General features: G+C 38.2%; 3 protein-coding genes across 4 annotated transcripts; all 3 read right to left on the bottom strand.

The window, feature by feature from the left end:
• Nucleotides 1-15,007: 15,007 nt before the first annotated feature.
• Nucleotides 15,008-18,097, bottom strand: LOC145807342 (uncharacterized). The gene is made up of 7 exons (XM_082905331.1): nt 17,429-18,097; nt 16,990-17,176; nt 16,823-16,899; nt 16,677-16,716; nt 16,132-16,186; nt 15,935-16,004; nt 15,008-15,545 (listed from the first exon to the last, which is right to left on the bottom strand). The coding sequence occupies exons 1-7, from the start codon at nt 18,032-18,034 to the stop codon at nt 15,366-15,368; spliced, it is 1,215 nt and encodes a 404-aa protein (XP_082761457.1). The 5' UTR covers nt 18,035-18,097; the 3' UTR covers nt 15,008-15,365.
• Nucleotides 18,098-30,363: 12,266 nt separating this feature from the next.
• LOC145807839 (pentatricopeptide repeat-containing protein At2g27610-like) lies at nt 30,364-32,985 on the bottom strand. Of its 2 annotated transcripts, none has more exons than XM_082906799.1 (2): nt 32,778-32,985; nt 30,364-32,679 (listed from the first exon to the last, which is right to left on the bottom strand). In XM_082906799.1, exons 1-2 carry the CDS (start codon nt 32,856-32,858, stop codon nt 30,640-30,642), a joined length of 2,121 nt encoding a protein of 706 aa, XP_082762925.1. In that variant the 5' UTR covers nt 32,859-32,985; the 3' UTR covers nt 30,364-30,639. The 2 variants fall into 2 exon arrangements, 1 of the variants encoding a protein (XP_082762925.1); XR_014351267.1 differs by having other exon boundaries at nt 32,537-32,690; nt 32,778-32,979.
• A 22,352-nt stretch (nt 32,986-55,337) lies between these two features.
• LOC145807341 (amino acid transporter AVT6C-like) lies at nt 55,338-56,696 on the bottom strand. The gene is made up of 2 exons (XM_082905330.1): nt 56,269-56,696; nt 55,338-55,464 (listed from the first exon to the last, which is right to left on the bottom strand). The coding sequence occupies exons 1-2, from the start codon at nt 56,694-56,696 to the stop codon at nt 55,338-55,340; spliced, it is 555 nt and encodes a 184-aa protein (XP_082761456.1).
• Between the last annotated feature and the right edge of the window lie 15,393 nt (nt 56,697-72,089).

Here is a 72,089-nt window from a genome sequence, read left to right as displayed (position 1 = left end):
ACATGCAATATAATACCAAGACATGATTATGTACTAATAAGCATATTCTTGATCACAAGATCATAAAACACCCATGCAAAACTAAATTTCCAGATTCAATACTATTTAAAGATTAAACTCAAAAGGGCTATTTCAGATTTTTCCCGAACCCAGAATTCGTATAATTCGTAGAGAATTTAATATAGTTTTCAAAACATGTTTCAAAAATGGAATAACTTTTCTAGATTTTTAGTTATTTAAGAAACACTCCAGCGCTGTCCAGATTCGTCGACCGTTACGAAAATCAGCTTTTCTTTCAAACCGCTCACTCTTTTTCAATGAAACTAATTTTTTTTGAAAGATAACTCTGTAAGGAAGTTTTTGACACAAAACTGAGGTCCAGGAGAGTTTTCTACATTTTTCTAGAATTTTTGAAAGTTAGCTGTAAAACAGGTTTTTCATGCACAATACTCAAAATAAGAAGATTGGTGAGAAAAGAGGCCAACTACGGGAAATTTTCCACTTATTTTGTGATGAAAATATACTAAATAATGTATCAATAACTCATATTTTTAGAGTGATGGCATGCCTTTAAAAAAATGTGAGATATGGGAAGAAAAAAGGTAGTTTTGCATCTATTAAGAGGAAATACGAATGGAAGAAGGATTAAAGCTCAATTCATCAACTTTGAACACATGAAAACCATTACAACACATCTGAAAATATGATTTTAAACCTCTAATAACATGTATTTGAAAAAGGAAATAGAAGGAGAGATGGTGATGCGGTTTACTTGATGTTAGGTGAAGTGCATGCACAATTTTCTCCTCTTTTTCTCTCCTCTACTACCAAAATTCACTCCTTTCCTCTTCTTTCTTTTTCTTAACCGAATGTGTAGGTGTGTGAGTGTATGGAATGTGTAACATGTGGAGGGTGATGGTGTTTTTATAATAAAATTAGTGTAAAAGGTCCAAATTATCCATTGGTTGGAAATAGATTTGATATTTTGGGTTTACTTAGAACCCAATGGAATAGTGAATCATTAGAGGCTTTAATTATACAATTAATCATGATCTAGTTAGGCTTTGTAAAAGAGCATGTAACTGTAACTCAAATAACACGATGGGTTAGAGTGAGAAGCTCCTCATTCTCTCTAGAACCGTATTCTTAGGGTTCTGGAGTCAACCTTTCATTGATTTCTTATATGTCTAACTTACAAGATTTGATGGAGGATCTTAGCAAACAGAGTGGTATTGATCCAATAAGTGGTATTCGAAAGGGCGATGATAAGATTGTGAACTTATTATCGCCAATAGGGCAAATCTCAGGGTCGATAGAAACGACAGGGTTACACAGAGCGTAGTTGCAGTTCGTGGTGGTGCAAGTGGTGTCATTGGTACAGATCTCATCTCGGATCTTGATATTCGTAATCTTGTAAATCTTGCCAGCATAGTGGCAATCTGGATAGTCGATCTTCGAAATCAATCTCTGATTTAGCCGATCGGCTCACCTACTTGAAGAATAAGTTTAACCTAGGGGGGATTGAGCCTCTACACCAAGGGAATACGGTCGAGATGGTCTCACCAAGAGTGGATTTGAAACTTAGGTCTCCGACATCACCATCGGTAAGGGCTTCTACCCAAACTTGGGCTGAAAGTGTAGAAATGGATGGAGAAGCAAGTCGGTTTGGTGGGGTTCAGAATAGCCTCCTTGTTACGAAGGCAAGGGGTATGGTTACGGGCTCTGGGAAAGAAAATACACAAGTATTGGGGCTTACTAATGTTACCTCTACTGGTTCTATGGGGGGTATTCCGTCTGGGAATGGGGATATCCAGGTCCCTATGGTTACTGATATCGTTGATGATCTCTCAGAACCGTCGTTTGGCCACAGTAGGGGTCGAGGTGCTTACTCGTACCGGGGGGCCGTGGTCATGGAGGTCGTGAGGGGTTCAATGGTCCGAGTCAAGAGGAGTTACATCCTACGAAATTATGGACTGAAGTGATTGCTACCCCTCCTAATCGATCCAATGTTAAACTCAGGTATATTTCTCCCCCACTTACTGATTATCCTAATGTTGTTGTTATGCCTGCGCGTACGGAGGGACTTGAGAAATGGGAAGCTTGCCTGGTTGGCTACTTTCTAGATAAAAAGCTTCCATTCAATTATGTTAATAATAATGCTTTTGGTCTTTGGAAAAATATGGGTTTAAAGGAGGTGCATGCTAATGGTGAGGGTTACATGTTCTTCTTATTTGATAATCCTGAAGCATGTAATCAAGTTCTAGACGGAGGTCCGTGGTATATGTCTAACCAGTTGATCATCCTCAAAAAGTGGAAAAGAATGATGAAGCTAACCAAGGAACCCATCTCCCAAATTCCCATCTGGGTGAAGTTCTTCAATGTGCCGTTAGAGTATTGGGATCATGAAGGTCTTAGTCGTCTTGCTAGCAAAATTGAAGTCCCTCTTTTCATGGACATTCTCCCCGTCCTCATCATTTATTCCTTAAATATGAGGATGAAATTATGGAAATCAGAGTTGAATATCAAGGTATACCACCCACTTGTGAATTTTGCAAGGTTTTTGGACATGCTACCAAAAACTGTGTGAAAAGTCAAGTGGAGAAATTGGTTCAAATGCAGAAAGAGAGTGAAAATGAGAAGGATGAGTCTTGGAAGACAGTGCAGGCCAAGGGTAAAAAGAAAGTGGGCTACCCAGAGGATACAGGTCCCTCTTCTCCTAAGGGTACTAGGGAATCTACATCTGAAGTAGTTGGTGAGGCCTCCACTGTTCAGCTAGTGGATCTTTCAACAAGGAAGAGTTTGCTACCAGAAATAAATAATGTGGAAGAGACTTTGGAAACTCAGAATGAGATATTGAGCATAGCCCAAATAGTCTGTCCCAATGTGGTTCAACTAATGGAGGAAGTGGAATGTGAAATCCTGGCGGCAAAGTCAACTGGAATAGAGATAGAGGTGTCCCCTTCTCAACAAATAGCGCAACCAAAAGAGGAGAGGAGCTCGGGGGGTAAGAAAAAGAAAGCTGCTGGAAAGGGTTCTTCCAGTCAGAAAAAGAAGCAGAGGTAATCCTGGTTGGTTGTTTATAAAAGGTCTTTTTTGTCTATTTTTGTCTTATGAATATAAAAATCTCTTCTTGGAATATTAGAGGGCTTAACGACTCTCTAAAACAAAGGGAAGTTAGACTTTTTGTAAATAAACATGATATTAAAATCATGGGTGTTTTGGAAACTAAAGTTAAATCTGTTAATGAGCAACGGGTTTTTGGGAACATTTTTAGGGCAAACTGGGGTTTTCTGTCTAATTCTGAATGTACTGGTATTGGTCGCATTTGGATTTGTTGGGACCCTGGCTTTTATAATGTTGACCTTTTATATCAATCTGACCAAATTATGTTTTGTAGAATCCTCTTTTTGGAAAATAATATTACGTTTTATGGCAATTTTGTTTATGTTGAAAACACTCATAACCTGAGAACCCCCTTTTTTTGGAAAATTGATGGGGTTAGCTAATTCTATTTCTGGGCAACCCTCTGTTTGGCTTGGCGATTTTAATACCATCAGGTTCCTTTTTGAAAAAGTGGGAGGGTCCATGTGCTGGTCCAATGCGAAGGAGGAATTAAATGAGTGTATTCTGAATGTTAGTATGGATGACATGTCCTATAGTGGGCGCCAGTTTACTTGGTCCAATAACCAGAGTGATGGTCATTTCATCACTTCCAAACTAGATAAAGTCCTTATTAATGATGATTGGTTGAAGTTATTCCCATCCTCTTCAACCTTTTTCCATCCTGCTAGTCCATCTGACCATTCCCCTAGCATTATTACTATCCATACTCAAATTCCTAGTTTCAAGAAGCCATTCAGATTCTTCAATTTCTGGGTTGATCATCCTGAGTTCAAGAATATTGTGAGTGGGGTTTGGTGCAAATATGTTAAGGGTTCTCTCATGTTTAGAATATGTTGCAAACTTAGGTCTTTAAAACCCCTTCTCAAGACCTTGAACAAAAAAGATTTCAGTGATATCTCTTCCAGGGTCCTCTGTGCTAGAAGTGGGCTAGAGAATACTCAAATCATTTTGGATAAAGATCCTCTTAACTTGCAAAATCAGTCCAATGAGCGGAACATGTTTAAAAAGTATATCGACCTCTGTAAAGCTGAGGAAAGCTTTGCCAAACAGAAGTCCAGAGTTCAGTGGCTTAGTCTTGGGGATAGAAATAGCAGTTTTTTTCTTTAGGTCTGTCCGTAATAATATCAACAGGAATAGTATCAGTAGTGTTGTAACTAAGGATGAGTGTCTTTTGAGTAAAGCTCAGGATGTTCAAGATGTGTTTGTGAAAGCCTTCACAAACTTATTTGGTGCCCCTTTCACTGATAGCTACTCTGGTGCGGACAGGGTTAATCATCTGATCTATAGGAAATTATCTGCTGAACAAAGCCATAATCTGTGTACTGCAATCATTGATGATGAGATCAAAAATGTTATATGGTCTCTCAATGCTAATAAGGCCCCCGGTCCTGATGGGTTTTCTGCTGGTTTCTTCCATAAGTCTTGGGATGTTGTGGGAAGGGAGGTTACTCTTGCTGTTAAATCCTTTTTTGAATCTAGGGAACTTCTCAAAGAGATTAACAGTACTAGTATTGCTCTTGTTCCTAAAGTTCCTAATCCTAGCAAAGTCGGTGATTACAGACCGATATCCTGTTGCAACACCATTTACAAATGTATTGCCAAGATTATTGCTAATATGATTAAGGATGTCTTACCAATTTTAATTGTCCCTGTGCAATCTGCTTTTGTTCAAGGAAGGAGAATTGTTGATAACATTTTCCTCTCCCAAGAACTTATGAGAGGTTACCACAGGAATTCTACATCCCCTAGGTGTGCTATGAAAGTTGACTTGATGAAAGCTTATGATAATGTGAGATGGGACTTCCTTTTTGATATTTTGAAGGCTATGAATTTCTCGGTTAAATTCATAGGTTGGATTAAAGCTTGTGTGACTTCTGCCTCCTTTTCCATAAGTATTAATGGGAGTCTTTTTGGGTATTTTAAGGGGGAAAGGGGCTTAAGACAAGGTGACCCCATGTCCCCGTATCTTTTTGTGCTTATCATGGAAGTTCTGGCAAGGATCATGGCTGAAAAGTCTTCTAACCCTCTCTTTAAATTCCACTGGAGATGTAGTAAAACTAAGATTGTTAACCTTTGTTTTGCTGATGACCTGATGATCTTTTGTAAAGGTGACATCAAATCTGTTCATCTTATAAAAGATGGCCTCAATGAATTTCACAGCCTGTCGGGTCTCTCTCCTAATCCTTTGAAAAGTAATGTGTTTTTCTCGGGTTGTGAGAAAAAGCTTCGTGATGAGATTTTGGCGGTCACTACCTTCAAGGAGGGGCACCTCCCTGTGAGATACTTGCGTGTTCCCCTTATTCTAACTAGGCTTAAATCCAGTGATTGTCAAGGTTTGGTGTCTAGAATATCTACTCGTATTAAGTCTTGGACTAATAAGGTGTTGTCCTATGCTGGTAGAGCCCAGCTTATTAGCACCATTCTTTTTTCTATGCAAGTTTATTGGTCGTCATTGTTTATCCTCCCTAAGAGGGTCATTAAGGAGGTTGAGAGTTTATGCAAGTCTTTTCTCTGGACTGGTATTGCTCTTAAAAGTATTGGTGCTAAAGTGTCTTGGGATGGAGTTTGTTCCCCTAAGAGTGAAGGGGGGTTGGGTTTTAAATCCATGGAGGTTTGGAATAGGGCTTCTATTGCAAAACATGTGTGGTTCCTTCTTACCAGAGGTGAACAGTCTATGTGGTGTCAATGGGTGAAGTCCTACTTATTAGAAGGGAATAGCTTCTGGTGGGTTAAAACCCCCAGTGACCCCTCTTGGGTCTGGAGAAAGCTACTCAATTTGAGGGAAGCTATTTTCCCTCTTGTCAAATCTATTATTGGGTTTGGTGCCAACACTTTTCTTTGGTATGACAATTGGCACCCTTTGGGCTAAATTTGGGGAGAGGATTATCTATGATACAACTTTTCCCCGTCAAGCTAAAGTGAGCTCCATTGTTGACTCCTCTGGTTGGCATTGGCCTGTGACATCTTCTTGGGAGATTAGGGATTTAATTAGCAATACCCCAGCTAATTTTAATCCCTCTTACTTGGTCCCTGACAGATTAATTTGGCTCCCATAAAATGATGGTAACTTTTGCACTTGTTCTGCTTGGGACTATTGGAGGCATAAATGGCCTAAGGTGGATTGGGCTGGGCTCATCTGGGGGCCTTATTCCATTCCTAAGGCTAGTTTTGTTGTTTGGATGGCCATCCTTGGTCGTCTTAACACTGGGGACAGATTGGTTTTGTTTGGGCTTACTCACTCTCCTATTTGCCCTTTGTGTGGTCAAGTAAGGGAGAATCATGATCATCTGTTTTTCCAATGCCCTTTCTCGTCTGTTGTATGGGATGTTGTGAAACATAAAAGTAATTTGAATTGTGGTGGTACTAACTGGAATTCAATTGTCATTGAGATGGCTAGGAATTGTAAAGGCAGATCTTTAGCCTCTATTATTAGAAAACTATGCTTTTGTTGCACGGTTTACCATTTGTGGTTGGAAAGAAACAATAGAGTCTTCAACAATGAGAATAAACCTGAGGAGATTGTCATTCAGCAAATCATCCAGATGGTGAGATATAGATCTATGGCCCTCTCAAACATTAAGAGGTCCAGTAATGATGATTGGTTCCTCCACTCTTGGAGCATTCCAAGAACCAACTGAGGTTGGTGTGCTGCTGAGTGTCGAGTGGATGTGAGCATAAACAGAGTGTCTTGCTATCTGTGAGTTGCCATTTGTGGGTTGAGTGATGAAAGTTCTGAAAGCCATTTGCATTTCTAACATTGTGTGCTGTTTTGCAAATGCTGCAATGGAAGAGAGTTGTGAGTTCAGTAAAATGTGGGTCAAGTGGAGTAAGCTACCTATATTGTGGGGTTTACTAATATATTTCTGTATTTGTTTGTTATCAATTTTTATAGGTACAAAGAGTCCAAGTATTGAGTGTGAGCTCATAATTTGTGGGCCGAGTGGAGTGAGAGTATATAATGAGTGTTGCACTTTTTTGTTTATGTTATATACTTGTGGGCCAAGTGATTCAGTTACATATATTAATATAGAGGATGCTAGAAGTGTTCTTTAGATTGTTGTTGCTGGTTATAGTCTAATTCACTGCTGTGAATTGTCTACTTCAGGTCCTACTACAATGTCTGAGGATCAAGCTAAGTTTGAAGACATAGTGACATATCTGCGCCAGTCCCAATGCCTTACATCTTGAGATGATGTGTTTGCTTTATTTTATGTTATTTTCAGTTTTCACAACATTGTTTTTGTTTTTCTCCGTACCCTTGCGGGATGTGCTTGGGCTTTTGGTCACTGTCAGTTTTGGATACATGGCTCCGCTAGTGTGTTTGTCCATACACAGGTTACTTTTCTTGATGGTGGTGGGGCCCTTTTTTGAGCGGGTTTACTTCAACAATTGTTTGGATGTTTTGGATAATTTTTGGCAAGTTCCTTGCAGTCTCTCCGTGGCTGCACCTATTTGAAGTGCTCATCACCGTTAAAATGTCCCTCACTACTGTTTTGTTTTGGCATTGGAGCTTATTTTAATTCTGTTAGCTTGTCTTTCTCTATTCAGGGTCCCTATATCCCTTTGTATATGGCTTTTGAATAGGGTTCTTGTTTCATGTTTGTTTTTTAGCTGTTGGTAGGGCCTGGGATTTGCCCCTTGTAAATTTGTATATTTCTTCTGTTTTATTTTATGACTTAATTCACCCAAAAAAAGTTAGGCTTTGGTTAGGATTGAACTTAGGGTGGAGGCATGGCTCCATGTTTTGGGGGTGCTTGCCAACACTTTTCCTTGATTTCAAGGATATGGTTTGAAAAAGTTGTATAATTTTTTATTCCGTAGGGTGGCTGGCCATGTGGATTGATTTGAGGGAATTAATTTATTTTTTTCTTGTGTAGAATTGTTCGAAATTGCACAATATAGTGTATAATATAGGTTTAAAGGTATGTGTATATATATATAAAGTACTGGTTTGGGGTCAAATAGCAATTTAATAAAAATGTGAGGGTTTTGGGTTTAATTCACGTATTGAAACATTTATTTAAGTGTATTATTTAATTTAATTAGGATCTGGAACTTCAGTTCGATTAAAATCTCTTTATTTCGAATTAAATAGAGAGTCTAATGAGAACCGAAAGCCTAGGTTTTTGATTGGAAAAATATAGTTAGGGAACTAATTTAATTATTGTTAGGGATTTGGAATGATCCTTGAGTTCTGAGTTCAATCAAGATTTGCGAGTTTTCGGTTGGCGCGCGTTTTCGGCTCTAAAACTAAAATTGAAAATAAATAAGGGAATGATGGTCTTTATTGAAATAGTTCAAAAGTAAGGGTGTAAATAAAATTACAAAGGTCAGGAGCCTCATAGTTAAATAATTAATATTAGCATGTAAAAACGATTACTACGCTATCGGGGTCGATTTGGTTTTGTATGGGTTTATTCCCAATGCGTCTTGGCTTCAAGGGTTAAATTTGTGAATAAATGAATAATTAAGGGCTTTATTATAATAACTCAAAATTTAGGGACGTAATAGGGTTTACAAAAGTTAGAGGCCTCTCAATCTGTTCTGGTCCAAGCTCAAAAATCTAGATTGGGATCTATTTTTTTCCCATCATCCGATTCGATTTTGCTTCGAGGTGTTGATTCATCTCCATTGATAAAGCCCAAAACTTCTTGACTTTCAATCAATGAGAGAATTTGAGTCTTCCATAAAAGATAGTTACTTTTAGTTAACCACAGAGAAACAAAACTAGAGACATTAATTTGACATCGATAAGGATATCGAGTGGTCAAGGATGTCAAAGTAGAGGAGACTGCAGCCATAATAAAAGAGAACAAGGATTAAATAATTTCTCCTTCAATGCTCTGATACCATATAGAAATAGAACTCTTAGTAAAGAAACAGAATTCTATGGGAAATAGTCCACACAATCATTGAGGGACTAATCTGTTTATATAATAATGCTTGAGTATACAATTCACAATAGAATATATCTAAATATGGCAACTTTGTACAGAGAAGCAAACAATCATAAAATATCTACATGTAGAAGGAATTCTTCAATTATGGAGAAACTCTTTGCTGAATTATTGCTGCACTGTTCCTGTAACTTTATCATTTCCATTTGTGCAATTACAAGCAATAGATAATCTATTGCATGTTCCACAGTATACCATGCTCTTGCTCTTGATTAAGTTCATTAACAGGAGCTAAAAGCCCAACAGATATAGTTGCAATAAACTTCCATGTCAAATTGAACCCAACAGGTACTTGTACAAATTTAAACCATGATAATGAGAAGAAGGTTTCCTTCTTCTCATTTATTGAAAAACATACAAGGGAAGGGGCAAAAGACAGAAGACATGTGAGATATATGCAAACCAAATTACAAAGACACCCTTGTCCTCATATAGCTGCAGGAATCACTACAATGTTATGTGTACAAAAAATTGCAAAGAGTAGCTTCTGGAGTTGTTGATCTTGTTGTAGGAGGTGAGTTGAGCTTTCTTAGAACACTATGTGTGATTGTGATTGATTGTATGTGTTAGCAGGTATTTTAATATTATAATGGGTTATAGGTTGGCTTTTCTTTTCTTTCCCTCCAAGTCTTCCCATTCCTATCCATTCCAAGACTTCCAAGTCTAAGTCTTCCAAGTCAAGTCCATGTCTTCCAAGTCTTTCATGTCGTCTTCACCAAGTCTTGGTCTTATCTCTAGTAACTTATCCACCAAGATTTTTTTTTTTTTTGATTTCTATATATATTAACTTATGTCCTATCTTTGAGAATACACACGAGTGAAGAAGTTTTGTTCCTTTGTTATGTCTAGTGTGAGATTATCAGGCAAATAAAAAGGGTGTGTGTGATAAAGCTTTGGGTTCAACCAATTGTGCAGTATTGGTGAACCATACAACTTAGTCGGGCTGTTGTATCCTGGGGGGGACAAGTCAAGGTTTTTTCTGCTGCACCGGTGTGAGGCTTTGCCTAATCGCAGAGGGCTTGAATCTCCTTAAAGAAAGCGAGTTTCCCGCGCCTCATCCGTTATAGTAGTCATTGTAACTTTTATTACTTGTATTTTCTGGTGTGTTATTTGTAATTATCACCAACAATTTTAAGGAGATTTATATAGCAAAAATCCATGGAGCCAGTACTGGAGAAGCCCAACGAGAATATCGGCAATCTCAACAAGCCCTTCCGATTCAAGGGAGCCCATTTCAAGAGATGGAAAGGCAAGGTGCTTTTCTACCTCAGTCTCCTCAAGGTGGCTTATATCCTGATCGAGAAAAATCCGAACAAAGTCCCCACTGAAGAGATGACCGACGAGGAGTATGCCACTCATCTTAAAAAAATCGAGAAATACAACGCAGATGAGTATAAATGTCGATACTATCTTTTGAATTGTCTTTCAGATCAATTTTATGATTATTATGATACTACTTACACCACTGCCAAGAAAATTTGGAAAACCTTGCAGAACAAATATGACACTGAAGAGGCAAGCGCTAAAAAATATGCTGCAAGCCGTTTTTTCCGCTATCAAATGATAGATGGAAAATCAGTGGTGGAGCAAGTTCAAGATTTTCAGATGTTAGTAGCTGAAGTTAGATCTGAAGGCATCAAAATTGGAGACAATCTTGTTGTAGCAAGTATTGTTGACAAACTTCCATCATCTTGGAGGGAGTTCCAGAAGTCGATGCGTCACAAGCAAAAAGAGACGTCCTTGGAGACTCTAATCACACAGATTCGGGTGGAGGAGAAAGCACGAGGACAAGATGCGCTTATGACACAAGAGCATTCCACTACAAAGGTAAATTTAACTTCTGAAAATAATTTACCTAAAGGTCGATTTCATAAAAATAGTCACTTGAAGCCAGTTAAGAAAATTTGGAAAAATACTGGAAGGCCACAAAATAAAAATTACCTGAGGCAAAAGAAATGGAACCAAGAACCCGCTTCACAAGATTTGACAAACGTGACATGTTTTGTGTGTGGCAAAAGTGGGCATATTGCTCGAACTTGCAAATTTCGGAAACAACAGCCTCGACCACAGGCTAATGTTATCGAGGAACCATTTGTGGCTATGGTCACAGATATTTTTATGGTTCAATCTGTGGAAGGGTGGTGGGCAGACTCTGGTGCCAATAGGCATGTCTGCTATGATAAAGGTTGGTTCAAAAATTTCACTCCTTTTAATGGGGAGAGGACTGTCATGCTTGGTGACTCCAGTTTAACCAAGGTGCTCGGGTATGGGGATGTTGAGCTGAATTTTACCTCTAGACGTGTGCTTGTTTTAAAAGATGTGTTGTACACACCGTCCATGAGGAAAAATTTGATGTCAAGTTATTTGCTCAACAAAACTGGTTTCAAACAGACTATTGAATCTGACCAATATGTAATCACTAAAAAAGGCATATTTGTGGGGAAAGGATATGCCTGTGATGGAATGTTTAAATTAAATGTTGAGAATAAGAAAGCACATGTTTCTGTTTACATGCTGTCTTCTATGAATTTTTGGCATGCTCGTCTATGTCATATCAATAGCCGATATGTGGGAGTCATGAGTAGTTTAGGATTAATTCCCAAACTAACAAATAAGTTTGAGAAATGTGAAGTTTGCAGTCAAGCAAAAATAACTAAAAGACCTCATAAAAGTGTGGTGAGAAATACTGAATTGTTAGAATTAATTCACACTGACTTATGTGAATTTGAAGGAATTTTAACACGTGGTGGAAATAGATATTTTATCACTTTTATTGATGATTTTTCAAAATACACTTATGTATACTTGTTGAAAAATAAAAGTGATGCTTTTGAAAAATTTAAAGAATTCCTTCTTGAAGTTGAAAATCAATTCGGTAAAAAGATTAAAAGATATAGAAGTGATAGAGGCCGGGAGTATGAATCTTTTGGATTCAACTCGTTTGCTCAGTCTTTGGGAATAATCCATGAAACTACTCCACCATATTCACCTGCATCTAATGGTGTAGCAGAAAGGAAAAATAGAACTTTAACTGATTTAACAAATGCTATGCTAATTGAAGCAGGTGCTCCTTCAAATTTGTGGGGAGAAGCAATCTTAACTGCATGTTATATTATGAATAGAGTGCCACATAAAAAAACAAAAGTTACACCTTTTGAGTTGTGGAAAGAGCATAAGCCAAATTTGAGATATTTGAGGGTTTGGGGTTGTCTACCTTTTGTTAGACTTGTGGACCCTAAAAGACCTAAATTAGGTGTGAAAGCTGCCACTTGTGTTTTTCTTGGATATGCAACAAATAGTACAGCCTATAGATTTTTTGATATTGAAAACAAAATAATTTTTGAATCAGGTGATGCAATTTTTCATGAAGAAAAATTTCCTTTTAAATCTAAAAATGGTGGGTGTCAAAATTATCAATAAAATATTTTATCTGAAACTGGTTCCTCTACTCCTCTTTTACAAAACCAAGATCCTATAGTTTTTGAACCTAGAAGGAGTAAAAGAGCCAGATTAGAAAAAGATTTTGGCCCTGATTATTATGTTTTTAATGTGGAGGAAACTCCATTAACTTTACAAGAAGCTTTGGCATCTCCTGACTTTGTTTTTTGGAATGAGGCTGTAAATGATGAGATGGAATCATTATTATCCAATAAAATTTGGGTATTAGTAGATTTACCACCAGGTTGTAAAACTATTGGCTGTAAATGGGTTTTGAGAAAAAAACTTAAATCGGATGGAACTATTGATAAATATAAAGCAAGGCTTGTTGCAAAAGGGTTTAAACAACAAGCAGATCTTGACTTTTTTGATACATTTTCTCCGGTTACTAGAGTTACATCCATTAGATTATTAATTGCAGTGGCTGCAATTCATGATCTAAAAATTCATCAAATGGATGTTAAAACAGCCTTTTTAAATGGAGACTTGGGTGAAGAAATCTATATGGATCAACCTGAGGGTTTTGTGGAACCCGGTCAAGAAAGCAAAGTGTGCAAGCTAGTTAAATCCCTCTATGGCTTAAAACAGGCCCCTAAACAGTGGCATGAGAAATTTGATTCCTGCATGATTGAGAATGGCTATAAAACGAATGAATGTGATAAATGCATTTACTATAAATCTGAAGAGAATTCACATGTCATTATTAGCCTCTATGTGGATGATTTACTTATATTTGGCTCTAATTTGCATATCATCGTGGAAACTAAAAATATCCTTAGTAGCCATTTTGATATGAAAGATCTTGGTAAGGCTAATTATATTTTGGCAATGAAAATTACCAAAACCTGTGATGGTATATTTCTTGATCAGTCGCATTATGTTGAGAAAATTTTGAGAAAATATAATTTTTATAACTGCAAGCATGTTCTTACTCCTTTTGATCCTCATGTGCATTTATTTCCTATTGAGAATGATGAGGATGTAATTAATCAAAAGGAATATGCTAGTATGATTGGTAGCTTGCGTTATGCGACTGACTGTACTAGACCTGACATTGCATATGCAGTTGGAGTACTTAGCAGGTTTACTAGCAAGCCTGGCAGTGATCACTGGCTAGCCATTGAGCGTATTATGAAATATTTATCTGGTACCATAAAATATGGCTTGTTTTATAATAAGTATCCTGCAGTACTTGAATGTTATAGTGATGCCGATTGGAATACCTTGTCAAGTGATTCATTATCAACCACTGGTTACTTATTTGCATTGGGCAGTGGTGCTATAAGTTAGAAATCGAAAAAACAAACCATTATTGCTAATTCAACAATGGAGGCTGAGCTTATTGCTTTAGCTACAACTAGTGAAGAAGCAAATTGGTTAAGAGATTTGTTAAATGAAATCTCTTGTTGGGAAAAACCGATTCCACCTATATTGATTCATTGTAATAGCACCGCAGCAATTGGTCAAGTTAATAACCGTTATTATAACGGTAAATCCAGACCTATCAGAAGAAAATACAGTACTGTGAGATCTTATATAAATAATGGCATTATAAATGTGGATTATATTAAATCTGATGATAATCTTGCAGATCCATTAACTAAGGCCTTAGCAAGAGATAGAGTCTGGAATACATTGAGGGGGATGGGGTTAAAGCCCATTGAATATAGCAAGAGCCATGTATGAGGATACTCAACCCAGGGACCAGAGATCTTGTAACTGGGTTCAATGAGAAAAACGATCATATGATGACCGCGAGAAATGCACCAAATTACTTTTTACCCATCCCTATGATGTAAGTGCATTTATCCTGTAACGTTGTAGAGGTTGAGTTATTAAAAACTCTTAATGAATTTCTGTAGCTCTTATTGAGTGGGGTGTCATAGTTACAGGAGCACCCTTGACAGAATTCACCTATGTGAGTGTGGTAGTGGGGCCGCTACCTATGAGATTTGGGCTAATTTTCAAACACACTCATGAATCCTGGGATCGCACAAGGCCGTAATGTGCTAGCTTTTAAAGCTTTTGTGAACACCTGGAATATTATGTGTGTGCAATAATTATTTATTTCCCTTAAGTAGTCATAGTTCAATGCTGAGCATACTATTGGCTCTGGAGTAGATATTATTGTTTCACTAATGGAGGTTCAATGCAGAGCACACCTACCATGATGCATAATATCCTTATTTGCCTAATAATCTCAGTTTTTGTTACCTATAATATTAAAATAGGTGGGGGAATGTTAGCAGGTATTTTAATATATAATGGGTTATAGGTTGGCTTTTCTTTTCTTTCTCTCCATGTCTTCCCATTCCTATCCATTCCAAGACTTCCAAGTCAAGTCCATGTCTTCCAAGTCTTTCATGTAGTCTTCACCAAGTCTTGGTCTTATCTCTAGTAACTTATCCACCAAGATTTTTTTTTTTTTTTTTTATTTCTATATATATTAACTTATGTCCTATCTTTGAGAATACACACGAGTGAAGAAGTTTTGTTCCTTTGTTATGTCTAGTGTGAGATTATCAGGCAAATAAAAAGGGTGTGTGTGATAAAGTTTTGGGTTCAACCAATTGTGCAGTATTGGTGAATCATACGACTTAGTCGGGCTGTTGTATCTTGGGGGGACAAGTCAAGGTTTTTTCTGCTGCACGGGTGTAAGACTTTGCCTAACCGCAGAGGACTTGAATCTCCTTAAAGAAAGCGAGTTTCCCGTGCCTCAGCCGTTATAGTAGTCATTGTAACTTTTATTACTCGTATTTTCTGGTGTGTTATTTGTAATTATCACCAACAGTATGGAATATGGATGTGGAAAAGGCAACATAAAAATGTGGTTGTAGCATTTGGAAACTAACTTATTTTGGATGGGAAGTGGGTATTTCCAGAACCATAAGCAATTGGCTCATCAGGGGAAGTGTTATTTGAATTATGCCTCTCAAAGAGGCTGCTGCTTGTTTTCTGTTGCTGGTCAAACGTCATCTTCAGCTGCTTCCCTTGTTTTTCAATCCTCAGCTGCAAATTTCTCTGGATCTATTCGAAAAAACATTTAAAAAAAAAAAGAAAAAAAAAAAGAAATCTGATGATGATGATGATGATGATGATGATGATGAAAAGAACGTATAAGACAAGATTAGCTTGTTTGCTTGCATTTTCATTTTCATTTTTGTTTTTGTTGTTTATGTTTCGGTAGCAAAAATAATGAAAAGTTTGAAAACACCCACTATTTTCATATGGTTTTCACTTTCCTGTGAAAATAGTCTCCAAAAATTTTAAAATAACTATTAGTGTTTCCTAAAAAGTGAGTTTTTTTAAGAAAAGTTTCCCAAAAACGGTTTCCAGAAATAGTTCTAAAAAATCAAATTACAAAACAAAAAACAGAAAAGTCCACCAAAAAAAGTAAGAATAAAGAGATACTATACCTCTAACTGCTCGTGAAGCCTTCTCTGGACATCTAGTTGTAGTTGTAATGCCTCCCTGATTTGCAAGCAACTGCCAGACAAATTAAAATTTGTTGTCAGATACGAAGTGGCTGTTTCATGCAGAAAGTTGGAAGAAAAAGTGATTATTAATAAACTAGCACTCAAAATTATATTCAAGTGATTCTTTGAAAATTTACGCTTTAATATCAATCTGTGCTGCATCATTCATGTTATTCTTCCTCTCAGATTTTCCTGCAGTTGACAAAGGAAGAAAGATTGAGATTAGAATTTATTCCTAGACTCGCCTGATTGATGTGTTTGATATATTTAAAGTAGATGAAATGCATAATTAATCGAACAAGTTGAGGAAAACTGCATGATAATTCACATCTAATTGCAAGTGTATATATATATCTGAGGAGTTTCTTCTCATCAGAACAATACATGACATGATCTAATTTTGTGGAATGCTCTATTGCCTTGTTTGGCATAGTTATTGATGCCGCTTATGAATTTTTTATTTTTTATTTCAAATTTGGGGCAAAATAACGTTAAAAAACTAATTATCGTTGAGCTGGGAAGGAATTGTTTTTTAGATTCTACTTATAAATTGAGTTTCAAGTTCGAATAAATTGTAACAAACAGGCCCTATATATGTTCTTAAGATCAGATTTTAGTACACTATCGCAAATGATCAAAATCAATTCAATGATCAATTAGTGTTATTCAGGATTAGATTTACCTTCTGCAGAATCTGGCATGTACTTTGCAATTCGATATTTCTACAAAGCAAACGGAAAAAGAAAGGCAAACAATCGCGTTAGATCTCTAACATCAAGATACCAAACAGGTCTTAAACAACAAAGTTCTTTAAAATGTTATTAGCACCTGCAAATGGCTTTTCACATGAAAGATGGTCAACCCCTCTGAGTCCATTAGCTTCAGTATCGCCTTCGGTGTTGCCTCTAAAATTTTGATTGAAAAAAAGGGTTAATGATCAATTAATAATAGCTGTTTCAATACCTGCACAAAAGGGTCATGTCAAAGCTACTTACTTTCTGCTCCACCGAGGCGATTTACACACTCGACAAAGCGGTCATGAAGATCTTGAGTCCATCGAATTCGTGTTTTACTTGAAATGGCTGATCCAGAGTTACCAGAAGTAACTGAAACACCTCCACCAGGTCTAGCTGCAGACTGCCTCAAATGTTCATGCTGAGAATTATACAAGTTGTGACAAACCTGTCATGTATACATACATATAACCAGGATGAGATGAATCCCTGTTTTTTGGATCATGGGCTGTGGAGGTAACGGAAAAGAAAAGAGAAAACATAAGAAAATGAAGTAAAAAAGATGCCAAATTAATTTCCGAGCATCCAAAGATAGCTAGCAATAAAAATAAATAAAAATAAATAAACACCATACATGAATCAATGCATAGAACGTCAAGTTATAAAAAAAAGACTTACACTAAGATCCCGATTTCTTTCAAAAAGGAATTGAAGGCTGCCTCATATCTGAATTATCAAAATCACTAAGCAACTTTCTTTTCAGCATAAAAATGTGTTCTCTTTCTGAGAAATTGTTGCATGGAGTTTTACAGGATCTTTCATCAGAACTGTAGTTTTTATTGCTACCAAAGGGGGATTTCGCATCAGATTGCAGGGCATGTTTGGACTGCAAATTGGGGTCATCTTGCTCTGGTGTATCGAAATAAAAACTATCCCCTGCAGATAGATATGATGGAGTTTGCAGATCATAATTCTCGGGTTGTTGGGAGGGGACAATGGGATTTCCAGATTGATACCCATATTGTGGAAAGCCCATGTAACGCTCGGTTGCATAAAAAGCAGAAGATGGTGAACCGATACGACTCATGATGGTACTTGATGAATTAGCATGCCCACCACAACCAAAGTTGTGTTGCTGTGATCCTCCTCCCTCCATCGCTGATGATGAATCAATGCAAATCCCCATCTGACAACGACCAGGAAATTGGGAAGATTGGTTGGCGTGTTCTAAACTGCTACAATCATAGACCAAGCCATGGTTTTGTTGAACTCTTTCTTGGAAACCAGTCTGTTGGGTGTTGTTCATTTACAGTGAAAGAGTAACAAGAAAAAAGGTGAGTTGTGCTCAACTCTCTTCTTGACTGAAAACAAACAGAACTGTATCAAAATTCATGCTTCTCCTCAATGCAAGTCATTGAAAGTATTATGATCCGATCAAAAATGGGTGAGGAATCAAATAAAGAGGAAGATGCAGATTAGATGGATGAAAGAACATTGATCTTGAATTCAATAATCTTTCATAAAATTCTTCCTCATCTGCTACAAGACTCAATATACATATATATATATATATATATCACTATAAATTGATATAAATATTGTCAACAACAATACTAAGCAAGCCTTTTTAGCTAACTATTTGGATAGGTATGAACAATGATATATTTGACAAAACCAAGGCCCCAAACACTTAGATAAAAACAAATCTCTCCAAGGTAAACTATTATTCTAACTAACAAACTTTTGCCTTTACATATCAAATTTATGACACCTATATCATTCCCCCAACGGCCCTTTAACAACCTCCCCAAAATAAATAAATAAATAAATAAGTGATAAGAATTCAATAACAAAGGGAGAATATCATATAAATGGAAAACTATGCAAAAATTGCGTAGTTTTCACTTGCACAAGGCACATTTCTCACTTTACACTATTGATTATTATTATTATTGTTTCTTCATTTATCTCATATTCGCCTTTTAAATTATGATTCGTAAAGTATTAAGTAATAATTCAGATAACAGAATACAGTTATGGCATATGTAGCTTAATAATGTAATGTGGGATGCTAGCATATATTCACACCACCAACACATCTGAAATTATTCCTATTATTATCTATACCATTGAAAATCACTTTAGCAACTGAAAAATAAATATAAGTAAAAATTATTAAAGTGTCTTACTCTCTAAGTTATCCTTCCTTCATGCAAGTTGCATCTACAAAAGTAGGGTATATGAAAGAAATTGCAAGAAAAAAGCTAATAAAGGAATAATTGTGACAACAAAGTAGATTTAAAAACCGTAAGATTCCAAAAACGTGGTCCAAAAGAGAAAAAGAAAACAAGAAGACCTCTTATTTTGAAACAGGAGGCATTAAAAAAAATAAATAAATAAAAATTCTCTGAATATTAGGAGAGGTTAAAATTACATTATATAATATATATATTCAATTTTACCACATAAGAAAATTAGAAATCAGAAGTTTAATATAGTCCCTATTATATAGATATTCCTGTTTGGCATGTCTCCATTTTTTGAGAAATACTTCAAAGTTGTTTGGCCAGTTGCTTCAGAAAAAAAATGTTTTAACAAACAACCAGCTTTTAACAAACACCCAAAAAAAAAAAATTTCCAAGATGAGAGAGTATCCTCCAGGCTCTACCAGTTTTGCTATTGATGTTGGGACAACACAAAACTATGCTAGTCATTGTTAATATTTTTTAGTTTTGTCTCTCACCATGATGGGTATTTATTGAGTGACACATGTCAAACAGTTATGACCTCTGAGGTACAAATGTTACCGAGTTTACAAGGTGCAGGCCGCTAAAAAGCTTAATTCCTTTGTAGATATCAGCATCTGATGGTGAAAAAGGAATAATCAGGTGCATTTTGCGGTCCATACTGGTCGAAAAGTGTAGTATATTTTTGTCTTCATCTTCAGAATCCTCCACCTTTCAACACCCATGTTCTAATCTACTATCTCGGAGACATCACAAATGAGTTGGACACAAGAAGTAATTTGAGCGCGACTCATATTTGATACATTAAGGGCATATTTAAATGAGCAAATTATAATATAGAATTAAAATTATTAAATTATAGGACTCACATTTTAGTATTTGATTTTAATGTCTATTATTTGAATTAGATTCCGACGAACATTTCATTCAATAAAGTTGACAATTTTTTAATCATACAATTAACACAAAGCAAACATATAATTAGAATTATATATTTTCATATCTATTGTAAAACAAATGTGAACAAGAGGGAGTTATTTATCCCATTAATTTAACTGGATAATTATTCCTGCACTAATCCTATGGATTATTAATCCCTTCATAATCTCACTAATCAAATAAGACCTAAAAATTCATTTGAGATTTTGATTTATTAGGTTGAAAGCTAAGTTTGAACATATTTTAATGATTGTTAATTTTGTGAGTTGAACTTAAATTTGGTCGATAATTTTATGTTCACTATAAAATTTCATTAAAATAATAATAATAATAAATAAAAAACTTGAATCTATTTTTGAGGTCAGCTTGAAACATAATAAACAAAACTCAAACTCATTTTTTAAACTTGTTCAAACTAGTCTTAAACAATTCATTGGAGGTATTTGGTGGGGCATTTTTAAGCCAAGTTATGGCTTCTGACTTTTAAAAAGTTATTTTGGACTGTTTGATTAAACTTATTTCAAATAGCTTCTGATTTTAACAACTTATTTTAAGTCAAAAAAGCTGATTCTGAGAAGCTGCTCACCCCTTGCTTCTGATTATCAGTTTCTGTTGTGAACATGTTAATTCACGATTATATTCTTAGATTTTTTTATTTTTTATTTTTTTTAAAATAGAAAAAGACACAAATGGACTATAAAATATTATTATTTTTTTTTATGAGAAATGTAGACAAATAGTGAATAATAAAAAATAAAAATTAATTGAAACAGTTACTTCACAGCTTATTTAACAAACACTACTCAGCAACTTAAATCTATAATCCAACAGCTATACCAAACAGATTAACAACTTCTGATTAAGGTCATAATCTATAATCTATTAAGCTATAATCTATAATCTGTTTTAACAGCTATTTGACTCAATTCGACTTATTTATAGTCCTACTCAAACACCCATGGTGCATTATTTGATCCAATTTTTGAGTTTAGAGTTAGAAGAAGACATCAATTGTAGAGGAACAAGACCTCGATTCCAGAGATCTTAATCAATGCATGAAAATTCGAAGGTTAAAAAGGAAACAAACCTTTTGTTTAGGAATGGAAGGAGAAGTTTATGCCATTGCCCCCTTTTTTTTTTTTTAGGAGGCAATGGACAAATTCTTTGTGCCTAGCAATTTTGAGTTATAAGCTAAGATAGATTCAACTCTTCACATGTCAAAAGATTGATATCTAAAAAGGAAAATTTTATTCCAGTGGAAAGCTGTGATTACTACAGACACCTTATTATAGAAAGATTTCTCTGATGCTAAAACAAATGTTAGTTTGATAGTTTAGTGTAACAATTGACTCATCCATTAGGATATATGTATATATATATATATTAACGAATGACTCGTATCTAAAGGCACTTCTAATCCAAATTTATTTAGTTTACTAAATATATTTTGAAATTTTTATCAAATATAGCGGTTTTATCAAATTTAGTTTTTAACTTCTGACTAAATTAATTAATTGAAAATTTTAAAACTTAAATTGTATTGAATTAAAATATGAACAACACTATACACTACAATATATAAGAGCTTTAGAGATAAAATGTTTTCGTCTCTAAAAGTGAAAGTTTTGTTGCAAAAGATATTTAGGAACCAATTTCTATCATCGTGAGGATAGTCATTAAAAGGTCGTCCCGAAAAGCAAAAAATAAGGCTTTTAGCGACAATTTTTTTAAAATATCACTAATAAATAGACTTTTAGGGACAAAATAATTTAGTCTCAAAATGGTTTATTTTTTGAGACAAAAAATTTGGTCCCAAATAGATAATAATTTATCACTAATGTCCAATTTTCGTTGCTAAAAATATAATAACGATATTTTTCACAACAAAAATATTTGGTCCCTAAAAAATAATTTTGTCCCTAAATTTTAGTCGTCAAGACCTTAATTTTTTATAGTGACAATATTAAATGAGAGCATAAGGTTCACTTTATATAAGTGAAAAACTCACTCAATCATTATTTTCCCGATGTGGCATTGTGTAAATTAGAAGCTAATAATTATTTAAGTTAGAAGTTAATTAGTAATTAAAACTAACCAATATATTTTGATAAAATCGCTGTTAAACCCACGGATCAATCAAATAAAAAATGATTTAGCCTAATCGGTTAAGTCAAAAGATCAACCAACTTATACAAAAATTAACTAATAATTAAAATTTTAAATAAAATTTAAACTGTCTTGAATTGAAGCACATACAACATTACAATATTAAGTAGAAGTATAAGATTCACTTTATATTAGTGAGATAACTCACTTTTTCTTTCTTTTTTCGATGTGGGTTTGTGTTAAATAAAAGTTAACAATTGTCTGGACTGGAAGTTTATTGTAAATCAAGCAATCTGAGTTGTTAAATATTTAATTAGGTCAATTCACACCGTTCTAACCAATTATATCTCTTAGATATTTTTTAAAACCATCCCTTTTTATTTATTACATATAGATACCTATGAAATAAGAAAATTTAATATCTATCTGCATCCATTTGCTCTATTTGTAACTAATCTTTCTTTATTTGGTAATAATTTTTATCTATTAAATGCAATTATTCTTTTTAGTTGTTTGTAATGAAGAATTATAAAATTGTCATGTTTCCTATTGATATTATCCAAACACATGCAGTCTGTATTAAATTCACTATCCTCTAATTTCTATCCATCATTAGTTTTAATGTCACTGTTAGCTATAGAACACGCAAACATAATGTAAAGTGATACTTGAATTGATTTATTAAATCCGATTAGGACATACCATCAGTCGAATTCAGATATATGTTTAAATTTTGTATTAATTTTATTATATAGATTATTTTTTCTTTTTGTTAGCATTGGTATGACTCAACAACACTTTACTTTCTTATGAATATTTTAAAATTTAATTTTATTAGAAGTGTCTTTAGGTACAGGTCATTTGTTAGTATTTTGATAAAACAGCTAAAAATTGCAATTAAATCAGTGAATTAGTCAAATTGGAATCGTTTAAGTCCACCAGCCAGGTTTGAAGACTAACCAACTCACACAAAAATTAATTAATTGAAACTTTTAAAACTTAAATTGTATTGAATTGAAGTATAAACAGTACTATAACATTAAATAAAATCATAAGATTCACTTTATACAAGTGAAACAATCCACTCAATCATTCTTTTCCCGATGTAAGATCGTGTAAATTAAAAGCTAATAATTGTTTAAGTTAGAAGTTTATTTTAAATCAAACAAATCTAAAAAATATATTTTGATAAAATTGCTAAAATCGTAGTTAAACTAACAGATCAATCAAATCGAAAACGGTTCAACCTAATTAGTTAGGTCAAAAAACTAACTTACACAAAAATTAATTATTAACAATTAAAATTTTAAACATTATTTTAAAATTTAAATTGTATTGAAGTGAAACATGCACAACACTATAATATTAAAAGAAAGCATAAGGTTTACTTTATATAAGTGGAACACCTAACCCCTTTTTTTTTTTCGATGTAAGATTGTGTAAAATAAAAGTTAAAAATTGTTTGAATGGGAAGTTTATTTCAAATCAAGCAATCTGAGCAGTTCAATCTTATTAGGTTAATTCACATTGTTCTAACCAATTGTATCTCTTAGATATTTTTAAAAATCATCCCAATTTATTATATAGATATATATATATATATATATTTTTGGAAGGCCAAAGCAAACTCACTCTTGTGGGTTTATAATTAGGGATGACTACAAGTATACAAACTGAGCTAGCTCTTTACTTGGTGTTACAATATTTAAGAAAGAGAGAGAGGGGTCTGTATTATATTGAATGTTGTGTTGAATAATTATATAATAATGTATAGAAGACTCCTTTATATAGGAGGAGAGAAACTTAAATATGATAATCCTAAATATGGTAATGAATATAATATGATATGTATGATAGACAGAATATATAGTTACTATATTTAACACCCCCTATAAACTCAAGTTATACTAACTTGAGTTTGGATAGAGAAACTAAAACATGAAATAAAACTAAAAAATAAAATAAAAGGAAAATAGATTGCAAAGTTCGAATGGGGGCGCAATGATACTTGAGAGAGATCAGAGGCCGGAGCTAATACTGGGAGAAAGTTTATGGTCATGTCAGACCGTTGAGGAACTGGTCAAAACTAATGCCAGGACAGTTTATGGTCATGCTGGAACGTTGTAGAAACTGGCTGGAACTAATGCCGGGACAGTTTAAGGTCGTGTCGAATAATTATAGAAACTGACCGGAATTAATGTCGGGACAGCTTACGGGGGGTCATGCCGGACCGTTATAGGAACTTATCAGAATCAACGTTGGAAAAGTTTACGAGGTCATGCTAGACCGTTGTTGGAACTTACCAGAATCAATGTCGGGAGAGTTTACGGGGTCATGCCGGACCTTTGTAAGAACTGCCTGAAATCAATGTCGGGACAGTTTAAGGGATCATATCGAACCGTTGTAGGAACTGACCGGAATCAATATTGGGACAGTTTACGGGGTCATACCAGACCATTGTAGAGACTGGATATTGAACCAGCAAGCATGATACACACATAACTTATGACGTGGTGCTGAACGATGATGGCAATAGATGACTGGGGTGACTTTTGTGGTGTGCCAAGGGACGGCTTGGGTTGTGTGCCAATGGGCGACTTGGATGGTGCGCCAGAGGGGGCGGCTTGGGTTATGTGTCAAAGGGGACGACTTATGTGGTATGCCAAGGGGCGACTTGGATGATGCGCCAGAGGGATAGTTTGGGTTGTACGCTAGAGGGAGCGACTTAGGTGGTTCACATGGTATATTAATATACTCACCATGATATAGGTATAATATCTCCCTTTAAACTCAAATAGGTTTGAAGATAGAAACCTATTTGAGGGTGAAACAGGGAGAAAGACAAAGTGGAGTAGAAACACACACACAAAAAACGGATTGTGAGTAAAAAAAATATGATAGAGATGTCTAAAGTAGGAATGAACCAGCGGACAAAGGAAGAGATCACCATGAAGTGATACTGATAGGAAAATATGACAACAGAAGGCGTTGAGGTCCGGCAGCCAGCCAAGGTAAGGCTGCTGCTCACCAGTGAAGCGAAATTACTAGTTATTTAACCTAACTCTGATACCATATTACAATATTTAAAAGAGAGAGAGAGAGAGAGAGAGAGAGAGAGAGAGAGAGAGAAATCTGTATTATATTGAATGTTGTGTTGAATAATTATGTAACAATGTATATGAAACTCCTTTATATAGGAGGAGAGAAACCTAAGTATGTCAATCTTAAATATGATAATGAATATAATATGGTATGTATGATAAGCAGAATATATAGTTACTATATTTAACACTTGGATTAAGTAGGTTGATTGAATATTCATGCTAGGATGAAATGAGATATGATGAATATCGTTTGTGATATAGGCAGACATAATATGTTTGTTTGGGTGTAAGATCTAGCAAGTTGAAAGTTAATAATAAAAAAAGTAAAAGTTCAATTTTTTTTAATAATCAATATTTTTTAATTTGTTTAAGATATTTCTACTTCATAAGCTATAACAAAATTGTACTAAATATTCTTGTATAATTTTTCAAAATAAAAAAGGGCAAGTAATAAATACATTCTTTGAGGTTTATTAAGCCTCCGTTTGGGAAGTAGGTTGGCTTTTTGACTTTTTAACTTTTTTGGCTATTTTAATCTGGAGCTAAAAAGCTTGATTTGGAAAGGGCTTTTTGACTTTTTTGACTTTTTGGCTTTTTGGTGATGTGTCTTCATGGTAAATTACCAAACTGCCCTTCACATAATTAATACATGTGAAGGAATTGGTTTTGCTCCTCCATGTCAGTTGATGGCGTGGACCACAATTGATTTGATTTTTTTTTTTTTTTTTTTGTTAGGTTTGTATTTGGCCTTTTTTTATGTTTTTTTTTTAATTTATGTTTTTTTTGTCATTTTTCTTTTTTTATACATTAATAGTTCTTGTTCTTTAATTTATGTTATTTTTCTTTTTTATTTTTATTTGTATACAATAACTTTTTTTATTTTTTAAAAATAAGTTTTCATGTGTTTTATTTATTTCTAAATTACGTCGCGAATGGTAATTTATGTTTTTATGTTTTTTTTTTAAATATTTTTGAATGAGACGTATTTTTCTCGTTATTTTTTTTTTAATTTACGTTTTTGTCATTCTTTAATCTGTACACGTTAATTTGTTTTTATATTTCAAAAATGGATTTTCATGTGTTTTATTTATTTGTAAATTACATGGCACATGGTAATTTCTGTTTTTTTTTTCTTTTTGGATGAGGCGTATTTTTGTCGTTCTTTTTTTTTTTTTGGAATTTACGTTTTTGTAATTTTTTAAATATTTTTGAATGAGGCTTTTTTTTTAAAAATAATTTATGTATTTTCAGTGTTTTTTTTTGCAAATGGTTTTTTCATGTGTTTTTTATTTTTATTTTTTTTTCATTTTCTGTGAAATGATAAAAAGTGAGGTTTTGTTTTATTGTCCTGTGTATTTTAAATAATTTAATTTTAATTTAATTTTAAATATTTATTTTAATTTTAATTTTAATTTTAATTCTATTTTAAATATTTAAATAATGTAAATAATCTAAAAAAATTAATAAGCAAAAATTTAAAATAAATATTCAAAAAATTTAAATCGTAAAAATTTAAATAATTTAAATATTCAAAAAATATTTTAACAAAAAAATTTAAATAATTTAAATATTCCAATAATTGAAATAATTTAAAATGTTAATATTTTAAATTTAAAAACAACTCTACACTCAAATCGTAACCAAACACATAAAATAAAACTCAATTAATAAATTATTTTTAAAACTCATAATCAAACACATAACTCGAAATTCCATACTACTTTCACAGCTCTACAATCAAATCATAACCAAATACATAACAAAAAAATTAAAATATTTAAAAATATTTTTATAAATAGAGTTTGAATTTCTTTTTAAAAAATATTTTAACAAAAAATAAAAAATATTTTTAATTTTTTTTTTCAACTTTCTTTGTTTTTTCCTGGGAAAATGTTTTTTTTGGATAAAGTCTTTTTTTTTTTTTTTTACTTTTCATGTGCTGAGGCGATGCCCCTACAAATCATGTGGGGTAGTTTCGTAAATTTAGTTGGGCATTGATTGTTGTCAAGCAGAACTCAAGTTTTTGTCTTCATTTGGCTAATTAAGCCTGTTTTGTCCTGTAGTGGCTAATTTAGCCTGAAACTTGCTTCCCAAACACACGCTAAAAATACAAATTCTCCCCCTCACGTTTACAAATTACATTTCACCCCTTCAAATTTTTAATCACATAACAAATGGCCCCGTTCGTTAATTAACCATTAAGTCAAACTAACAAAATGTGTAACACAAGCAACAAATTTTTTTAAAAAAAATTTAAAATACCTATATTAGTCATTATGAAGTTACATACTTTGTTTTCTTTTTTCATTTTCAATTTACAAATAGTTATTCTCCATTTCTTTTAACTAGTAATATCATTTTGCCCAACCATCACACTTTCCCACTCTCAATCAATATTGTTAAAACTACTCCACTTCACCTACTCCACTACACAACTCCACCTACTCCACCTACTCCTACTCTCCACCCACATCTCCTATATAAAGGAGACCAACCATGTACATAAAATCAATCAATCATAATACATACAATTTATTCTATCTATTTCTCTTTATACATTAAATTTTACATGGTATTAGAGCAAGGTTGAGAACCTAGTATTTTCGCTTCACCGGCGGGCGGCAGCCTCGCCTTGGCTGCCCGCCGGACCTCTCATCTCTCAACTGTTTCTGCATGACTTCCATCACAGTGAAGACACAAGCCTTGTTCAGATCAACCTTGCCAATTTCAATTATGTACTTCAGCCTCTTTGTGCTTTCATACACGCCGCAGATCTCTCAACAATGGCAACAACCCTCACTTCTTATCTCTCCTCCAAGCCCAAGACCCAAAATTGGATCTGACCAAGACCTCTTTCTTGGACCAGTCCTCCTTCAAGAGCTCACAACCACCTTAGCCATACAAGACTGTGTGTCATGGTTCATGGACACCAAAGCCCAGTTGGTCACAACACCACCGACTCTCTAAACATGGAGCCCTCACTATTAACATCATGAAAGAGAGTGCATTACAGGTGGGGGACCATTCGGACTGCGGCCTCTTGCGAATCCACAAGCACCACCGGCCTTGCAATCTCCGACTGATGATCATCACATCTAATGGAAACTGTTTTGATGCATTTATTATTTCCATTTTCTCGTCTTTTCAACATCAATTATTTTTATTTGTTTTCTCCAAACTACTTTTACACTCTTTTAAATACCCACATTTATTTTTCTTTCCCATCATTTCTTTTAAATTTTTCTTTCCACCACTCTCTTTTAATATTTCTCTTTAGCAACTGCATTACTGAATGATGGCTGATTTTATTCCACACAAAAAAAAAAAAAAAAAACCATTCACAACCAATTCGGTTTTCATTCCACAAACTTGTCATTTCTTCATACCGGGATCAACCCCGATCACATTTTTACACCACAACCAAACAAAAAAAAAAAAAAACTCATTTTATTCATGTCGGGGCTCACCTCGATCCACATTTTACACCACAACCACAAAAAAAAAAAAAAAAAAAAAACAAAAAAAACAAAACAAAACAAAACAAAACAAAACCAACACCAACAACAACAAAGACCACCATCACAACAACAAAAGATTCGTTTTCTTTTCTGCAGACGGCCACCCACCGACCTCACTTCTTCGCCTCTTCCGCCGGTCTTTTCTTCTTGCCTCCGTCCTGGGCGGCCCTTGACGGTGTTGCCTCCGTGTTTCCCACGCCACCGAGCACGTTCACTCCCCCCTGCTCCTCCACTGCAGCATATGGCGGACCTCCAAATCGGAACATCACGGTGGCCTTCCGCTTCAGCTCCTTGTTTTCCGCTTTTAGCACACATATCTCTGCTCGCGCATCCTTATACATGCGCTGGAGCAGAGCCAGTTGGGCGTTTAACTGCTGCACCTCATTTGTCCTACTCTGCAGCCGGTGCGACAAGTTTGTGACTGCAGTCATCGTCTCCACACATGACTTCAATGTATATTGATTGGCCTCAATATCTGATTGCGCTGCCATTATTTGCTCCACAGACCGCATAGAAAAGGTCAACGGAGCAAACCCAGGGGCGCTTGGTTGAGGTTCAAGGGCAACCGCACCAGTTATCTCTCTTGTGGACTCGTTGAGGTCTGGAAAGAGAGTGAGCAGACCACGGGAAGAAGAGGCCATGTTTTGGGTTGCTAAGTGTTTCAGAGAAGCCACGATTTCAGAATGGTAATGTCAGAAAGGGTTGGTTACAGAGTGTTTCATAATGCAAATGTTCAGATGTTTCAGACTCGTTTGGTTTGCACAGCCTCCGCATCGGTTTATAAAGACACTGACGAAGAGGACGACACGCGCTCTGTCGATCACGTGCATCGCCGCGTGTCTGGCGCGACTTTTGAGCTCTCTCTGCTCGATGATTTCTGTCGGGCACGGCTTTTGATGCAGTGGGCGCGCCTTTTGAGGACGCGACTTTTGAGGGCTCGATATATATATCCATGTATATCTTTTGGGCAGCCTATATACACACTCATACAGTGTCTTCTACACCGGTCCGACATGACCTCATAAACTGTCCCGACATTGATTCCGGTTAGCTCCTACAACGGTCTGACACAACCATACAGTGTCTTCACCAACGGTCTGACACGACCATACAGCGTCTCCTATCCTCTTTTCTTTTATGTATTAGTCTATTTTCTTATTTTGTTCCTCTTTCCAAACTCAAGTTGATTTGTGTCTCTCCTCCTTGAGTTTGCGGGGGGCTGTTAAAACTACTCCACTTCACATACTCCACTACACAACTCCACCTACTCTACCTACTCCACTACACCTACTCTCCACCCATATCTCCTATATAAAGGAGACCAACCATGTACATAAAATCAATCAATCATAATACATACAATTTATTCTCTCTCTATTTCTCTTTATACATTAAATTTTACAAATATTAATGTCATTATTGTCCACAAGCATTTGGTGTTACCACCGAAGAGGGTTAAAAAATATTGTGGCAGTGTAGCACAAGCATTCCTGTGGGTTCCCTACTTTTGGGGCATTTAGCTGCTCTCAATTATGATAGAGAAAGAGGTAGCAATTATGGAGAATGCACAGGGTTCAACTGCCATAAGAAGACTTTCATCATCTGGGGAATTATTTGCTCCATAGGAACAATTCTAAGCTCTGTTCTACATCTTCGAACACAAAAGTTTTACACCAATTGAGATTGTAGCATGTAAAGAAAATAGTTTTGCCCTTTAGTTTAGTTGCAATACATCAAGCGTTGAGAAATGCCAGAATGCTAGCTGTCATGAAACAGAGAAATATCTATCTTCTCGAGAGCTTATAGAAATTGTAACCCTAGATCTTGCGATATGTATCACATATCTGGTACATAACCCATGTCCTTAATCGTCTTCCTCAATTCTTCTAACATGAGATATATTTGGTCTTTTTGTGGATGTTGTTGGTCTCCTGCATAAAACTTATGGACTTTACTGTTCACAGATATCCAACTGCACCCAGGTTCCTTCTTCACACCTCACTCTTTCATTAGTTTTCTCATACTAATTCCATCCCTAAAACTTCCCACCTCCATGTATGTGTTGGATAAAAGAACATACGTAGCTGAATAATCTTGTCGAATGGAAAGGATCTTCTTGGCAGCAATCTCTCCCAGCTCAACATTGTTGTGAACCCTGCACACTCCTAACAGTGTCTGCCAAATCATATCATTTGGTTCAATTGGCATTTTTTGTATAAATTCCAAGGCCTCATTTAGGTAGCCTGCACGACCTAAGAGGTCAACAATACAAGCATAATGCTCCATCTCGGGAACCACACCATACGTTTCCTCCATCAATCGGAAATAGTAAAGGCCTTCTTCTACCAAACCACCATGGCTACACGCAAACAGAACACACAACAATGAAACAACATTAGGTTTAATACCAAACTGTTCCATCCCTTTGAAAAGATGAAGGGCACGACCCACATAACCATGTTGGGCATAACCTGATGTAATAGCAGTCCAAGAAACCATATCAGGGTTAGAAATGCTACTGAATACATTCTCTGCCTCTGTTATGTTGCCACACTTAGCATACATATCAATCAATGCACTTTCTACACACTTGTCAGTGTCCAAACCAGCCTTGAACAGAAGGCCATGGACTTGCCGACCAAATGCAAGAAAACTAAGGGCAGCACAAGCGACAAACACACTAGAAAAGGTAAACTGATTGGGTGTAATGCCTTCTTTCTTCATCCTAGAGAAGACGGCCAAAGCTTCCTCCCATTCTAAACAATGAGAGTAAGCAGTCAATATGTTGGTCCAAGACACTACATCTCTCTCTTCCATTCTGTCAAAAACCTTCCTTACACCTTCAAGGGACTCACATTTGGCATATGCATCTGTAATTGCATTGTTAATACTTAAGATCATCAAATCATTCCCTGACTTCAAAATCTTCCCATGAACTTCCCTCCCAAACTTTAAACATTTTAAATCTTCAATTGTATTAAACACGCTACAATAAGTGTAAACATCAGATTTTACATTGTTTTCACACATTTTAACATACAATTCCAAAGCTTCTTGACTACACCCACATCGTGAATAGCCTGAAATCATTTCATTCCATGGCATGTTCACTTCGCAATTGGTAAAGTTCATATCGAAAACAGATGTTGCATCAGATAAAGCCCCACATTTTGAGTACATATCAATGAGGGCAGTTCCAACAAGAACATTAGACTCCATACCCAATTCGGAGACACACTTGTGAACTTCTTTGCCTTTATCAACGTCACCTAAATTCCCAACTGCCTTCAGAACAGCAATAAAGGAGTACATATTTGGAGTGAATCCTTCCCTCATCATTGCAAGAAAATAATCGAATGCTTCAACGTGATGACCATTTGATGTAAATCCTGATATTATTGCATTCCAAGAAACTTCATTATGTTCTGTTGTGGTGTTGAATAACCGACATGAATCCTCAACATTCCCCAATTTCATATACATGTTAAGGAGAGATGTAATAACAAAAACATGTTGTGCAAAGCCTCGTATAACAATATGGGCACGCACCATTCTACCCAAATCCACACAATCTAGACCAATGCATAATTGAAGAATAGCAGAGTAAGTAAATCCATCGGGCCATTTTCCACAATCCTGCATCTCACAAAAGTACTTCAACCCATCATTATATAACCCATTCTCAGTTGAACCCACAATCACAACAGTCCAAGAGAAAACGTTTCTCCGAGACATTTTATCGAACACTTCACGGGCAGCCCTAAAATCCGAGCATTTCGAATACGCGTAAGCTACATGATTGAGTAACACTAACAAGTCTTTATCCGAAAATGCAGATTTCAAAACGAAACCATGAACTATTTTTGTTTCTCTTACAGACCTTTTCCCTGCACATTGATGTAGGAGATCAACCAAAGCTTGGGTTTGAGTCTGTTGGCGAGTTTCATAACTAGCACTTGACTCTGAAATTTTGCTTCCAGAGACTCCATCGATGTTTTGGGTAGTTGGAACTGGTAAGGTCGCTGTAGAACATCTAGCCTGCCATTGATCTTTGATATTGTCATTAAATCGTCAGATAGCACAAACTAATTGGCTTTTGCGAGAGATAGAGAGACAGAGAGAGAGAGTAATCTTACTTTGTTAAATGAAGTTGGGTCTGGAAGTTGAAGTTGAGTAGGTTGATGAAATCCAAATTTGGCAGAGAAAATCGTTGCCATTGCCGATAGTCAGATTACTACAACATACCCATCAGCTTGTAAAGAAGATTTGAAGCGACAGTATTGTTGCAATTTTCATGGAAAACAAACATTGTTTTGTTTTGTTTGTGTTTGGTGTGCGGCTTGGGTTGCAAGTAAAAATCAAAGAAAATGCCCACTAAAAAACCATATCCCCTAGTTTATTAATTAATTTATTTATTTTAATTAATGGTTTAGGTTTTATTCACATATTTACTTAGGAGTGTTTGATATTTAATTCAGCGCTTAAATTAAAATTAAATGCATTAAGTAATAATTAATTAAATTTATTTAATAATTATAATTGATATAACTTAAAATTTTAAATACATCTTAAAATGTAGCTTAAAATTTAAAAAAAAATTAAGTCATATGACATTTACTTAATTCTAATTGAATTTATAAATACTAACTATTGTGCCACTGCCACCACTATTGTCACACTACCATCACTACCGCTACCACTACCGCCGCCGCCATCTCCATCACCATCACTATCACTATTACTGTTACCATCCCCACCTTGCCACGCCACCACTACTGTCACTGCCACCATCATACCACCACCACCACCATCACCATCACTATACCACCTCCTTCATTACTATTATAATTGTTTTCACCAGCACTATCATCATTTTACTACCATCAGTACCATGCCGCCGCCACCACCACCACCACCACCATCATCAACGCTACCAAAACCACCACCACTATCACCATTATAATATAAAAATTGAAATATATAATTTTAAAATAATAAATTTCAAACTTTCTCTTATACATATCAAACAGCTTATTTTTAGTTTAGCATTTAAATTTTTATCAAACAAATTTTTAACTTAAAAAATTAAGCATTTAGTTTTTAATACTTAATTTTCAACCTTCAGTTTTCAATTTTTAAACCATCTTAGAGTTGTTTTAGGTATGACTTATAAAGTGAGTCTTTTATTTATTACGAAAAGATATGTAAAAAAATAAAAGAGTTGATATGACTCAAATAAATTAATAAGCAGCTTAAGGTGTTGCCAAATGAGGCTTTGCTCAATATTTAGGCCTCGTTTGGCAAGAGGCTATTTTAGCCAATTAGCCAAAAAGTTACTAAATTAGCCAAAAAGCCAACAACCCATACCAAAAAGTCAAAGATTCTCTTTTCTCTCTACTTTTTGCACATCTTTTCGTAATTAGTCAAAAAGTCATCCCAAACATACAAGTTTTTTTTACCTACCTTTTTAGCCAAATAGCCAAAAAGTTACTAAATTAGCCTGTTCTCAAACGAGGCCTTAATGTCAAGTGAAAAAAATATTTAGTGAAGAGTATTTCTAGTATAAAAAAAATAAATAAAATAAAAAAGAGAAAAAATTGGTGATAAATCTAATTTAAAGAGGGTATAAGACATTAGTTTAGTGAATCTTTTTGTTGGTGAGAAATTCACACTTTGTGAAATAGTTGATAAGAAGTCTTACAATACATTTTGTTTCCAATTTTACCCCTTGACTTTTTTTTATCCATTTGACTTTTCGTTGACTATCTGTTCAAATTTTGTATCTATATGTTCAAATTTATATCTATCTGTTCGAATTTTTTGACTATCTGTTCAATTTTTCTCTTAAATTCTATATATCCATTCAATTTTTTTCCTAAATTCTATTTATATGTTCAATTTTATATTGTGGGGGCCGAATATCATGAGACGTAAAGAGGCCGAATAATTAGACCTGGAGAGTCAAAATTCATATGTCGCATTCGGCCCTGTCTTATACACAAATCCAGAGACACCCTATTCGGCCAAATAACCAGTTGAGTAAGGGGCCGAGTGAAGGGTGGCTTGCAACAAAAAGAGCCGAGTAAATAGTTATACGACGAATCGAAAGTGGGCCCCCTGAAGCCCAAGAAAGAAAAGATATAAATAAAAGAATATCATCCAGAAAGAGGGATGTGAGAATTATTGTGCTTAACTTAAAACACAAGTAACTAAGAGAGTATACATTGACTTAACCGTCGGAGTGCTAATTCCAGCACCCCCGACCGGAGTGTTTGTTTCTTTTCAGATCGTCAACTGAGGATCTCGAGCGTCCCAGTGGATCAAAAGAGTATTTCCAAACCACTTCCCCACATATATCTAAGTCCCTAAGTCCTCCGACTGAGAAAATTCTCTAAGTCCCTTACTGACCGAGCATATAGTTGGTATGTTAATTTGGCCCCAAATTCTGTCCGAAGTTGGGAGGAAATGGTTAACAAATTCCACTCTAAGTTCTTTCAAGTGGTGGAGAAGGTGACCACACTTACATTGTGTAAAGAAAAGCAGCGAGAAAGCGAAGACATCCTTGACTACGTCAAAAGGTTTCAGGACAAGGCTGTGGATTGCCATGAAGCAGTGAAGGAGAGTTATCTGGTTCAAATCTGTCTAGAGGGGGCATTAAGCAGGTACAAAATGTTTCTAGTTAATCACAAGCTACCCACATTCTCGGCACTAATAGAAGCATCCCAGAACATCAACATACCTCAGTCTCAGGAGATCGGGTTCAAGACTAGTTACAAAACTAGCGTTAAGTCATCCCGAGGACCTTCTGTTACTGCGGCTTCCGTGTCTTCTACCCAAAAGTCGCAGGGGGAGGAACTCAGAGGTCAGAAGAGGAAAAACTGCGAAGATGACACTCCTTTTCCATGTAGTGCCAAGGAGGTGAAGCCCTTAGTTAAAGAATGGGTGGCAAACGGGGAACTGAAGTTGCCTCATGTCGAAGAGCTTTTGCCGAAGAAGGACCGAGAGGGTCCTAATTATTGTGTTTTCCGCCGATCACTAGGACATCCTACAGAAAAGTGCCGGATGCTTAAGAAGATCTTTAGAAAGAAAGTCGAAGCACATGAGATAGAGTTCAGAGAACAGGAGCCCCAGGATATCTTAGAAGACATGGCTATGATGGTGCATGATGGCCACAACCCGAGCAGCTGGTGAAAGCTTTCCAAATGATCTTGCAACTCTAGAGGCAACTTTCAATATTCCGTAGAAGAAGTCTATCTATGACATTTACAATTTGTATTTACTGCATTGTCTAAGAATTTTCTATCTTTCTTTCTTATGTTATGAAGAAAGTTATTTCCTCTATATTATGTATCTCCATTAGAAGTTATTTTCTCTACATTGTATATCTTCATTGTGTTTGTTGCTTGAAACAGTTTTCAATTTTTATTGCCCCTCGAAGAAGAAAGAGGAATAGTATACTCGGTTACCAACTTGAAGAGACCTTTCTTAATGCAGTAGAAGTGTACTCCCACTCGGACCTCCAAAGAGCAGCCATTGCTTCCTTCAATGCAAGCTTCGAGGGTCTTTCTTGCTAAGGTAGAGTCTTGCACCCACTTGGACCTCCGAAGAACAGTCATTGCTTCCATCAATACAAGCTTTGAGGGTCTTTCTTGCTGAAGTAGAATGTGTGCTCCCACTTGGACTTCCGAAGAATAACCCTTACTTCTGTCAATGCAAGCTTCGAGGTTCTTTTCTTGTTGAAATAGAATGTGTGCTCTCACTTGGACTTTTGAAGAAGAGCTCTCAAGACTCGATTGCCTGCCAGAAGGGGTCTTTCTTGCCAAGGAAAAGAGTATGCTTCCACCAGGATTTTTGAGGGACAGCCCTTGCTTTCATTTGGACTTCCAAGGAACAAACCTCGTTTCCATCAGTGTGAGCTTCAAGGATCTCTTTTGTTGAAGTAGAGTGTGTGCTCCCATTCAGACTTTCAAAGAGCAAATCTCGTTTCCATCAGTGCGAGCTTCGAAGATCTTTCTTGTTGAAGTAGAGTGTGTGCTCCCACTCAAACTTTCGAAAAATAGACCTCGCTTCCATCAGTGCGAGCCTCAAAGATCTTTCTTGTTGAAGTAGAGTGTGTTCTCCCACTCAGGCTTTCGAAGAACAGCCCTCAAGACTTGGTGGCCTATCAGAAGGGATCTTCTTGCCAAAGTAGGGTGTGTGCTACTATTCAAACTCCTGAGGGATAGCCTCGCTTCCGTTTGGACTTCCGAGGGACAACTCTTGCTCTCATTAGTGCGGGTTCGAAGAACAGCCCTTACTTTCATCAATACGAGCTCCGAGGATCTTTCTTTTCAAAGTAGAGTGGACTCTTACTCGAACTCCCGAGGGATAGCCTTTGTTTCCATTAGCTGCTGAAGTAGAAGTGCGCATCCACTCGAACTTCCAAAGGAGAGCCTTGTTTCTGCTTGAACTTCTGAGGGTGAGCCTTGTTTCCGCTCGAACTTCTGAGGGACAGCCTTACTTCTGCTCAGACTTCTGAGAGAGAATCTTTACTTCGATTGGTGCAAGCTTGGTAGGCTCGGTTGCCTTCCAAAGGGATCTTTCTTGCCGAAGTAGGGTGTATGCTACTTTTGGACTCCTTAGGGACAATCTTGCTTCCATTCGGACTTTCGAGAAACAGCCCTTGCTTTCATTAGTGCAGATTCTGAGGGCCTCGGGGTCGTGGATTTCGCACAAAAATTTATTTTCCTGAAATAGTAAAAATTGACAAATGAGATGAGCAATATCAATTTCATATCCTGATTCAAACATCACCGAAATAGAGGCGACATCAACAATAGTAATGATCTGCTTAAGCTTCACCAATTTTATTCCTCTGGGAAAGTTCATGAAAATGCAACAATCAAGGTTTTGTCTCTTTGGGTCGGTTCCTCTCAAGCCGACATAAAGCAACAATGTTTAAACAAAATTTCGGCATCAACATTTTATTTCCTCTGAGTGTCCACAAAATCAGCACGCATCAATATATGATTTTATTCTCTGTTACATTAGTTTATTCTTCCAAGCAAAACATTCACCGAATATGGATATCGGGAATTCATTCATCAAGTATATAAAGCTCAATATCAGGTTTCACTATTCTCGAAGCCACAACAATCAATTATTCGACAAGAAGATTTATATACAATATGAGAGACTTACTTCCTTGAATTTCTTTTGCAACAACATTTATTTACTCCACAAATTTCAAGACGAGCAAGTCTAATAAAATTTTCAGTAGCAACACCAATCCCTCATTTGCCACATTAATACTATATCTATGTCAGATTTATCAACACAAGGTCAAGCTCCAAAACATAAATTTCAATACTACATTTCCCTCACAGGTTCAAGATTCAATAGCATAGATTTCAAGACAACAAAACCCAAATTTCTTCGATGGGATTAGCAAGGATTCAACATTGATTGTTCCAATATTCACAAAGAAAAATCAAGTTCTCTTTATCAAGATGTGCAACACCAGAAATTTATGGGTTACTTGTCCAGAAATTTATAAATCAGAGTTCATACAAATAAGGAATTCAAGAATGAGTTTCAGCATATATATTCACAGATTTGGAGAAGCAAAAATATATGAAGCTAGCTTGAGAGGGATTGAACTAGCACAAACTGAAATCGGCAAGCTAAGGTCGATGCCGACCAAGAAGGACAGCAGGGGGGCAGTGTCGGAGAAAACTAAGACCGAGATCGGTAGAGCTAGCGCCAGGGACAGCCAAGACAGGTCGTGTAACGCCCTCAAAATAATAACATTAAACCCATCAATAAAGACATGCATTGATATATGAAAGCTCCACATTCTTCTATTCATCAGAATTCCATTGCCAAAAAGTATTACATGTTAACAACAAAAGCAAATGCCCTAAAGGCTTACAGTTTTCCAAGTTAACACTTGGTTACAACAAAAGATTGCTAACTCATTTACACATTAAGCCCTTGGCTTGAATATACATGTAATACATCAAAGAAATAAAACAACAAAGTCCGCCTGCCTCTAGCCTCTTAAGCTACGTCTTTGGAGGTGGCATGCTACCTGTACCTGAAAATGATATTCCCATATAGGGTGAGCCACAGCCCAGTAGAAATATACTAAACCAAATATGAACAATGACTAAAAGATTAGCAGTTGATAGATAGCCAACACTGATACTTTCCCTTATCACACTTTATGGTTTCATGATATACAAGTCCATGTTACAACCCATTTTCCAATTTCTTTAAATTCTCAATTTATAACCATGGCTCAGAACCTGGCCAAACAACTTATATGAGACAGTAACTCATATTAAACACTTTTCCATTTCATAATAGATAAGCATACTAGTTATATCACACACCAACAGATAAGCATACAAGCTATATCATCACTTCCATAAATATGCATAAGAGCACTATCACACTTCCAATGACAAGCATATGAGCTCTGTCAACACATTACTAGATAAGCATATGAGCTCTATCTATGGAGTTCATCCCCTATCTCCTCCCAACAACATCCGGTTTAGAGGTCCATCCTCTATCTTTCCCTAAACCGTGGAGTACATCCTCTATCTCCTCCAACACAACACAATGCATATAAACAATAATGTAGACGCGCCCGAACGTCCTGAGAGAGTGAGTCCCGTTCCGTTCATTTGTGGGCTTACTATAGTTCGGACTCTCAAATTGTCACGGTTCTTAATCTTGAACCAAAGAGTCCAAATCCGGCAAATCGTTTTGAGAAACAGATTTTTTGAAAAGAAGTGCCAAACATGGACTGCTTTGCCAGATACAGAGTCGCTACCTAAATATTTTAAAATGGGAGAATTTAGGAAACCCTGACTCAGTGCCGAAGGCCACATGTCCGTCATTACCGGAGTTGTCTCGGCTCGGGAGCTAGGGTACGATTGGGGAAGGTCAGCTATGAGCACCCCCTCTAGCCCGATCCGAAGATCGGCCTCTACTAACCGTGATATCCATTTTTGAAAACGTTATGTGTTCTTATTCTAGTTATTAGCCTAGAATTACTATATTGTGCGCACAGCAAACAAGTATAGACTAGATTGCCTAATTTGGAAATAAGCATTGCATATCCGTTTGTTTTGGAAAAATGTTTTGGAATTTGCTACTCGCAAGTAGGCTAAAATACGGATTTCAACGAGTTTTCCCAACTCAAACAATCCAACCTTCACCCACAGGCATCCAAACAGTTTATCTCACATAAGCATCTAGCCACATGGTAAGCATGCTGTCATGATAGCATTCACACTCATGCGAGATGCTAAAGCGAAAACACTTACATCGTACTCCGTGCCAAAACAATAAACTAGTTAGCAAACATGCATGTCCTAGCTCATGTTAATTTGCCTAATGCAACACATACAGGATGCAATCGAAGTAGGCTCGGCTAACCTAAGCATGGCATGTGAAATGCGATCAATTGATGCACGTATTCAATTTGGAATTGAAGTTCGAATGCAGTTAGCATGATGTACCGAGCCCGGTGCATGCAATACGAATGCATGAATGCACGCATGCATAGCATAAAGTATGCTAATTTTAAAAATGCCCTAGTCTACCATCATAAGCAGGTAAATAAAAGGGAAGAAAGAAGTGGGGATTGGAAGACATACACACCACTCACACACGCTTATTACATAATTGCCCTCACTCGGAGGGACCAAATAAATATTACAGTCCGAATGATAAACAAATAAATTATTATAGAATTTCTAATTTACTTAACATAATTAATGTAACAAAGAAAGGAAGGTGGCCACAGCCTCCCGCCTCGGGGTGCACGAATGATGCATGCTTGAACCCGCCTTGCCCGGAAAGCCCGCACCATACCATTGCCGCCTCTGTTTTTACTGCCTTGCTCCTCTGAAAAATGCCAAAATTCTGGGACAGGTTCCTTGAACACTACAGAGTACCACCGGCTGGGGGTAATTCCCACCGGCAGTGTATAATTCCCATCGGCTGCTGATTTAGTCACCGGCCATTCACCAATGGCCGGTCGGCAATGAATTATGTCGGCTGGCAGAAACTTCCTGCAGGAGACAGTTTTGACAGCAACAGAGGACAAACAGCATATGGCATGGGATTTCAAGCACATGTGAGCTTGGTCATGTTTCCCATCATATGTTGAACTCAGGGAAGCATGGCCCTCAATCCTCGAGCCATCAATTGTGCATGATAGCCCAAGAGATCAAGCTTGCTATTTGATGTAAAAATGTATGCAATCACACAAATGAGGACCAAGACCCTATCATGCCGAAGTCAAGGGTCCCGGTAACCGAGAGTCAAGGCGCATTACATCACTTATAGTATGAACGCTCCTTGACCCTTACACTTGGTTTGACACCCCAAACCAAGTAATGCACTGCATGTTATGCTCACATGGCTCAAAATGCAACATGATACTAATTATGCAAGGCATGCCAAATGTCATGCAACTAATATGGCAAGTATGCAATGCTAGGCATGCAAGATGCAAATGCAGTGCAAACATAGACCATTTAAGCAATGGGATCAACCTATTACAACACTTAATGAAGCAATCATGCAATGGACATGAGACAAGCATGCAAGAGGGCCTTAAACCATAAAGGGGCAGACCTTGATCCACCCCAAAACAGTGGCCAAAAGTGCCTAAAAAGGTGGACAAAAACTCATGCCAACAAGCAAGCCGATGGTCCTAGAGTTAAGGCACAAAAGGAGGGCACTTCACTTCTACCAACAAGACCAATCATGGCATGAAATAGACAAGTAAAAACAGAATTTTTACATGCAAAAATGGACCCCAAAACCTACTAACATGGCAGCTAAAGTGGCTCTAAAGAGGCGTATGCACCGAAGCTCATTTCCTGGGCATAAGAGGGCACACCCTCAAGGTATGAAAGAGGTCACACATGCACATATAAAACATGATTTATGGATTGAAATATGGTCCTAAATGATGGCAATTCATGGGGATGGCCTAAGCTATGCATGTTGGAGGTCAATATACTTAAAGCTTACAAGCCAAAACACAAAGAAGGGATACCAAATAAGGCAAGCATGACTGAAATAGATGGCCAACAGATCTTAAACATGGTAAAATAATGCCAACACCGTCATGGAACTAAGCCAACACATGCAAGAATCATGGCCTAAACATGAGATGCATTTCTAGGCCAAATAGGGGGATGTAAAGCAAGTATGTTAAGCATGCAAAAGGCCACAAATCCGACTGAAAACAGAGATGACATATGACCTAAAAACACCCAAAAACCTCTGAAAAAAGGCCAAAACCAAGCAAGCATGCATGTTACCCTTTAAGCCCAAATGCAAGGAAATAAAACAATGAAGGGAGAGGGGTGTCCCTCCCCTATGCAAGACTTCAAACCACCTTGATTTTCAGTGGTGAGAAGACCCAAAACACTTGAGCAAACAAGGCCTTACCAAGGAGGCAACAAAAAGGCCAAATGAGGCCTAAGGGGGTGAGTTTGAACTCAAACCACTAAAGACCCTTAATGAAAGTTCTAAAGCATGAAAATATAAGCCTTTTTTATGTTATGCACAAAAACTAAAATAGCAAGCAAGATAGGTAAAAAACTAGTGCAAGTTTGGGGAAACTAAAGCAAGATGCTCACCCTTGAAGCACACCTCAAGAACAGCCAATGCAGCCCTCTTCTTCTGATCAAAAACAGCCCCAAAACTCAAGAATCAACCCTCAAAGTCCCTCAATCTCGGAGCAAGGTGTAATAGTGTGTGTATTAGTGCAAAAGTAAGGTAAAATCACACTTTTAGGCCAAGAAACACACACAAAGGAGGAGAGAGAGAGAGATATAGGGAGAGGGTGTATCTATATGTATAAGCTCTGGTTTTGCCTTCAAAGTTTCTAACCTAGAACAAGGAGAAGGCTCCTCCTCTTATAGAAGTCCCTCTTGCAAAGCTTATTCAACAAGCTTGCTTAGAGGGACATCGGTAGCAGAGTTGGTGCCAGCTATCACAGCTGGCACAAAATATCTACATAAAGTAGATGAACAGTGGTCGGCTGCCCAAAAATGCCATTTTGGCAAAAAAGAGTGCCGACCGGCAGAAAATAGTGCTGACCGGCAATATATATTGCCGATGGAGACAAAAACCAGCCGGTGGCCTCTGGCCATGGCCAGTGGTGTGTGGGGATGCCTCACAAGGCATTCCCTACCCCTCCAAGGCAAAACACAGGTGTTTGGTGCAAAACCAGACACTAAACAGTCGAGTTCAGAGATCCTGAGGCAAGGCGCGTAGCCGAGACCTCCGAGAACTCCAAACGAACACAAACATGGATGATCATCGGGTGTTCAAACGGTGACGTCCAAGTCTTGAGGACGGTCAAAAATGGGGTGTCTACAAATAATTATACACATCATCACACAACACAAAAATTTAATGTATTCTTTCAACCATCATACTCAATGACACATTCCAGTGATTAGTTTCAATTTGCCTAATCATCATACATTGTCTACAACAATCAAGACTATCCTCCACCGATAGCTCAAAGCAGTTATTTCTATATAGAAAATAAATGCAACAATGGATATATAATCAACATTTCAACTAGGTGAGCGATAAATAATCCAACTACACCCTTTAATCCCATGCCTTTCCAAATCAATTCCTCATTTCTCATAATTAATTATACAAATTAATTAACCAATGTAATTAGGGCATATTCCGTAATTAACATTACCACCCTTAGGTTCCATTTTCACTAATGTTTCAACATTAATTTCATTTTTCCATGCCAAACATGCATCTAGGTTTCATATAGCTAAAACCTCAACTTTTGTAAATTTACACAAAGGCCCCAAACTTTCACAAAATTACCAAATCAACCCCAACATCTCAAAATACTAAAATTTAAAGACAAAGCTCATAGTAAGGAATAGGTTATCCCTACCTCGAAGTTAGAGCTCGGATGGAGAAGAGACCAAAACCAAAGTGCTCCAAAGACCAAGATTCTCGGATCAAAACGACGCCCTCGACGATCAACACAACTTTTACAAAGGCCGAAGAGAAGGAGGACACTCTAACTAGATCAAACCCTAGAGAAAAGGGAGTTTCTAGAGAGAGAGGCTCTCAAAAATGGGTTTTAGAAAAAGTAGGAGAGAGAAAGAAAAGCAAAAAGTGATTTAAAATCACCCAGCGGATAACTCATATACGTATGACCCGCTCGAGCGGAGAACACAACGCTCGAGCAACAAGAACAAAAATCTGTACACGCTCGAGCGCAATAAGGCCCGCTCGAGCGCCAAGACACAAGAATAAAGCACTTCCGCTTGAGCACGAAAACCAGTCCGCTCGAGTGTAGATTTTCCCCTTGCAGAACTTACACCCAGGAAGTACTACCCGCTCGAGCGCCACCAAACCCACTCGAGCGCTGCCGCTCGAGCGTAAACAAACCCGCTCGAGCGTAAAAATCACATCTGCAGAAGTTTTGCAGGAACACGAAATAGTGGAGGTGTGCAATCCCCGCTCGAGCGCAAGAAGACCCGCTCGAGCGGATCGCCTAAAAACTGGACAACAAGGAATTGAAACCAAGGCCTAACCAACCTGTAACAACTCTGCTTAAAACATCCTAAAACTCAATCAAGTGGAATTAAAGGACGGCAACAAGATAAATACCACTACCAACTTCACGGAACCGAGTCCGGAACACAACAGAATAGTAAAGGGACAACCGGGATCGCTATAACCTCCCCCCCTTAAAGAATTTCGTCCCTGAAATTAAACACAAGTTTTTCAAAAGCAGGTTTTCTCCACTTTCAACAATATTACAACATAATATTAAGCATTTCGACCCATTACCGGTCAATTTCATCTCTTTTCAAGAGGCATTTCACAACATCAAGTGCATTATCAACATGCAATTTTCTTCCATTTCCAACCATTTCCAACATACGTGGTTCACAGTTCATATCATAATCAATATACATGATACAACTCCAATTCTACAATATAGCCAACATATGCAATATCATAATCAACTCCCACATCAAGGTAAGCTCTACAACATACTTCCATTAAACCAAAACATTACCAATGTTTTACAACTTAAGACATATATAAAGCTCTTAAGTCCAACAACATTACAAAATTTAAATACATGATTACTCATTAATAAACAAGTCCGGATATTTCTCGCGGACTTCCAACTCACGTTCCCAAGTGGCTTCCTCCACTCCGTGGTGTTTCCACAAAACCTTCACCAAAGGAATGGTCTTGCCACGCAGGACTTGATCCCGCCTATCCAAGACCCGAACCGGTCTCTCCTCATACGAGGCATCCTCATCTACCTCTAAGTCGGTCCAATCTAATACATGCGATGGATCCGGCTCATACTTCCGAAGCATACTCACATGAAACACGTCATGAACTCCGGACAACTGCGGCAGCAAAGCCAAACGATAAGCCACTTCCCCAATCCTCTCGAGGATCTCAAAGGGACCAATAAACCGAGGGGATAACTTCCCACTGTTCCCAAACCTCATCAAACTCCGCCTAGGTGATATCTTCAGAAAGACGTGGTCACCTATCTCAAACGTCAAAGGCCTCCTTCTACGGTCAGCGTAAGATTTCTGACGACTCTGGGCTGTAATAAGCCTCCTACGGATAAGTTCAACTTTCTCCGTCGTCTCTCTAACCAACTCCGGACCCAACAAAGGTGTGTCACCCACCTCGGCCCAACAAACTGGAGACCTACACGGTCGGCCATACAAGGCCTCAAACGGTGCCATACCGATACTAGACTGAAAGTTGTTGTTGTAGGCAAACTCCACCAATGGTAAGTGCCTCTCCCACGTCCCATTAAAGTCAAGGACACAACCCCGAAGCATATCCTCAAGGATCTGAATAGTACGCTCGGACTGCCCGTCAGTCTGAGGATGATAAGTCGTACTAAAGGTCAACTTAGTACCCAAGGCACTCTGCAAACTCTGTCACAACCTAGCAGTAAAATGAGGATCTCTATCTGAGACGATCGTCACTGGGACCCCGTGCAATCTCACTATGTCCCGAATATACAAGTCGGCGAGATGATCTACTGAATCTCTCACGCGCATAGAAATGAAGTGCGCCGACTTAGTCAACCGGTCTACAACCACCCAAATGGCATCACTACCCCGCTGAGTCCTCGGAAGACCTACAACGAAGTCCATAGTGACATGCTCCCACTTCCACTCGGCAATAGGCAAGGGTTGCAACAAACCCACTGGCCTCTGATGCTCGGCCTTCACTTGCTGGCAAGTAAGGCACTTCGATACGAAAACAGCCACATCTCTCTTCATACCCCGCCACCAAAACTAGCGACCCAAATCCCGATACATTTTAGTGCCTCCCGGATGCACCGCAAGGCGTAAATAATGGAACTCTCGGAGTACTTCCTCTCGGCAAGACTCCGGCACAAACAAATGGTCTCGGTATCTCACACTTAGGTCGGGATACACCGTCAAACCCTTCTCAGCCTTTCCATTTGAGATCTTCTCTCGGAGGGATTCTACCTCAAGGTCACCTCTCTGTGCCTCTAACACTCTAGTCACAAGTGTAGGCTGCGCAACAACAGAAAATAAGGCCGCAGCCTCAACAGATTCGCCCAAATGCAAATCAAACTCGCCAAGTGCACCCAACATCTCCCATTCTCGGATGGCTATACAAGCTACATCACTAATAGATTTCTTACTAAGGGCATCGGCCACTACATTGGCCTTCCTGGGGTTATTGCAACTCAAAATCATAGTCCTCAATGAACTCCATCCATCTCCTCTGCCTCAAATTCAAGTCTCTCTGTGTAAACAGATACTTCAAACTCTTGTGGTCCGAGAACACCTCGAACCTCTCACCGTAAAGGTAGTGTCTCCAAATCTTCAAGGCAAAGATCACTGCTGCTAACTCTAGGTCGTGTGTAGGGTAGTTCTTCTCGTGAATTTTCAACTGACGTGAGCCATAAGCTACTACTTTTCCCTCTTGCATCAACACACAACCCAAACCCTCTCGTGAGGCATCACAATAAACCGCGTAACCCGACCCTCTCTCCGGAATAATCAAGACCGGAGCAGTGGTCAATCTAACCTTCAACTCTTGGAACGACTTTTCACAAGTCTCACTCCACACGAACTTGACCCCTTTGCCGCGTCAATCTAGTCAACGGCGAAGCTAACCTAGAGAAATCCTTCACAAACCGACGGTAATACCCAGCTAATCCCAGAAAACTGCGGATCTCAAACACACTCTTAGGCTGTGCCCAATCTTGCACTGCCTCAACCTTGGATGCATCAACGGACACCCCTTCCCCGGATACCACATGGCCTAAGAATTTCACCTCTCCTAGCCAGAACTCACACTTCCCAAACTTGGCATACAGCCTGTGGGCTCTAAGCAACTCAAGCACCACTCTCATGTGTTCCTCGTGCTTCTCCTTAGAAGGCGAATAGATAAGAATGTTGTCCACAAAAACGACTACAAATCGATCTAAGAATTCCCGGAAGATCCGGTTCATCAAGTCCATAAGACTGCCGGTGCATTGGTAAGCCCGAATGGCATCACCAAAAACTCATAATGGCCATACCGCGTACGGAATGCCGTCTTAGGAATATCCTCCTCCCTGACCCTCAACTGGTGGTAACCCGATCTCAAGTCTATCTTAGAGAAACAACGGGAACCCTTCAACTGGTCAAACAGATCATCTATACGGGGCATAGGGTACTTATTCTTGACCGTAGCCCGATTCAACTTCCGGTAGTCTATACACAATCTCAAGGCACCATCTTTCTTTTTAGCAAAGAGGGCCGGTGCTCCCCACGGTGAAACACTAGGGCGAACAAAACCCTTATCTAGCAATTCCTGGAGCTGAACTTTCAACTCAACCAACTCTGCTGGGGCAAAACGGTAAAGTGCCATAGAAATCGGCGTCGTGCCGGGCACTAGGTCAATAGAGAACTCTATCTCTCGGTGAGGTGGCAAACTAACCAGGTCCTCGGGAAAGACATCCGAATACTCACAAACCACCCTTGGCAACACAAGCTGGGTCTCACCACACTCACCACTCTCAAAGCTAGCAAGTAGACCACTAAGCTCACACCGCCCTCGCGAATCATACCCCGGTGGCAAAACACTACCAACCCGGTCTCCCAAGAAATAGAACCACTCCCTGCTCAAGGTACATAATGTAACCCTCTGGCGGTAGCAATCGATAACAGCCCGGTATGACGATAGCCAGTCCATACCCAAAATAACATCAAAACCCTTCATGGGCATCACAACAAAAGGAAAAGGAAGCCTATGGTCGGCGACCTCTATATCACAACCTCTAACACCTTGTTTCAAGATCAACTCACCACCAATAGGCGATACCACACAAATAGAAGATGCTAACTGTGCCAACTCCAATTCCAAAGCAGATGTAAATGCAGCAGATACAAAAGAATGAGATGCATCCATATCAATCAACACACTAGCAACCGAGTTGCAAAACAGAAAAGTACCTCTCACTACTGATGGAGCCGGTACTAGGTCCTGCGCGGTAACAGCATACACGCGCCTTGAAGGCCCCTGATCTACTTGCTCACCCCTCGGAGCATACGACTGCTGCACTAACTGGGATGCCGAAGCTCCCAGATTGGCCCTCGAGGCCTGCACAGACTGAACTGGCTGATAACTCTGCGTCTGCCTAGAACCAGAAGCTCCTGAAGTAGCACTCAACTGCGGGCAATACCTCTTCAGGTGCCTAGAATGACCACACTGATAGCAAGACAAGGGCTGGCCCCTATCCTGACTCTGGCCCTGAGGTCTAGCTGAAGAGGAAGCAACTCGCTGACCCCCTCCCTTCTGCGGGCAAACCGAAGACTTGTGACCCAGCTGGCCACACGCAAAACATGTCAAGCCTCCCTGACCGCCTCTCCCAGAGCCTGCACTCGGCACCGGAAAGGTTGATCTAGTAACTCCACCCTGAGACTGCTGGGGATTATAACCCCTCTGTCTCCTGCCATCACCCTGACCCTCCTGGCCCCTCTTGGAGCCTCTATGTTTCTCCTCGTCCTCTTCCTGCATCATAAGCTCCATATGAGCTGCCGCATCCACTAAATGTCTATACTCTCGGATGTAAGACCCACCAACCCTCAACTTGAGGCCCCGCCTCAACTTCCGCTCAAACTCATAGCAACGGCGTTCTTCAGACGCCACCAATTCAGGTGCAAACCTGGACAAACTAGTAAAAGTGGCCTCAAATTCTGCTACAGACATACCCTGCTGATTAAGCCGGCTAAACTGATCCCTCAGCTTCTCCCTAGCAACTGCAGATAAGAACCTCTCCTGGAAGACATTCACAAACGCCTCCCATGTACCACCAACACGAGCCTTCTCGTATTTCCACCATTGACCCGTATCTTCCTTCAACTGGAAGGATGCCAAGGTCACTTTCAATGCTCCGTCCTCGATGCCAAGCATCTCGAACGTCTTACTCATTTGTTCTAACCACTCGTCAGCCTTCAGTGGTTCCTTCGGATCTCCAACAAACTCGTCCGGATTAGACCGGAAGAATTCCTTCTTCAAGAAAGAAGGCCCTGCCTCAGCTGCCTGATTCCCAGCTCTGAGAATACCCAAAGCTCCTGCTATCTCTCGTGCCAAGGCACTCATAGCCTGCTGGCCCGTTGGCTCGGCCACATTGGCCTGACCAACTCCCTCCTGCACTGCCGGAATATCATCCGGTAAAGGTGCTTCCTGCCTCGCAGGCCTACCACGCCTAGCACCTCTTCCTCGTCCTGACATCATAATAAAGGTAATACAAAACGTTCGCATATTCACAAATGTGCCAAAACTAAACACTCACGTCCTAATGCATGGACAACTGTAATTCATTCCACGTAAGCACATAAACACATAAGCACTTACGAATTTCATTTTCAGATAATGATAGTCCCGAGGCGTTACTAGAGTTTCGGTTAGAAACAGTATTGATCAAGTGCCTTTCCAACAAGACTCACAGAAACCCAAGGATCCAATCAACATCCTAGAAACTAAATCCCATACCCACATAGTCACATAAGCATGTTATCAATTAAGCACATAGCATATGACACTACATCTAAGTCTCTATCAAGCAAGACAAACCCATTGTGATCCTAATCACTTCCCACGTACCCAAAGTATTCGAACCCGGTACGCTCTGATACCAAGTTGTAACGTCCTCAAAATAATAATATTAAACCCATCAATAAAGACATGCATTGATATATGAAAGCTCCACATTCTTCTATTCATCAGAATTCCATTGCCAAAAAGTATTACATGTTAACAACAAAAGCAAATGCCCTAAAGGCTTACAGCTTTCCAAGTTAACACTTGGTTACATCAAAAGAGTGCTAACTCATTTACACATTAAGCCCTTGGCTTGAATATACATGTAATACATCAAAGAAATAAAACAACAAAGTCCGCCTGCCTCTAGCCTCCTAAGCTACGTCCTTGGAGGTGGCATGCTACCTGTACCTGAAAATGATATTCCTATATAGGGTGAGCCACAGCCCAGTAGAAATATACTAAACCAAATATGAACAATGACTAAAAGATTAGCAGTTGATAGATGGCCAGCACTGATACTTTCCCTTATCACACTTTACGGTTTCATGACATACAAGTCCATGTTACAACCCATGTTCCAATTTCTTTAAATTCTCAATTTATAACCATGGCTCAGAACCTGGCCAAACAACTTATATGAGACAGTAACTCATATTAAACACTTTCCCATTTCATAATAGATAAGCATACTAGCTATATCACACACCAACAGATAAGCATACAAGCTATATCATCACTTCCATAGATATGCATAAGAGCACTATCACACTTCCAATGACAAGCATATGAGCTCTGTCAACACATTACTAGATAAGCATATGAGCTCTATCTATGGAGTCCATCTCCTATCTCCTCCCAACAACATCCGGTTTAGAGGTTCATCCCCTATCTTCCCCTAAACCGTGGAGTACATCCCCTATCTCCTCCAACACAACACAATGCATATAAACAATAATTATACACATCATCACACAACACATAAATTTAATGTATTCTTTCAACCGTCATACTCAATGACACATTCCAGTGATTAGTTTCAGCTTGCCTAATCATCATACATTGTCTACAACAATCAAGACTATCCTCCACCGATAGCCCAAAGCAGTTATTTCTATACAGAAAATAAACGCAATAATGGATATATAATCAACATTTCAACTAGGTGAGCGATAAATAATCCAACTACACCCTTTAATCCCATGCCTTTCCAAATCAATTCCTCATTTCTCATAATTAATTATACAAATTAATTAACCAATGTAATTAGGGCATATTCCATAATTAACATTACAACCCTTAGGTTCCATTTTCACTAATGTTTCAACATTAATTTCATTTTTCCATGCCAAACATGCATCTAGGTTTCATATAGCTAAAACCCCAACTTTTGTAAATTTACACAAAGGCTCCAAACTTTCACAAAATTACCAAACCAACCCCAACATCTCAAAATACTAAAATTTAAAGACAAAGCTCATAGTAAGGAGTAGGTTATCCCTACCTCGAAGTTAGAGCTCGGATGGAGAAGAAACCAAAACCAAAGTGCTCCAAAGACCAAGATTCTCAGATCAAAACGACGCCCTCGACGATCAACACAACTTTTACAAAGGCCGAAGAGAAGGAGGACACTCTAACTAGATCAAACCCTAGAGAGAAGGGAGTTTCTAGAGAGAGAGGCTCTCAAAAATGGGTTTTAGAAAAAGTAAGAGAGAGAAAGAAAAGCAAAAAGTGATTTAAAATCACCCAACGGATAACTCATATACGTATGACCCGCTCGAGCGGAGAACACAACGCTCGAGCGCCAAGAACAAAAATCTGTACACGCTCGAGCGCAATAAGGCCTGCTCGAGCGCCAAGACACAAGAATAAAGCACTTCCGCTCGAGCGCAAAAACCAGTCTGCTCGAGTGTAGATTTCCCCCTTGCAGAACTTACACCCAGGAAGTACTACCCGCTCGAGCGCCACCAAACCCACTCGAGCGCTGCCGCTCGAGCGTAAACAAACCCGCTCGAGCGTAAAAATCACATCTGCAGAAGTTTTGCAGGAACACGAAATACTGGAGGTGTGCAATCCCCGCTCGAGCGCAAGAAGACCCGCTCGAGCGGATCGCCTAAAAACTGGACAACAAGGAATTGAAACCAAGGCCTAACCAACTTGTAACAACCCTGCTCAAAACATCCTAAAACTCAATCAAGTGGAATTAAAGGACGGCAACAAGATAGATACCACTACCAACTTCACGGAACCGAGTCCGGAACACAACAGAACAGTAAAGGGATAACCTGGATGGCTATAGGTCGGCAGCAGTGAGTATAGCTTGGACAAACAGTAAGTGAGAAGGGTGCTAGATGAACCAACAACGCGTTGAAAGGGCGACGTTGTCCGCATTGATTAATCACGGCCAAAACCAGTGAGTGCAAAAACCGAGATCTATATGATTCGAACTCTGAAAAATAGCGCTGGGCTGTGAGAATAACGAGCTGGATGGTGTTAGGCAAAACCACACACGTCGTGTTGAGTGGGCGACGTGTGGTTCACGTTAAACAGCCGAAGACGAAGGCAAAGCGCTGGACAACCAAAGACGAAGGCAAAGTTATAGCAGAGAAAGGTGGATAGCAACTTGGGTGATGACGTTTGCTGTAGGCGGTGTGCAAATGACGGAGTAGCTAGGCAGATCGACGCCGCGTTGAAAAGGCGACGTGGTCTGCGTTAGCCAGATCACGACTGAAGACGGTGGAGAAGTTGCAGGTGGAGAACGTGAAGCACCGAAATGAGGTGGAGCTGGTGTAGGCGTGAACCAGTGGCCGAGATGTGATGTTGATGATATCCGAAGCTTTGGCCGCCGACGGTGTGCGAGGAGGTGTGGGTCTTCGGCTGTTTTGTTGAAAAAGGAGAGCACGACAATGGCCTCTGGTATTGTAGCAGCAGACCTTCATTAAAGAAGCTGAAATCTGGGTCTTCAATATTTTAGTGAAAGAGTAGGCGCCGCGGGAGGTCAAGAAAAAGAAGGGGCTATTGATTAGGGTGGTTCTCTTTTTCTTTAAATAGAAAAAAAAAGGGTGTGATGCTTAGAATATTCTTTCATATTCAGAATATATATATATATATATATATAGGCCTGCCGTTCGTTTTTTCCAAATCAAAAAAACAAAAGTGTATGAGCCTTACCTTTTTATAATAAAAAGTGTGAGTGTGAGCCTTATCTCTCCAATATTAAAAAAATGGGTGTCCTACTTCATTGTTTATTTATTTATTTTCTTGGGATAAGAAAATGAATCTTTAGTTATTTTAGAAGAAAAAGAAGATTTGGAATAAGCATGCTGTTCAAAAGAATTGAAGACTCAAGTTTGACTTACAAAAAAAAAAAAAAATTAATTCAAAAAAAAAACAAGTTAAAAAAAAACTTTAAAAAAAAAAGTTCAAGAAAAAAAAAAAGGTTATTTATTTATTTATTTAATATTACTTGTCCATTTCATCTGTAAATTGTGATGAGTCATCAACTTTATCCATAGGCTCTGCCAAACCAACATATTTCTGAAGACGTAATGCGAAGCATGGCTAACAAGGTGAAGCTATGCATGTCCGAGAAAACTACAATTTCTCATACACGCAAGGGGCAAATGTAAGAGGAGCTAATTTGAGTTTACTAAATTAATTAGGCTCAATAGTCCAAGGTTGGTGGGCCCGAATTTATCTCAAGTCCAAGATTGGTGGGTCCAGATTTATCGCCATCAAATGGGCCGAATCGCCCTAAGCCGCGAAAGGATTCGGATCCACAAACTTAGAGGCTTACTCGGGCTCGGACTCGAAAGAGTTCAGATCCACGAACCTAGAGATCCGAAGCACTTGGCTTCGAACGGATTCAGAGGCAATCTAGATGCCGCTCCATTAATGAGTCCCAGAACACTTGCAGGCTCGGAGCTTTCCGGGATCTACGCACCAGAACCATGGGTGTAATGGAGTCCGAACAAAGGACCCGATCCCGAGGACGGTGAGTGGAGATAAATTCACTCTTCGGTTAAACTAGCCTATACCCGGGTCGAGGTGGCACGATCTAGGGGGTCCCTGAGACTCGACAATATTTGCGGCAGGGCGTTCTCTTGAACTACCCCTGACCCTTAAGCGGCAGGACGTCCTCTGGGACTACCCCTGACCCTTTAGGATGATTGGGGATCATTGGTTAGGTGTAGCTAAGAAGAAGGGTTCGCCGAGAGGTTGATCTCCTCTTCGGGGTTTTTCTCATCCTTGAAGAGGTCACCTCCTCGGACAAGGTGGTTAGAGAGAATATTCCCCATGTGCCTTGCACATGGGCTCCATCTTACATCATGAGGTGCCTATAAATAGCACCCACCCATAGCTTTATAAGGGATGGATTTTGGAGAGATGACTCTGGGGAAAGAACTAATTTCTCATCTCCATTATCAACCTTGAGAGTGAAAGTGGGAGATCCATGGGAGAGCCTTGCCATTATCATCTCTCTAACTACATTGCCTTTTTCTTTACCCAATCTCTTATTTTCATCATCTCCTTTACTCTTGTGTTCTTAAGTTGAGACTATTGAAGAATCTAAGCTTCTCATCATCTTCTAGAGAATTCGAAGTTGTTCTTCGAGGATCTTCGAAGATCTTCGAATTTTCCAACAACGTTCTTGAACCCTTTCATACAAACATTAATGGGCCAAAAAGTTGATTTATATTTTAATATTTGTATATTATTTTTTTTATATTTTTTTTTTTGAGTAAATAGTGATAACTTTTTAACTTTTTTGATAACTTTTTACCTTTTTAACTTTTTTTACACTTGCCAAACCAAATCTCACCCTCATATTTGCTTTCTTGGTAGATTTTTTTTGACAAAAATGAGTCAACAGACTTTCTTTAAATCCTACTAATCCTACATTTTAGTAGGAAATTAAAAAAATGGGGTATCATAATTTGTTGATATGTTAATTAAAAATAACATTATTTAATTTTGCATATGCTCCTGCTATACTGGTATACCAACTATCAATTTGCCTATATCCTTTAATGTTGTATTTAAATACAGATTTGAAACGTGATTTGTTAAGGAAAAGAAAAAAAAAAGGTGAAAAGTAAAGGACAAAGAAGTTAATTTTTGGTCAATCTTCCCTTCCATTTTTCTTTTTTTTTACAAATCTTTTTTCAAATTTTAAATCCAAACACAATTTAAAGAGAAATGGTTGAAAAAGTTTTGAGGATGGTTGCTATATATATGCTATTTTACTTTGACATTACACTGGGGAAAAATTCTTAATCAAGGCTGTGTAATCTCTCAAAGGTACAAACAACAAGCCATGAGGACTACAATAATACAGACCAAGGGTGTTTTACAAGAATATATGCAATTACAAAAATAATCAAGACCAAATTTTTTTTTAAAAAAAATTAGGAGGGAAGAACGGAAAATGCGGGGCACCCCCAGTACGGGGCGACCCCTAGTGACCCCCAGCCCACGTGGCTGTGGGTGATTGGTCAGAAAGGAAAAAAAAAAAAAAAAAAAAACTGGCGAATGGCGTTTCGCCACGTCACTGGGGGTCTGTAGCAGGATTGGGGGAAGAACTATGACTTGTTTCCGACAAAATTACATATATTGATAGAAATTGCAATTGCACTTGTTATGACAGCCAGGACTAGAATTATCGCTGCCACGATCTTGTCCTTTATTTCCGATATACCATGAACATCTCTGCCAAAAATAAATAAAAATTAAAAAAAAAAAATTTGGTTAGAAGCAGGGATGGAACTAGGAGAAGACTATGGGGGGCCATGGCCCCCTTGTTTTTCTGAAAATTATTGTTTGCCATTGAATTTTGAAAATATATATCATTTTATACATAAAATGGGCCCCCAGTATAAAAAAAAAAATGTCATTCTTCTTCCATCTTGAATTCTCTTTCTATTTTACACCAAAAAAACTTCATCTTATTAAAAATTGTTTCTATGGTATTTAAATTTTTGTTTATGTATATATAATTTATATATATCACATTATACACACATATATATTTTGTGTATATGGTGAAAAAAATTATTTTCTTTTGGCCCCTCCGATAATGAAATCCTGGTTTCGTTCCTGTTAGAAAGCATGTAATAAAATAAAATAAAAATAAAATAAAGTTATGAAATAAATATAAAAAATTTCAATTGACACCTTATGTATGAAGCAGAAATACTTCTCCGGAGATCACGTGTTAGATCATATTCTCAGACAAGCTCTAGACACATATCAGACATACAAGAGTTATTTAGGATAAGTTGCACCACAATATGGACATATTGTGTGACTGTGTCCCATTGAATTTCTTCTTCTTTTTTTTAAAAAAAAAAAAAAACGAAATAGTATACTTATATCAATGTATTTAATGAGAGTAAATATTTGATATAGAATAAGTATTTTTTTAAAAATTTGCGTGTCCATATTATGCCATGTGTCGTACTTCTTAACCCGAGCACGTGCATTTGAGTGTGCGTGTTGAGAGAAAGAGAATACCTCAGAGCGATTGCACCAGGGAAGATGAAGGCAAGGCACACAGCAGAAGTTGATCCCATGAACTGAAAAAAATACCAAATGTTGGGGATGGCTATCGCCGCAAGATAAGAGAAGATTAGGATAGTGAAAGTGATGCAAAGAAATCTTTTTGTGTCAGCCGCCAAAGGAGGCTTCTTAGGGAAGACTAATTCGTCACGGTTGGCCCTCAAAGAGAAGTTCAATAGAGGAAAAACCAGCATAAGGTGGAGGGCATAGCTTAATCGAACTATGTCATTGAGCAATGGACCGACTGATGAATCAGAATTTTGATCAAAATTTACAAGTATGTCGGACATGATTGAGTCTCCAAATAGAAGGTATCCAAAGATACCGATAGAAGAGTAGATGACGGAGCAAATTAGGAGGGAGATTCTGACTGCTGTGGTCATGTCAGAAGGCTTTTTGAGCTCGGTTCCTGTCACGACCCAAACCCGGCCCCATGGGTTTAGCACCGCAACCGGCCAGTAATCGGAGATTACCGAAGGCCTGCTTAACAGTAATACAGTAAAACAGAGTACAGGGCCTGGCGGAAGCCAATACAGTAAATAAACAATGTGCAATGAGCTGTGACAGTCTGTATGCCAAAAAGACTTTTCACATATATATACATAACCAGTACAGTACAGTCTATACATTCTATTCAGTTATCACATAACAGTACAGAAGGTGGACAACTAAAACACCCCATAGCCATAGCATGGCAGGCTCGGAACCTCGTATTGAGGCACATAGGTTGGCTTGACAAAACTGGAGTTAACCTCGACACTCCTAGCTGCGGTCTGGTGCCTGGACACCTACATATATATATGAGCAGTGAGCTAAAGCCTAGTGAATAACACAATGCGTAAAGGGGTTAAGAATGAATGTCCTTACAGTAATGAAAACAGTTCATTAAATCAGTATTTCAGTCGTTCAGTCAGTACAGTCATATGTGGTACATCCATTAGCATAACAGTACAGTAAACAGTAGGTCTTAAAAGACCAAGCAGTAAATGATGGCCATCAGTCAGTAACAGTAGTGGTTCCAACGAGGGAACTGACAGAGATCTCTGTAACAGTAACAGTAAGCAGTAGTTGCTGAGGATGCCACAATACAGTTCAGAATATAGGACATACATTCATTCAATTAACAGTAACAGTTCAGAAAGCAGTACAGTTCAATTGTTCAGAAAATAATCATTTTGAACATATCTTTACACAGATGTTACTCACAGAGTTTTGGGCTACAGTAAGCTAGAGCGTCTCCTCAGAAAGCCAAACCTACACAGTTACAGATTAACACACACTAAGCTACACAGTTGGGAAAATAATAACTTAATCCCTAATTGCCTCGGTGTGTCTCTACATCTATATCCTTACTAAGATGCCTTAAACTAGGCCTAAGAATGCCTAGAATGGGATGAGGATGCAAAGATGTACTTTTAAAAGCATTTTTAGACTTTTCAGAAAACAAGGGTCACGCTCGAGCGTAGATTGATCCGCTCGAGCAGACATGCAGACAAAGGTTTCCGCTCGAGCGTAGACTTACCCGCTCGAGCGTTCAGTAAAACAGTCAAAAGTGCTGCATAGGTGAAAATCACGCTCGATTGGGCGCTCAACACCCGCTCGAGCATGAGACACAATGTCCTGCTCGAGCATCAATTATTCCGCTCGAGCAGACTTCAAAACAGAACAAAATGCTGGGAACACGATTTCCACGCTCGAGCGCCAGTCACCCCGCTCGAGCGTGAGTCCAAATTCTGGAAATTCTAGATTTGAACCTCAAGCTCAAAACCAAGTTTTAAACCATAAATTTTGATCCTCTTGGGCCAATTTCCAGAAAACACCTCAAAACTCATACTTTAACATGATTCAAAGCTCAATTTGATAAATCAAAGCCCAAGGGTGTTTAATTCAAACTCAATTTCAACCAATTTCATGAATAATATTTCAAACATGACATGCATGAATTTAAACCAATTTCAAAGCTTCAAAACATGCTCTAAAGAGTTCATTCTCTTCAAAACAAGACGAAAACATGGTCTACTCTCAAAACATGGACATGCATGTTATGAATCAGGAATATACAACCTCAAAACTCTTCAATGGTAATATGCATGGAACAATTAAGCTACAATTCAACAAGTAAGAGCCATAACTTGGCTCAAGGCTTCAATTTGCTATAAATCATGCAAGAATCAACTTAAACACAATAATGAGGGGTTGAATTTCCTTACCTAGGTCTCCAATGCAAGACTAGAAGCTCAAATTAACAATCAACCTTCAATTTCTTCAATTACCAATCAAAACTCAAGATGAAATCCAATTTCTCTTACTCTCTCCCTCTCTTCTCTCTTGGTCGGCTAAGGGCTCAAGAAAAAAGGCTGAAGGAGTTGTGTTATGATCAAGTGTAAAGCTCTCAAAGGTGTTAAGCTAGTGGCCCACTAATGGTGGCAAAATGGTGAATAAACCAACTCATGCAATCTATTAATATTTAATCTAGTTTAATCATACCTAATCAATTTCCAGATAAATACGCTATAAAATCACATTAATTCCAGGGATCACAAATCATCAATCAATTTCGAATTCGGCCGCCGATAGGGCCTTCAATTTGCAATTTAAACATAAAAGCACGAACAGATAATCAAATAACCAAACAGATAGAATTACAATTAAACAGGTATACTCAATCAATTCAGTTTCAATTTCAGTCAGTCAGTTCATTAGTTTATTCAGTTCGCTTATCAGTCATAATCAGTTTCAGTTTAACGGTAATCAGTGGTTAAACGGTAGACAGTGACGAGGGTTGTTACAGTCTCCCCTCCTTAAAAAGAGTTTAGTCCTCTAAACTCGAGTTACCTTCATTTTGGAAGAAAACAGGATTCAGTGGAAACAGTTCAGGATATCTTTTAGCCGTGTCATCTTCCCTTTCCCAAGTGGCATACACGCCACCGTGGTTTTGCCAGTCAACTTTCACTAACGGAATCTCTTTATTTCTCAACTTCTTGATCCGTCTGTTTACAATCTGTATGGGCCGTTCCTCGTAGGTGTAGTCATCACTCAGCACTACACGAGTAGGCTCTATCATATGAAAAGGATCCCGGAGGTAGTCCCTCAACATAGATATGTGGAAGACGTTGTGCATATGCTCCATTTCAGGAGGAAGCGCAACTTGATACGCCACCGGATTAATTTTCTCAATAATCTCATATGGTCCGACGTATCTTGACGCTAACTTGCTTTTGACTCCAAAACGAGTCTGGCCTTTCATCGGTGTCACTTTCACAAACACGTGATCACCCACTTCATATTCTCTATCCCGTCTTCTGACATCAGCATAACTTTTCTGTCTGCTCTGTGCGGTTTTCAGTCTCTGTTGTATCAGTTTTACTTTCTCAGTTGTTTCATATACAATCTCGGGCCCAAGCAAAGGTCCATCTCCAACTTCTGCCCAGCAAGTCGGAGATCTACATTTTCTGCCATACAATGCCTCGAAAGGCGCCATACCAATACTCGAATGATAGCTGTTATTATAGGCGAATTCAGCTAAGGGCAAATGGCTTTCCCAGTTTCCCTGAAAATCAAGGACACACATTCTCAGTAAATCCTCCAGAGTCTGGATGGTTCTTTCTGACTGGCCATCCGTCTGAGGATGATAGGCACTACTCAGTCTCAATTCAGTACCCAATGCAGTCTGTAGGCTTTGCCAAAATCTCGATGTAAACTTCGAGTCTCTGTCAGAAACAATGGACACAGGCACTCCATACAGTCTAACAATCTCATCAATATAAATCACGGCCAATCTATCCGCATTATAAATTGTTTTGACAGGTAAGAAGTGAGCAGATTTAGTCAGTCTATCAACGATAACCCAAATTGAGTCCATACCTTTACTAGAGCGAGGCAATCCCACAATAAAATCCATGGTAATATGTTCTCATTTCCACTCCGGTATCGGTAAGGGCTGCAATAAGCCTGCGGGTCGTTGATGTTCGGCTTTGACTTGTTGGCAATCAAGACATTTTGATACAAAATCGGCAATTTCTTTCTTCATTCCCGGCCACCAGAAATTCAGTTTCAGGTCTTGATACATTTTCGTATTCCCCGGATGGATGGACAATTTTGAGTTGTGGCCCTCTTGCAGAACCCTTCTTTTCAGTTCAGTATCGTTTGGTACACACAGTCTTTCTTGAAATTTCAGTACATTATTTTCAAACTTGAACCCCGGTCTCGGTCTAGTTTCTCTTTCTTCGATGATCTTCTTCAAGAAGTCATCCAATTGCTGTTTCTCTTTAATCTCTTCAATCAGTACCAGTTGAGCAGAAATAGCAGCTAAGGTTCCACTTTGTTCTCGTAAAACAACTTTAATTTCAGACTTTTCAAGGTCACAAAGCAACTCTTTCTGTCCGGTGAGCAAATAGGCTAAATTCCCAATTGATTTCCGACTCAGTGCATCGGCAACGGTATTGGCTTTTCCCGGATGGTACAAAATCTGTAGGTCATAATCTTTAATCAGTTCTAGCCATCTCCGCTGTCTCATGTTCAGTTCTTTCTATGTGAAGAAATATTTCAAACTCTTGTGGTCGGTATATACTTCACATGTTGCCCCATAAAGGTAGTGACGCCAGATTTTTAGTGCAAATACTACTGCAGCGAGTTCCAGGTCATGGGTCGGGCAGTTCTTTTCATGCGGTCTCAGTTGTCGGGAAGCATAGGCAATTACTCTCCCATTCTGCATTAAAACACACCCCAAACCCTTATGAGAAGCATCACTAAATATGGTATAACCGTCCGTACCTGAAGGTAAAGTAAGAACTGGTGCAGTCACGAGTCGAGTTTTCAACTCTTGGAAAGCTGATTCCCTTTGGTCAGTCCAGTCAAATGATATCCCCTTCTGTGTCAGTTGAGTTAACGGCAAGGCAATTTTGGAGAAATCTTTGACAAATCTTCTGTAATACTCGGCTAGTCCCAAAAAGCTTCGGACTTCTGTCACATTTGTTGGTCTAGGCCAGTTCACTACAGCTTCAATTTTCTGTGGATCAACAGAAATCCCGTCTTTGCTAACAACATGCCCCAAAAACATAACATGATCAAGCCAAAATTCACATTTAGACAGTTTAGCGTAAAGTTTCTATTCTCTTAGGGTTTGTAGGGCAAGTCTCAGATGATGTTCATGTTCTTCTATACTTTTGGAGTAAATCAGTATGTCATCAATGAATACAACAATAAAGTCATCAAGGTACGGTTTAAAGATTCTGTTCATGAGGTCCATGAATGCAGAAGGTGCATTGGTAACTCCAAAAGGCATAACTAAAAATTCATAATGTCCATACCTCGTTCGGAAGGCAGTTTTGTCTATGTCTTCTGGTTTAACTTTCAACTGATGGTATCCGGATCTGAGATCGATCTTAGAAAACACTTGAGCACCCTGTAACTGATCGAATAAGTCATCAATACGTGGCAATGGGTATTTATTTTTCACAGTTACTTTGTTCAGTTCACGGTAGTCAATGCACAGTCTCAGTGAGCCGTATTTCTTCTTCACAAATAAAACAGGAGCACCCCAAGGCGAAGTGCTAGGCCTAATGAACTTCTTATCTAACAGTTCCTGCAATTGCACTTTCAATTCTTTCAATTCAGTTGAAGCCATTCGGTAAGGAGCTTTAGATACTGGCTGCGTTCCGGGAATCACATCAACGGGGAATTCAATCTCTCTGTCAGTCAAATCCCCTGGCAGATTATCTGGGAAAACATCTGGGAATTCGCTAACTATGGGAATACTGTTCACATTAGCAATACCGTCAGTAGATACAGTCAATACAGAACACAGATATCCTTTACACCCCTTTCTAATCAATTTTACAGCTTTCACAGATGAGATCAAATACGGAGGAAGTACCACTCCAACCCCATTAAACATAAATTCGGGCAAACCCGGTGGACGAAAAACTACTTGTTTCGTTACACAGTCTATGGTGGCATGATATTTCGTTAACCAGTTCATCCCCAATATAACATCGAAATGGTCAATGTTCAGTGGTAGTAAATCAATAAACAGATGTGTATCTCCAACAATAATTTCACAAGCAGGATACATATATGCACAAGTCATAGATTCCCCAATGGGTGATGATACAGCCAACAGATAATTCATGGGTTCTAATGGTCTATTCAGTTTTTGCGAAAAAGCATGCGACACATATGAATGCGTAGACCCCGAATCAATCAGTACATAAGCATTTTGGGTGCAAATAGAGAGGATACCTGACACAATGGTCTCGGTATTCTGCACGTCTCCCGGTACTAGGGCGGACACTCGGCCCTACCTCAAAGGCTCTTTCCCGGTAGCTTTGGGGTTTGGTTTTGGTGCAACAGTTGATGCTGCCACGCTTGGTGCAGCTTTACTGCTGGCTTGTGGAGCAGAGGGGCAATCTTTAACCATGTGGCCCACCTTGCCACACCTGTAACAGGCTCCAGATATTTTGTAGCAGACCCCTTTGTGCTTCTTGCCACACTCAGAACAGGGTGGTATGAAACCACTCCCTTGGCTGGGGCTAGTTGTTGACCCCGTATTTTGCTTCTTGTTCGCTAGGTTATGCTTGCCCCTCTTGAATTTAAAACCCTGCCTTTTACCACGCCATTCAGACGCTGGTGTTTTAGTTTTCAGTGCTTCGATGTTCGATTCGTCCATCAAGGCTCGGTCAAGAACATTTACATAATTCGGTAATTTCAAAACATTAATTCTGTCGAGTATTGCAACATTCAGGCCGCCTTCAAACTTTCTGGCCTTCTTATAATCAGTGTCCACCATGTGTGGTGCATAACGGGCAAGTTCAGTAAATTTTGTCTCATATTCAGCAACAGACATCGTGCCTTGCTTCAGTTGTTCAAATTCAGTCACCTTTCTATCCCTAACACACTGAGGGAAATACTTTTCGAAGAAGGCTCCCTTGAATTGAGCCCAAGTCATAACTGTATTTTCATTATGGATAAGCATCCACCACCTTCTAGCTTCTTCTTACAAGGTAAAGGTAGCCAATAGCACTTTATGTGCTTAAGAGCACAGAAAAACCTCAAATAATTTTTCAGTCTCAAGAACCCATGCTTCAGCCTTTAACGGTTCAAGGCCTCCCTAAAAGGATGGCGGCTTCATTTTGCTGAACTTCTGGGTGAGAGCTATTATGTCCCCATCATTTATGTTAGTATTCTGTTCCGGTACAACCGGAGGAGGAGGTGGGGGCTGTTGATTCTGTTGCTGATCTAATCTTTCAGTTATCAGTTCCATCATTCGTTCCAGTCTGGCCATTCTGGCCTCGGAGGATGAGGATTCAGTTGCAGTGTTTGCATTATCCAATTCACTATAAGCAGTTATAAGAATTATCAATTTAAGCAGTCACTATTTATACAGGTTCATACGTTAGCATATATTCAGTCAGTCATATCACACACTTATCATGCTTATGTAATGCCCTAATCAATTTTCTAGGACATCCTATAGCTCATTTGGACACGCGTGTGCGGTATAACTCGTGGTAAGTATCGCTCTGATACAACTCTTTGTCACGATTCAAACACGACCCCATGGGTTTAGCACCGTAACCGGCCAGTAATCCGAGATTACCGAAGGCCTGCTTAACAGTAATACAGTAAAACAGAGTACAGGGCCTGGCGGAAGCCAATACAGTAAATAAACAATGTCCAATGAGCTGTGACAGTCTGTATGCCAAAAAGACTTTTCACATATATATACATAACCAGTACAGTACAGTCTATACATTCTATTCAGTTATCACATAACAGTACAGAAGGGGGACAACTAAAACACCCCATAGCCATAGCATGGCAGGCTCGGAACCTCGCATTGAGGCACATAGGTTGGCTTGACAAAACTGGAGTTAACCTCGACGCTCCTAGCTGCGGTCTGGTGCCTGGACACCTATATATATATATGAGCAGTGAGCTAAAGCCCAGTGAATAACACAATGCATAAAGGGGTTAAGAATGAATGTACTTACAGTAATGAAAACAGTTCATTAAATCAGTACTTCAGTCGTTCAGTCAGTATAGTCATATGTGGTACATCTATTAGCATAACAATACAGTAAACAGTAGGTCTTAAAAGACCAAGCAGTAAATGATGGCCATCAGTCAGTAACAGTAGTGGTTCCAACGAGGGAACCGACAAAGATCTCTGTAACAGTAACAGTAAGCAGTAGTTGCTGAGGATGCCACAATACAGTTCAGAATATAGGACATACATTCATTCAATTAACAGTAACAGTTCAGAAAGCAGTACAGTTCAATTGTTCAGAAAATAATCATTTTGAACATATCTTTACACAGATGTTACTCACAGAGTTCTGGGCTACAGTAAGCTAGAGCGTCTCCTCAGAAAGCCAAACCTACACAGTTACAGATCAACACACACTAAGCTACACAGTTGGGAAAATAATAACTTAATCCCTAATTGCCTCGGTGTGTCTCTACATCTATATCCTCACTAAGATGCCTTAAACTAGGCCTAAGAATGCCTAGAATAGGATGAGGATGCAAAGATGTACTTTTAAAAGCATTTTCAGACTTTTCAGAAAACAGGGGTCACGCTCGAGCGTAGATTGATCCGCTCGAGCAGACATGCAGACAAAGGTTTCCGCTCGAGCGTAGACTTACCCGCTCGAGCGTTCAGCAAAACAGTCAAAAGTGCTGGATAGGTGAAAATCACGCTCGATTGGGCGCTCGACACCCGCTCGAGCATGAGACACAATGTCCCGCTCGAGCGTCAATTATTCCGCTCGAGCGGACTTCAAAACAGAACAAAATGCTGGAGAGCACGATTTCCACGCTCGAGCACCAGTCACCCTGCTCGAGCGTGAGTCTAAATTCTGGAAATTCCAGATTTGAACCTCAAGCTCAAAACCAAGTTTTAAACCATAAATTTCGATCCTCATGGGCCAATTTTCCAGAAAACACCTCAAAACTCATACTTTAACATGATTCAAAGCTCAATTTGAGAAATCAAAGCCCAAGGGTGTTTAATTCAAACTCAATTTCAACCAATTTCATGAATAATATTTCAAACATGACATGCATGAATTTAAACCAATTTCAAAGCTTCAAAACATGCTCTAGAGAGTTCATTCTCTTCAAAACAAGACGAAAACATGGTCCACTCTCCAAACATAGACATGCATGTTATGAATCAGGAATATACAACCTCAAAACTCTTCAATGGTAACATGCATGGAACAATTAAGCTACAATTCAACAAGTAAGAGCCATAACTTGGCTCAAGGCTTCAATTTGCTATAAATCATGCAAGAATCAACTTAAACACAATAATAAGGGGTTGAATTTCCTTACCTAGGTCTCCAATGCAAGACTAGAAGCTCAAATTAACAATCAACCTTCAATTTCTTCAATTACCAATCAAAACTCAAGATGAAATCCAATTTCTCTCACTCTCTCCCTCTCTTCTCTCTTGGTCAGCTAAGGGCTCAAGAAAAAGGGCTGAAGGAGTTGTGTTATGATCTAGTGTAAAGCTCTCAAAGGTGTTAAGCTAGTGGCCCACTAATGGTGGCAAAATGGTGAATAAACCAACTCATGCAATCTATCAATATTTAATCTAGTTTAATCATACCTAATCAATTTCCAGATAAATACGCTATAAAATCACATTAATTCCAGGGATCACAAATCATCAATCAATTTCGAATTCGGCCGCCAATAAGGCCTTCAATTTGCAATTTAAACATAAAAGCACGAACAGATAATCAAATAACCAAACAGATAGAATTACAATTAAACAGGTATACTCAATCAATTCAGTTTCAATTTCAGTCAGTCAGTTCAGTAGTTTATTCAGTTCGCTTATCAGTCATAATCAATTTCAGTTTAACGGTAATCAGTGGTTAAACGGTAGACAGTGACGAAGGTTGTTACAGTTCCAATCGGATGAACTGCACACATTCAATCAAAGGCAAATTTCAAGACATTTTTGGATGATATAGCTTACTATATTGGTGTTCTATTCAATTATGCCTCTTAATTTGAACATAACTAAGATGATGAAAAAATTCTTATTCAATTTCAGAGAAGTTTCATTTTCAATCACATGAATTTTTACTTTTCAACTTATCATGAAAAATACAGATGCCATTCAATGCTAATGATGCCATGGAAATAACATAATCATTAATGTTTAGCAAATGGAAGATATTCATTTGGAAATTGGATATTTTCTATGTTTCTTCTTTTTTAGATCTTTTTTTTTTTTTTTTACTTGATTTTATTTTTTAAAACATCTAAAAGTCCATTAAAAAGTTATTAATTTGTACTAGTATCTTACCTCTTGTGTCAATTTAATTGATGTAGTTTTCTTTTTATCAATTTTATTTTTTAATTTTTCACAGTATGTTAATTTAATCTAATTCATAATATCAATTAAAAAGTTGGATAAAAATCAAATTGAATGCCAAACATCTTGATTTCAATCCAAATATCAATTGAAGTAAAATTAAATAAGAGGCAAACAACACGGATTATAAATGTAATTTTTTCAAAAAAATAAATTTTAATTGAACAAATATATAATAAGACAAAAAAACAAAAACAAATAAACAAACAAAATAAATAAAAATAAAAGCGAAGTTAAAAGTTGACTTTTAAGCCAAACTAAACAAGGTATTTGATCTTAGAGTGACATCTGCACGGTCGTAGCCAAATCCAAATGGTCACTATGATTGGTCTCCCTAGGGCCTTGTTTTTACAAAAAAGCAACCAAAAAACATAAATTATACGAAAATTCTAATATACACACTGTGAAGGGAATTTCGTAATCTCGGCTTGGGCCATGGTTCTAGCCAAGCTGAATGTGGTCCAAGCGTATTTGGGCCAAGCTGGATTGGGCTGAGCCGAGGTGAAGCTTGCACGGCCGACGTCCAGACCAAAGTTAGCCGAGATGATCCTCTACCAGCTTGTCTTCTCTTGTTCGCTCTTTTTAGCTCGGTGATCGTGATCTGCCGTAGACCGGCCTAACTTGTCTGGGGCATAGTCGCACCGGAGTGCTGCTGAGCTCGGTTGTGATGGAGCTCGGCGAGTGACACTGTTGAGCTTGATAAGTAGCTCGGTCGAAGGAGGCCGAGATGATCGTCTGCCGATCCCGGTCTTATGGTCGCGTATGTAGCTCGGTGGGAAGGTCTCCCTTGGACCGGCCTAACCTGTCTGGTGCTCGGCCTTACTGGAATGCTACGGAGCTCGGTTGTGATGGAGCTCGGCGAATGGCACTGTTGGGCTCGTTAAGTAGCTCAGTCGAAGGAGGCCGAGGTAACTCCGCCGGGCTACCCATTCTCGCCGATGTCAATTGACGGTTTGATTAGGTGATGTTCAGCTGAATTTGTTCTGACAAATGGGAGAGCAGCTCCACGTGTCAATGAGCGAATAGATGCAGAGGTGAGCGCAGAAAGTATATAAGCATGACTGCGCCCCCCTTGCTAATGATGGAACATTGTTTGGTGAGATAAGCCTAAACACTCAAAGTTCTCCTCTCTCTCTCTATCTCTGAGTATGTGCTAACTAGACCGTCGGAGGGGTTTTCCGGCCACACACCGCCGGGTAGCTCACCGCCGTTGTGTTTTCAGGTCGATCGGACAGACGAGGAACTTGGACGAAAGGAGTACAGGCTTTGCGGAATATTTGCTCCCCGTACAATTGGCGCCGTCTGTGGGAATTCGAAAAACAAAACCTTGTCCTCCAAGCTTCTTCGGTCATCTTTTATGGCGAACTGCGACGACATCCCATTACTCGCCATCGACGACATCACGATAGAGTCCATTCGGCGCAGAGATGGCCTGTCTGCCAAGCTTCTCCGATCATCTTTTATGGCGAACCACGACGACATTCCATTACTTGCCATCGACGGCATCACGATAGAGTCCGTTCGGCGCAGAGATGGCCTGTTCGCCATTCTGACGATGGTTGATTTGGAGACCTCCGCACAAGGACTTCCCAGGGATGCGCGAGACGAGCGCGCAAGGAGTTTCGGGCGCTCTGTCATTCCAAAAGAGCTTCGCCGACGGCGAGATTCACACACTCAACACTTGGAAGACAGGCTGAGAGACCAAGATATCATCAAGAAGATGGCGACGAAGATGGAGGCCATGAAACACCAGATGAAGGGAAATGGCGTCACTAGAGTGGGAAACCACAGTAAGCACGCCTATTTTCGTCATTCTGGCAGTCAGAATAGACGTCGCACCCAGTCACTCTCTGTCAAGAGAAGCTTCAGAGCTGAAGACTACGTCACGCCGACGACATCTCGTACGCAGTACAGCAGTTACCACCCCTTACGTCCGACGACAACGTCGGGATATTCAAGCTCCAACCGTTCGAAAGACCTAAGGGATGTGTTTGAAGAGCACACTCGCCGGCAGGAAGCGCAGAGGATGGCGGTGCAAACAACCATGGAAGAGATCTAGGGAGTTTGGTTTTGGAAGACGTCAGTCAGAAGGCCGAGGAAAATGGGCAATTGACAATCATTTTGATGAAAATATCAAAATTCCTTGCCGAGTTGATCTTACTCGCCAAGAAGGAAGTCGCCGAGCTGACCATGCTCGCCTTCTTTGGAGTTCCTTGCCGAGTTGATCTTGCCCGCCAAGAAGAAAGTCGCCGAGCTGACCATGCTCGCCATCTTTGGAGTTCCTTGCCGAGCTGATGTTGCTCGCCAAGAAGGAAGTCGCGGAGCAGACCTTGCTCGCCTTCTTTAGAGTTCCTTACCGAGCTAATGTTGCTCGCCAAGAAGCAAGTCGCCGAGCGGAACTTGCTTGCCGACCTTGGAGTTCCTTGCCAAGCTGATCTTGCTCGCCAAGAAGGAAGTCGCCAAGCGGACCTTGTTCGCCTTCTTTGGAGTTGCTTGACTGTAGCGACCCTAATTTTCTTAAGTCATTATTTATTATTATTATGATTATTGTTATCTTATTTTATTTTTGACTTTATTAATTATGTGGATCTATAAGAATTTAATGTGTTGTTTAGTTAATTTAATGTGATATTTAATTAATTTAATGTAGTATTTAATTGTATATAATTAATAAGAATATTTATATTTATATATTCATAAATACAAAAAAAAAGAGGGTGTTACATGTATTGTTTTTATAAAATATATTTATATATGTGGTAGTTATTTAATAACATAAAGTATATATATCATATTTATTTAGGTTGTATTTATATTGTATTTGTATTATATAATATAGTAACTATTAGGATTTATCACAAGTGTTTAGGTTATATAATAAATGTTTAGGTTATAAACTTAAGGAAAAAGAGAAGTAGAGGCAGCAGCTACGGGAGAAAGAGAGAGAGAGAGAGAGATTAATCACAAAATAGAGATGCAGCCGAGAGAGAGGGGACTGACGGGAAAGAGAGGAAGAAAAGTGTTAGGGTTTTGTTTTGGTAGCTCCATTAATCCTCTAAATATTTTTTTGATCTTCAAAATAATATTGTGAGTACAAAACCCACTTCCCTTGATTTGTATTTAATTCGTTGTTTTTATTTATTTGATGCTAGTTTGATTTTGTATTTACATAAAGATTGATTGATTGATTTTAATTATTTTGATTAGTGGTGTATGTAAAGTTTAGGATTTTTAAATGATTGATTGATTGATTTTAATTATTTTGATTAGTGGTGTATATAAAATTTAGGGTTGTTAGATGATTAATTGATTTTAATTATTTTAATTAGTTGGGTATGTAAAATTTAGGGTTTTCATATGATTGATTGATTTTAATTATTTTAATTAGTTGTGTAGGTAAAGTTTAGGGTTTTTAGATGATTGATTGATTTTAATTACTTTGATTAGTTGTATAGGTAAGGCTTAGGGTTTTTAGATGATTGATTGATTTTAATTACTTTGATTAGTTGTATAGGTAAAGTTTAGGGGTTTTAGTTAATTGATTGATTTTAATTATTTGGATTAGTTGTGTATGTCAAATTTAGGGGTTTTATATGGATTTATTTTATGGTTGTAATCACCCTCATAATTATTTGAAACTAAAATTAATATGGTTGTATGAAATTAAAATTAATTAAGAACCTATAGATAAATTCCTTATACTCCACCATGACTCCATGGATTGTTTTTTTATTTGAGTGATGGTGAGAAAGAGTGTATAAAAAAAAGTGAGGATTATGAGATTTATTTGAATGCCTTAGGCTCGGCATTGTTATGTTTATTCTCATGTGTGAGATGTTGTGTATATATATATTGTTGCCTCGTTCTCATGAGTAGACGAGTGCTTTGATTTGCGCGCGTACGTATATGTTAACCATCCGGGGAGTGTGAGTCAAACTCGAGACGATATCCCCGTGCAAGTTTGGCTTTGGAGCGGTGTTAGGTATATGGGAGGCACATGGGATATATGTGTAGGCCGGAAGAGGAGGGCCGAAGTGGTGGAGTTAAGGTACAAAGAATTTAATTATGAATTTATTAGTATAGTGTGATTGGTACTGATATGTACATGATAAAAAAATAGTAAACGAACTTGATAAATTATAAAATTGGAGCAGAGGCATGTATACGTGATTCTAGACAACTTTTTTGTTTTATCTTTTTATAAAAAAGATCGATTAGAACTTATAATCGGATGATCTTGATTATTGCCAGTTTGATTCATTTTAGCAAGGCAGATTTTAGAGGCTGTTTTAACCCACGAAACGAGCTCATTTTTATTGGTTTCGCGTAAACTGAAGTAAAACATTATTCTGCACACTTTTCGTGTTTTGAAATTTTTCGAAAAAAATCATCTTAGGGCAGTTTTGGTTCTTTTTCAGCTTTAGATTTTTCGATTGAATTCTGTCTAGATTTTTATATCAAGTTTTTCTCTTAACCTGTTCAGTTTCTGTTAAATTTGTTCACAATGTTTGATAGGAAATTTGATTCTGTACAACTTTTGTTCTTTGATTTTTGATCAATTCGAATTATTTAAGTATGAAACGGTGTAATTTTATTATTTTTTTTTCAACAAGTTACTTATGATTAAATTATACTAACTTTATTTATTTTGCAGGATGGCGGGTCTTACTAACTTTTTATGCAGGGCTGGCCCACCATAATTTTATTTCTATTTTGTCTATTTTATAATCAATTTATATTTCGTTGTGTACGGACAAGAAACTAAATGCCACCGTATCTTGGGAAACTACCCATTCGTCTTGGTGCGGTTAAAACTACTTGTCTTATCCCGTGATAAGAATTAAATGTATTTTTGTCTGTGTCTGGTGGACACGTGGGTGTTAAATATTGTACTCATACCAGTATACTTGTATACTGACCTGTTTTGTCTTTTGGCAACTCGGGTGCGTTTTGTTTGAGCGCAGCTGAGTTTCCTTTGCAGGATTAGTTGAGGCTACGGTGGTGACGAGAAGTAACTATAATTTTTGGGCATGTCTCTTGGATTTCTTTTGTTTTCTTGAGCTTAGGATTGTTAGTAGTTCATATATTTATTATTTTTTTTTATAATGACTTTAGTATTGGAATAATTTGGCATAGTTTGTAACCGTACTTTATTTAAGTTGTTTTGACTAGTTGTTGTTATTTTAATGTTGGAAGTATTTGATAGTTATAAAATTATGGTAGATGTTTTGGTTGGCGTTTAGTTTTTGTTTCACCCCTAAGATTTGGATGATGGAATATTATTGGGGTTTAGTCCGAATTTAATATTTAATTGTCCGAATTTTGGGGCGTGATAGTTTGGTATCAGAGCTCTAGGCTACCCTAGACTTGTGAGAGTTTAGGTAAT

Source organism: Camellia sinensis, chromosome 14 (genome assembly GCF_055761805.1).
Source record: "Camellia sinensis isolate YWXY chromosome 14, ASM5576180v1, whole genome shotgun sequence".
NCBI lineage: Eukaryota > Viridiplantae > Streptophyta > Magnoliopsida > Ericales > Theaceae > Camellia > Camellia sinensis.
The sequence above is the reverse complement of the archived record's forward strand: the minus strand, read 5'-3'. Positions and strand labels throughout refer to the sequence as shown.

Bases quoted from the DNA above. Each gene is read 5' to 3' on its own strand.
- LOC145807839 (XM_082906799.1), bottom strand. From the start codon at position 32,858: ATGGCAACGATTTTCTCTGCCAAATTTGGATTTCATCAACCTACTCAA. The intron at 32,680-32,777 runs GTAAGATTACTC...GATCAATGGCAG, and splicing joins ACCCAACTTCATTTAACAAA to GCTAGATGTTCTACAGCGAC.
- LOC145807341 (XM_082905330.1), bottom strand. From the start codon at position 56,696: ATGACCACAGCAGTCAGAATCTCCCTCCTAATTTGCTCCGTCATCTAC. The intron at 55,465-56,268 runs GTATTCTCTTTC...TATTTTTGGCAG, and splicing joins CCTGGTGCAATCGCTCTGAG to AGATGTTCATGGTATATCGG.
- LOC145807342 (XM_082905331.1), bottom strand. From the start codon at position 18,034: ATGAACAACACCCAACAGACTGGTTTCCAAGAAAGAGTTCAACAAAAC. The intron at 16,900-16,989 runs GTAAGTAGCTTT...TCAAAATTTTAG, and splicing joins TCGCCTCGGTGGAGCAGAAA to AGGCAACACCGAAGGCGATA. The intron at 15,546-15,934 runs GTATAGTATCTC...TTTTTCGAATAG, and splicing joins GGCTTCACGAGCAGTTAGAG to ATCCAGAGAAATTTGCAGCT.